The 72089-nt window shown below is 37.9% G+C and overlaps 3 protein-coding genes across 6 annotated transcripts; all 3 read left to right on the top strand.

The window, feature by feature from the left end:
• Window positions 1-31270: 31270 nt before the first annotated feature.
• On the top strand, window positions 31271-40220 carry LOC104085930 (protein OVEREXPRESSOR OF CATIONIC PEROXIDASE 3). 3 transcript variants are annotated; one of them, XM_070182583.1, is made up of 5 exons: window positions 31271-31539; window positions 37209-37571; window positions 38238-38543; window positions 39804-39951; window positions 40068-40220. In XM_070182583.1, the coding sequence occupies exons 1-4, from the start codon at window positions 31324-31326 to the stop codon at window positions 39936-39938; spliced, it is 1020 nt and encodes a 339-aa protein (XP_070038684.1). In that variant the 5' UTR covers window positions 31271-31323; the 3' UTR covers window positions 39939-39951; window positions 40068-40220. The 3 variants fall into 3 exon arrangements, with proteins under 3 accessions (XP_070038684.1, XP_070038685.1, XP_070038683.1); XM_070182584.1 differs by lacking the exon at window positions 40068-40220 and adding an exon at window positions 38956-39000 and having other exon boundaries at window positions 39804-40035; XM_070182582.1 differs by having other exon boundaries at window positions 31272-31539; window positions 39804-40220.
• Window positions 40221-47062: 6842 nt separating this feature from the next.
• LOC138897936 (uncharacterized) lies at window positions 47063-50831 on the top strand. The gene is made up of 7 exons (XM_070183960.1): window positions 47063-47320; window positions 47433-47759; window positions 48464-48657; window positions 48910-49380; window positions 50056-50144; window positions 50220-50357; window positions 50452-50831. Exons 1-7 carry the CDS (start codon window positions 47063-47065, stop codon window positions 50829-50831), a joined length of 1857 nt encoding a protein of 618 aa, XP_070040061.1.
• Window positions 50832-55416: 4585 nt separating this feature from the next.
• On the top strand, window positions 55417-59233 carry LOC104085929 (transcription factor HY5). Of its 2 annotated transcripts, none has more exons than XM_009590053.4 (4): window positions 55417-55636; window positions 56108-56285; window positions 56563-56719; window positions 59060-59233. In XM_009590053.4, the coding sequence occupies exons 1-4, from the start codon at window positions 55540-55542 to the stop codon at window positions 59102-59104; spliced, it is 477 nt and encodes a 158-aa protein (XP_009588348.1). In that variant the 5' UTR covers window positions 55417-55539; the 3' UTR covers window positions 59105-59233. The 2 variants fall into 2 exon arrangements, with proteins under 2 accessions (XP_009588348.1, XP_009588347.1); XM_009590052.4 differs by having other exon boundaries at window positions 55419-55636; window positions 56096-56285.
• Window positions 59234-72089: the final 12856 nt, after the last annotated feature.

Below are 72089 nucleotides of genomic sequence, written 5' to 3'. Positions count from 1 at the left end.
TTGCTTCAGTCCCAGTTGCACTATCATATGCTAGGTCGTTTCCAGATGTGTCAAATATTGAAATTTTCGCCAATGAAAATTTCAAGCGTTGGCAAGAACGTATTTTATCACTGCTTGATGTCCATGGTGTTGCACATGCACTGCTGCATCCACAACCTAGTGCAGACGCTGATAATAAAATAGTGGAATCATGACAGCATGTCAATAAAGTATGTCGTCATACTATAGTACAAACTATTTCTAATGAACTGTTTAACGTGTATTGCAGTTATAAGGAAGCAAAAGCTATTTGAGAAGCCTTAATTAAAAATTCCACTGCTGAAGATGCTACAAAACAAAAATTTATAGTAGGAAACTTTTATTAGTGGCAGATGAGAGATGATAAGGAGATGAACGTGTAAATCAACGAATATCAAAAATTGGTAGAAGACTTGAAGGCCGAGGGGATATCTTTATCAGAAAAGTTTGATGCTGGAGTGCTAATTGAGAAGGTGCCTGACTCATGGGGTGATTATAAAAATAACTTAAAGCACAAACAGAAAAATTTCACCATTGAAAAAATCATGACCCACATCCTAATTGAAGATTCTAACAGAAAAGAATTTGCCAAAGCTAAGATGACAGCTCTTAAAGCAAACTTAGTGCAAAGCAGCAACAACAATCGCAAAAGGTACGAGAATAAGTCTCAAGGTTACAAGCCTAAATATCCTAACCTTAAAAGAAAAAAGGGCTTCTTATTTTATTTGTGGAAAATCAGGCCATCATGCCTCACAGTGCAGGTACAGAGCAGAAAATGACAAAGGAAAACTAATACTCTTAAGGCTAACTTAGCTGAAGGAGGTGATATAATTGCAACTGTCATTTCTAAAGTAAATATTGTAGCACATGCAAAAGAATGGGCAGTAGACTCTGAGGCTACTCGGTACATTTGTGCAAATCGAGAAGCATTTTCTTCTTATACTTCTGTAGAGGATAATAGAGAAGAGGTCTACCTTGGAGACTCAAGTACTATCAAAGTCTTGGGTAAGGGTAAAGTTCTCCTAAAACTCACTTTGAGAAAAACTTTAGCCCTTGTTGATATACTGCATGTTCCTACTATGAGGGCAAACTTGATCTTTGTATCCTTGCTGGGAAGAGCATGAGTGAAAGTGTCATTTGAATCTGATAAGATTATAATGACCAAAAATAATGTGTTTATGGGAAAGGGCTATTGTAACCAAGGACTCTTTGTACTTAATATTTCTGATGTTATCAATGAAAAGGCAACTGCTTCTGCTTATATGGTTGAGTCTATTTCTTTATGGCATGCTAGACTAGGACATATTAATATCGCATATATAAGAAAAGTGCAGTCACTAGGCTTAATATCTGGTTTAGACTCAAACAATATAGATAAGTGTGAAATATGTGCTGAAACTAAAAGTACCAGAAAGACTTATTTTTCTGTAAATAGAGAAATTAAATTATTATCCTTGATTCACACTGATTTAGGCGATCTAAAGCAGACTATGACTAGAGGTGGTAAAAGATATTATGTGACTTTTATTGATGATCTTTCTAGATTTACTAAGTTGTATTTGCTTCGAAATAAAGATGATGCCTTTAATGCTTTTATTTCTTATAAAACTGAGGTTGAAAATCAACTTAGTAGAGAAATCAAGAGAATTAGATATGATAGAGGTGGAGAATATTTATCTTTAAATAATTTTTGTGAAAATAATGGAATTATTCATGAAGTAACTCCGCCTTATTCACCCCAGTCAAATGGAGTAGCTGAAAAGAACATTGAAAGAGATGATGAACTATATGCTAGTTAGTTCTAATGCACCTGACAATTTGTAGGGTGAAACTATTTTATCTGCATGTCACTTACAAAATAGAATACCACATAGAAGACAATCTTAAACTTGTTAGTTTATCGGTTTAAGTGTTGAAGTTGATGTTGATTTTCTGTTGTAGCTGGTCTTGTATAATTAAATTCAAAAGTTCTGGTGAAACCTTGAGTTCATCACTGTTGCTTCATCTTTGATCTACGATTTTTAGGTAACTCTTCCGAACATTCTAATGTAGATTTTCGATTATTAAAAGATGAATGTCGAAACTATGAATTGTGGAAGGGTTATAAACCTAACTTGAAAAATTTAAAAGTGTAGGGGTGTCTTGCTAAAGTCCTTTTGCCTGAACCTAAAAAGAGAAAAATAGGTTTTAAAACTGTTGATTGTGTGCTTATTGGATATGCTGAACATAGTGTTGCATATAGATTTCTTGTTTTAAAAAGTGATGTGCTTGATTGCAATACTATAATTGAGACAAAGAATGCTGAGTTATTTAAATATATTTATTCACTGTTTGATAAAATTTCTCATACACCTATTAAAACAAATAATAAAATTATTTCTAATGAGGAACTGAGAAGGAACAAAAGGCATAGAAAGAAATATTTTTCTTATGGAAATGATTTTCAAACTTTTCTTGTCGATAACGAACCATCAAACTATTTTGAAGCCATATCTTCTTCAGAAGCTAATTATTGGAAAGAGACAATAAAAGTTAAAATTGATTCTATCATGAAAAATGATGCATGGATTTTAATTGATTTACCTCCTGGTGCAAAACCTATTGGTTGTAAATGGATTTTCAAAAGGAAATTTAATCCTGATGGATCTTTAAATAAATATAAAGTTCGGTTAGTAGCAAAAGAATTTTCTCAAAAATAAAATATAGATTATTTTGATACATTTGCACTAATGACTAGAATTTCTTCTATTCGAGTTTTAATTGCCTTAGCTTCAATCCATAAGCTTTTTATCCACCAAATGGATGTCAAAACTGTTTTTCTAAATGGTGATTTAGAAGAAGAGATTTATATGGTTCCTTAAGGATGTGTTATTCCTGGATTGAAAAATAAAGTTTGTAAATTAATTAAATCTCTTTTTGGCCTTAAACAAGCTCCTAAGCAGTGGTATGAGAAATTTGAACAAGTCTTATTGAGAGACGAATTTTTTTAGTCGAGATGGACAAATGTGTTTATACTAAAGTGGTAGACAATGTTATGTGATAATATGTTTGTATGATGATGACATGCTTATATTTGGTACAAGTTTAAATATTGTGCGAAGTACTAAATTATTTATGTCTGCTAATTTTGATATGAAAGATTTAGGTGAAGTAAATATAATATTGGGAGTTAAAGTTATAAGGAATGAAGATGGAATAATGTTGTCACAAGAACATTATGTTGAGAGACTTCTTAAGAAGTTTGAATATTTTAATATTACATCTGTGAGCACTCCTTTTGATGCTAACTCTCAGTTGAAAAGGAATAATGGTGACCCAGTGGCTCGGTCTATATATGCTCAGATTATTGGGAGTCTGATGCATTTAATAAATTTACAAGGTGTGATATAGCCTCTGATGTGTGTAGACTAAGTAGATATACTCATAGTCCCAACAGAGAGCATTGATCTGTATTAACTAGACTAATAAAATTTTTTAGAGGAATCATAAATTATGGTATCCTATATCGTGGATTTTCTTCTACTTTAGAAGGGTACAATGATGTAAACTGGATCTCTAATTCAGATGAGATAAAATCCACTAGTGGTTATGTACTCACCCTTGGTGGTGGTGCAATATCGTGGAAATCAGCTAAACAGACGACCATTGCTAGATCGACTATGGAATCACAGTTTGTAGCTCTGGATTTAGCTGGTTTTGAGGCTGGGTGGCTAAGAAACTTCTTAGCTAATATTCCTTTAATAAAGGACGTATTGCCTCATGTGTCAATGCATTGTGATTGTCAAACGGCAATAGCTATTGCAAAGAATAAATCTTTTAATTATAAAAGTAGACATATGAAATTAAGACATGATGTCATAAAGCAGCTGCTGAGAGATGGAATAATTTTCATTGATTATGTGAAGTCAGAGACAAATTTGGCTGATCCTCTGACTAAACCTGTGGGAAGAAAATTAATTTTTCAAACCTCAAAAGAGGTGGGTTTAAAGTCGACATATTGTCAATTGAGATGGTAACCCAACCTATGTGATTAGAGATCCCACGAAGTAGGTTCATATGGGTAATAACAAGTCGATATTTGCACTAAAGAACTAAAAGAGAAAGCTTGACTCCTACTAATTGAGAGGTTGCGTTATAACTCTTAATGAATTCATATTCCTTATGGGTGGTGTATTTAAAAATAATATACACTTGATGAATTCACCTATATGAGAGAGGAGTGGAGCCGCTCCTATGAGATTTTGGCCTAGTCACTAGAGCTCTTATGGATAACCAGACACGCGCATGGCCTATTGGGCGCAAAACCGTGTTGAACAGCAAAATTACGGGGGTCAAAATATGATTGATAAGATCTATGTATTACACTAAGAATTATTGGTTCATAGAAATATAATATTTTACCAGTAACTCTATAAGTCAAGTTTTATCGATCTAAATTTGGTTCATAGTCCAAAAGATACCAAACCTATTACATTTGGACCATACAAATCCAGCAAGTTCATTTTTTAAGGTCTTTAAAATAGTGGGGGACTGTGGCAATATTTTAAAGCCTTGTTGACAAATGTCATAATCAAAATCATGTGACATCTCTTCTAGAAGTCATTAAAAAGATGGCAAAATGCCTTGGTAAAGTGGCAAATTCCATAAGCCACGTTGCTTCCCTTCACAAAATGAAGCCATGCAATTGCATCTATAAATAGCCACCATTGGTTACTCATTTCTCCATCATCAGAAACAAAAGCTCCTTCTAATTAGCTTTCTTCTCTTTCTCGCTTAGCTTCTCCTTATCTCCAATTTTTATTTATAAATTTTATTGTTCTTTATTATTGATGTTTTTAACTTCAATACAACACAGGGGGTTGATTTTTATGGTATCCAATATTTTGCCTAAACTGATTATAGAAGGATCGGATTTTTCTATGTGTTCCTTAACCTACTATTGCTGAAACAGTAAATGCGGAAAGTAAAGAACACAAGTATTTTATGTGAAAAACACCTGGCTCAAAAGGTGAAAACACCACGACCTACTTCTCAGTAGGATTTTCTCAAACTCTCCACTAAATCACTGAGCCAAAAACTGCATTTACAATACAGTTTTGTAAACCTAGGATTAACTCTAATCCCGTTGTGGCACACAACCTCTAACTGTTGCGACAACTTCAAGTTAACTCTAACTTAAATACTCTTAGTACCTATTACAATTGCCTCTAGATAAAGCTGAAAGGTACAATATGAAAGCACCTACTACAATTGAACTAGAATAAAAGACAGACACTTGGAACTAGTTCTTCTATCTGGTTCATGTAGCTTCAGGTTCGTACACTTGAATCACACACGAACTGCTTGCAAAATGCCTTGCTATTTTGCTCTCAATTCACGTTTAACTTCTGCTTTTGTGCGTTGCCTGTAGAATGAGAACATCCTGCGATTTATAGAGCTAGTAGAGTAGAAAATAACTAGAGTTCTAATGCTACTCTTCCTTGGTGGAAGAGTTCTAGTTGATCTCAACCTCTAACTCCTCCCTTATCTTGGATAGTGTTCTCTTTAATTAAGGAGTCCTTCTCCTTATCAATTATGCAGCCCTTTTCGATCAGGAGATATTAATTAGACCAAGTTAAGCTTATCTCCTTCACGTGCATCCCACATGCTCGAATCTGTCTGTGTCTTCTGCACACAAGGGATGGACCTGGTTCATGCCTGGGCTTCCTTTGTCAATCTTCAAAATTAACCTTCACTTAGGCTAACAAACTCCCCCTTTTTTATAATGACAAACTCTGTGATTTTTCATAAACTTAGGCCCTGTTTCTACTTAGCTCAACATCAACATAATGTTAGAAATATTTTTCCTTTTTTTTATTACTTATCATCAAGGACCAGGTACATTAGGTTATAAACATCACTTGTTCAAAGTGTAAAGAACAACCTTTTTAATTCCCTTTTTTTTATGATGACAAACTCTGTGCTTTTTCATAAGCTTAGGCCCTGTTTCAACTTAGCTCAACATCAACACAATGTTAGAAATATTTTTTCTTTTTATCACTTATCATCAAGGACCAGGTACATTAGGTTATAAACATCACTTGTTCAAAGTGTAAAGCACAACCTTTTTTCCCCTTTTGGCATCATCGAAAAGTTACATAAATAAGTAAGATACCCAGATTTTAAAACTTACTCATGGCCACTGGACTACTTCAAATGCAATTATGGGTTAATCATCATAGATCAAGCTAAGAATTTTAACCATCAAAGAAATATAAACAAACAGTTAGAGCAAAAGATAGTGAATTTCATTGATGATTGATAAGATTCTACCACAAAGCATAAGAAAAAATAAAAATATTGGAAACATGAGCAAAAGAAACAAAACAAATCCCGAACTGGGTCACTTGTTGATCTACACTAGGCTAGGAGGCTTAAGGCTGGGAAGAACTAGGTGCTTGGGTTTTGGCTTGGAGGAGTTTCAGCATATCCTGAAGAATGCCATCATTCTTCTCCTTTTATCTTGCCAGCTCAGTTCTGAGAGCATCTCTCTAAGTCTCCACCTCTGCCAACCTCTTCTTCAGCCTCTCAATCTCAGCATCCTTAGCCCCACTTTCTTCAGTAGGTCTGCGAGGGTTTCCTCTACAGATGAACCAGGTTCATCTCTATTTTTTCCAAGTTGAACAAGCCCTTCAGCAGCTTTGCCAGACCCACTTCCCCCTGTTTTCTGTACACTCTCGTCTACTCCTCCAGATTTCTCTTCCCAAACAACCATTGCACTTGTGTCTTTGGTTAAACTTACATGAGTGGGTGAAGAATCAGCCAGTCTTTTACCTTTTCCCCTCACAGCACTCCTAACTCCCTTGCTCTCTTTTTCTTTTCCCTTTTCATTTTTACCACCAACTTCTCCAGATTCATTACTTTCAACACCTGCCATAGACCCTACTAGTACAAACCTATTATCCAAATTTGTACATGTTCAATTTCAGAAGAAACAGTTTCTTCCCCCTCAGTAGCAGATTTGAATGATTCATCAGATTTCTAGGGTTCTTCTTCCTTACCAGCTTTTAATTTTTTATTTATTTTCTTGATTTGTTCTCTCCCCGCAACAACCTTGCGAGCAAGCATATTTACTCTTTTCTTAGAGGTTGGGGTAGTGGAAGGGATGATAGTGGGTGTGAAAGTCTAATCAAACTGAATTTCAGTTTTGAAAAGACTTTGGTGTGTATCCCTAGAATCTAGGTACTTCAATTCGGTTGGGACTCTTTTGAACAGAACTGGTTCACTTGTAACGGATAAGTCCAAAAGGAGTTTGGAATTACGTAGGACTCTGATCATGATCCAAATATTATTATTTTAAATTATGCAAAGTGTAGAAAACATACCGTGTTATCTGGATGAACCAGGTTATTCACTGATAATTCTCTTGTGTAAGTCTAGATTTGCCAAAATAGAGAAAATATCATTAGAGATTAATGAGTTATTTTAACACATGGCACAAGAGTATACTATTAAAAGTATCAGTCTGAGCAAAAATTAATCTAATTATATACACATTTTCAGATTTTCTAACCAAAAATAATTTTTTTTTCAATTTTTTTTTCTTCGTTGTGAATTCTGAACTGGTCCTTTTAGGTGATCTTAATCATCCCTAACTCTAACCTGTTCCTTTCAAAGTGATCTCTACTTAGGGATTTTGTGAAGTTGTCAGCTATTTGCTTTTCAGTAGCATAAAATTCCACAGTGATCAGCCCTTTTTCATAGTTATCCCTCAAAAAGTGATGCCTAACATTTATGTGCTTAGTTCTCTTGTGATGAACCGGGTTCTTGGTCATACTAATAGCACTAGTATTATCACAAAAAATGGGGATACAACCAACATCAATTCCAAAGTCCATTAATTGCTGTTTGATCTACAACATGAAGCAGCAGCAACATACTCAACTCCAGCAGTAGATAAGGCCACTGAATTTTGCTTTTTGGTAGCCCAAGACACAAGACATGATCCAAGAAAGTGTGTCATACCTGAGGTGCTCTTTCTATCCACTAGAAAACCTACATAATCAGCATCAGCATATCCCCCTAGATTGAAATTACTACTTTTTGGATACCATAGACAGAGGTCAGTGGTGCCTTTTAGATATCTCAAAATTCTCGTGACATGAGTCAAGTGAGACTCCTTTGGATTTGCCTGAAATCTTGTACAAAGGCCTACACTGAAAACAATGTCTGGTCTACTAGCAGTGAGATACAACAATGAGCCAATCATTCCCATATACAACTTCTAATCAACAGATGAACCAGGTTAATCTATATCCAACTTTGTAGCTGTTGCAATAGGAGTGTCAATTTCTTTGGAATCTTCCATTTTAAACCTTTTAAGTAACTCTTTTACATACTTCTGCTGATGGATCATAGTTCATTTGAATTTTGTTTAATTTGTAAGCCTAAAAAGAAATTAAGCTCACCCATCATGCTCATTTCAAATTCACGCCCCATTAGTTTAGCAAATTCTTTACTTAACCTATCAGTAGTTGCTCCAAAGATTATATCATCAACATATATCTGAACTACCAAGAGATCTTTACCTTTTTTCTTTCAAGAATAAAGTATTGTCAATTTTACCTCGCTTGTAGTCATGCTCAAGCAAAAATTTTGATAATCTTTCATACCATGCTCTTGGAGCCTGCTTGAGCCCATAAAGTGCTTTGTCAAGTTTGTACACATGATCAGGACTTTCCTTGCTTTCAAACCCCGGAGGTTGCTTGAGAAACACTTATTCCTTTAGATAGCCATTGAGGAAGGCACTCTTGACATCCATCTGGTGAAGGGTGAATTCCATGTAAGCAGCAAAGTCTATGAGGAGTTTTATTGCTTCCAAACTTGCAACTGGAGCAAATGTTTCATCATAGTTTATGCCCTCCTTTTGGCTATATCCTTGAACCACCAATCTTGCCTTGTTCCTTGTAATTGTTCCATCTTCATCAAGTTTATTTCTGAAGACCCATTTTGTGCCAATTACTGATCTGTCCTTGGGTCTTGGTACCAGATGCCAAACTTGACTCCTTTCAAATTGGTTGAGTTCATCTTGCATTGCATTTACCCAGTCTGCATCCTGTAAAGCCTCAGCAATATTTTTAGGTTCAATAAGAGATAAGAAGGCATCAAAAGCACAAAGATATTTTAGTGAAGATCTGGTTTTGATTCCAGCGGTTGGATCAGTGATTATGTTCTCAATGGGATGAGAGCTTTGATACTTGTAAGATTTTACAACCAACTGGTTTTCCCTTGATGTTCCTTAAATGCTTTGTTGTTGTGGAATAGGTTCATGGACAGATTTCCTTAAGGTTTGAGAATCATTTCCTCTTTTTTCTATTCCCCCTGTCATGTTACCCTGGGTGGAAGAACCTGTTCCATCACCTGTTCCTTCCTCTAGTGCAACTTCAGTCTGGGCTGTCATTTCATTTGAGTTTCTTACCAGCCCAATTGCTTCATCATCATGTTCCTGCCTCTCAGAAAGAATGTTAGTTTCATAAAAAACCACATGAACTCTTTCTTCTACACACATAGTTCTTTTATTATAGACCTTATAAGCTTTGCTATGTGAAGAATATCCCAAGAATACTCCCTCGTCACCTCTGGGATCAAACTTACCTAGAGAGTCTTTACCATTATTGTTCACAAAGTACTTGCATCCAAATGCCCTAAGATGGGATATGTTTGGTTTTCTCCCTTTAAGTAACTCATAGGGAGTCTTCTCTACAAAAGGTCTAGTCATGAACCTATTTATGATATAGCATGCAGTGTTTACAGCTTCTGCCCAGAAGTTATGGGGCAGTTTACTAGAAAGAAGCATAGTCCTAGCCATATCTTCAAGTGTCCTATTCTTTCTTTCAACTACTCCGTTTTGTTGTGGAGTCCTAGGAGCAGAAAAATTATGATCTATGCCATGATCATCACAAAAATCAGCAAATTTAGCATTTTCAAATTCAGTGCCATGATCGGACCTAATTGATGCAAGTTAATTACTGTCACGGTCCAAAAATCCTGACCTGTCGTGATGGCGCCAATCTCAGTACAAGGCAAGCCGACAACATCAATAACCCACGATTTCCTTTAAGTTTGAAAACATAATGTTTAAATATAATACAAAATCCCACAAATACTGATACGAACACTCCCCAAAACCTGGTGTCACTGAGTACATGAGCATCTAATATGAATACAAGTCTGGAAAATACGGTCTATAATAGTCTAAGACCAAATATAGTAAACAAGGAGATAGTGAAGGAGAGGCAAGGTCTACGAAATACGGCATCTAACTCTGAATCTCCGGAAAAATCAACTGTGCGAGAGAATCAACACCCGCTATGTCCAGAAGCACCCGGATCTGCACACGAAGTGCAGGTTGTAGTATGAGTACAACCAGCTCAACAAGTAACAATAATAAATAAAGAACTGAAAGTAGTGACGAGCTTCTCAGCTAAGTCCAAATATAATACTTTCCAATATAAAAGAGTAGGCATGCTATCAAGTTCAACATTTAAGATTTCACTGAAATTTCATATCAAGTTTGACCGAAACAGAAAATAATATTTTTCCAAAATCTTCAAAATAGTCTTATATGACAGCTAAAATGCAGCAAATAATGAAATCATTGCATCCTCTCAGAGTAACAGTCACTCAGTCCTCCCATTCACTCCAACCTCATAGTCACCCATTCCTCACAGTCACTCTTTCCTCACAATCACTCATCACTCGGCACTCGCACTCAGTAGGTACCTGCGCTCACTGGGGGTGTGTACAGACTCCAGAGGGGCTCCTTCAGCCCAAGCGCTATATCAAGCCAATCATGGCATAAATCAATAAACATGCTGCGGCGTGCAGCCCAATCCATAAATATCCTCACAATTAGGCCCTCGGCCTCACTCAGTCATTAACCTCTCCAGTCTCTCGGGCTCTCAGAAATCATGATAAGCAACCCAAAAATAGTGATATGATGCATCAATAATAAATAAGAGAGACTGAGTTATGATATAAAATGAATAAACATGATTGAGTGAAAAATTACAATTTGAAAATATTATTCAACCACAGAAATGACCCCAATGGGTACCAATAATAACAACATATGTCTAAACATGATTTTTAATACGAGTCTCAGTTCAATTTTCCCTATCACGTAGAGAATGTACGGATATCAACAGATAATTCAACTACACAGTTCAATGGAAAGCCCAGATTTTACCCTACGCGATCGCGGACTTTCCCACGCGATCACGATGCACAATATCACTGACCTATGCGATCACGGACTCATCCACGTGATCGCGAAGAACAAAACGCATGACTTCTACCTCTGCTCCACTTACTCTACACGAACACGACCTTCTTCACGCGCTCGCGAGTGACAAAATCTCAAAGCTACGCGATCGCATCCCGCTTCATGCGATCGCAAAGCACAAAGCTCAGCAACCCTCAATTAACCTTACGCGGTCGCGGATATCCCCACGCGATCGCGAAGCACAAAACCTCTACTGACCTACTAAGCTTGCGCGATCGCAGACGCATTCACGTGATCGCGTATAAGGAAATCAGGTACATATGTCAGAAAATTCCAGCAGTTGTTTAAGTCCAAATTTTTATCCGTTAACCATCCGAAACTCACCCGAGCCCCTCGGGATCTTAACCAAATATACCGAGAAGTCCTAAAACATCATACGAACGTAGTCGAACCCTCATATCACCTCAAACAACGCTAAAACCATGAATTACACCCCAATTCAAGCCTAATGAACTTTGAAATTTCCAATTTCTACAAAAGACTCTGAAACCTATCAAATCACGTCTGATTGACCTCAAAGTTTGCACACAAGTCATAAATGACATAACGGACCTATTCAAATTTTTAGAATCGGATTTCGACCCCGATATAAAAAAGTCAACCCCCCGGTCAAACTTTTCAAAAATTTGACTTTCGTCATTTCAAGCCAAATTCCACTACGAATCTCCAAATAATTTTCCGGACACGCTCCTACGTCCAAAATCACCATACAGAGCTATTGGAATTATCAAAATTTGAATCCGTGGTCGTTTACCCATAAGTCCCCATCCGGTCGACTTTTCTAACTTAAATTTTCAATTATGAGACTAAGTGTCTCATTTTACTCCGAATTCCTTCCGGACCCGAACCAACTAATCTGGTAAGTCATAAATCAACTGTAAAGCATAAATTGGGCAATAATTGGGGGAACGGGGTTATAAAATAGCCACCGGCTCCACATCATAAGTCAAATTATCGTCCAGTTACACTGTACTAAAATCCAGAATATGAGACGGATCCCCAACATACTTTCGGAGCATGGATACATGGAACACTGGATGAACACCTGATAGACTAGGTGGCTAAGAAAGTTCATAAGCCACCTCTCCAATTTTCTTAAGTATCTCAAAAGGCCCAATATACCGAGGGTTCAACTTGCCATTCTTCCCGAACCTCAACACACCCTTCATTGGTGAAATCTTGAGTAGAACCTTCTCCCCAGCCATGTAAGCAACATCACGGACCTTCCTGTCAGCATAACTCTTCTGTCTAGACTACGTCGTGCGAAGCCGCTCCTGAATCACTTTAACCTTCTCCAAAGCATCCTGAACCAAGTCAGTACCTAATAGCATAGCCTCACCCTGCTCAAACCAACCAACAGGAGACCGACACCGTCCCCCATATAATGCCTCATACGGAGCCATCTGAATACTCGACTGGTAGCTGTTATTGTAAGCAAACTCTGCGAGTGGTAGAAATTGATCCCAATAACCCCCAAAATCAATGACACAAGTGTGTAACATATCCTCCAATATCAGAATAGTGCGCTCGGACTGTCCGTCCGTCTGAGGGTGAAATGTTGTACTCAACTGAACCTGTGTGCCCAATTCTCGTTGCACTGCTCTCCAAAACTGTGAGGTAAACTGCGTATCCCGATCTGAAATGATGGAAACCGGCACGCCGTGTAGGCGAACAATCTCGCGAATATAAATCCCATCCAACCGCTCCGAAGAATAATTAGTACTAACTGGAATAAAATGTGCGGACTTGGTCAACCGATCTACAATCACCCAAACAGCAAGTTCCGTGGGAGCCCAACTACGAAGTCCATGGTAATACGCTCCCACTTCCACTTCGGAATTTCAAGTGTCTGTAGTAATCTGCTCGGTCTCTGATGCTCGTACTTTACCTATTGACAATTTAAACATCGAGCTACAAATCCAATTATATCTTTCTTCATTCGCCTTCACCAATGGTACTGCCTCAAATCCTGATACATCTTCGCGGCACCTGGATGAATGGAATACCACAAACTGTGAGTCTCCTGGAGAATCAACTCACGCAAACCATCTACATTAGGCACGCATAGCCTACCCTGCATCCGTAATACACAGTCATCCCCAATAGTGACCTCCTTGGCATCACCGTGATGAACCGTGTCCTTAAGGACAAGCAGATGGGGATCATCATACTGGCTCTCCCTAATGTGATCATATAAAGAAGACCGAGAAACAACACAAGCCAAAACTCGATTCGGCTTGGAAACATCCAATCTAACAAACTGGTTGGCCAAGGCCTGAACATCCAAGGCTAAAGGCCTCTCTGTTACCGGTAAGTATGCTAAGCTACCCAAACTCTCGGCCTTATGACTCAAGGCATCAGCCACTACATTGGCCTTTCCGGAATGATAGAGAATGGTGATATCATAATCCTTAAGCAACTCTAACCACCTCCGTTGCCACAAATTAAGATCTTTTTGTTTGAACAAATGTTGTAGACTCTGGTGATCGATATAAACCTCACAATAGACACCGTACAAGTAATGCTGCCAGATTTTCAAGGCATGAACAATAGCTGCTAACTCAAGATCGTGGACTGGATAATTCTTCTCATGTACCTTTAAGTGTCTGGACGCATAGGCAATCACCCTACCGTCTTGCATAAGCACCACACCGAGACCAATACGCGATGCGTCACAATACACAGTATAAGACTCTGAACCTGTAGGCAACACCAATACTGGAGTTGTAGTCAAAGATGTCTTGAGCTTCTGAAAGATCTCTTCACATTCATTCGACCACCTGAACGGAGTACCTTTCTGGGTCGATTTAGTCATAGGCGATGCAATAGAGGAGAATCCCTCCAGGAAACGATGATAATAACCGGCCAAGCAGAGAAACCTCCGAATATCAATAACTGAAGATGGCCTGGGCCAATTCTGAACTGCCTCTATTTTCTTCGGATCCACTTTAATTTCTTCACTGGACACTATATGTCCCAAGAATGCCACCGAACTAAGCCAGAACTCACACTTAGAAAATTTGGCATAAAGTCTATCCTCTCTCAGCCTCTGTAATACAATACCCAATTGTTGTGCATGCTCCTCCTGGCTACGTGAATATACCAGAATATCATCAATAAATACCACTACAAATAAATCAAGATATGGCTGGAATACATTATTCATCAAATGCATAAATATTGCTGGGGAATTGGTTAGCCCAAAAGATATCACAAGAAATTTATAGTGGCCATAACGAGTTTTGAATGCCGTCTTTAGAATATCCGGATCCCGAATTTTCAACTGGTGATACCCAGATCTCAAATAAATTTTGGAGAACACCCTCGCTCCCTGAAGGTGGTCAAATAAGTCATTAATACGCGGTAAAGGATATTTATTCTTGATTGTAACTTTGTTCAACTACCTATAATCAATGCACATCCGCATAGTACAATCTTTCTTTTTCACAAACAGAACCGGTGCACCCCAAGGTGACACACTAGGCCTAATAAACCCTTTTTCAAGGAGTTCCTGAAGTTGCTCTTTCAATTCTTTTAACTCAGCTGGTGCCATACGATACGGAGGAATAGAAAAGGGCTGAGTGCCCAGCACCAAGTCAATACCGAAATCAATATCTCTGTCGGGTGGCATACCCGGCAGGTTTGCAGGAAATACATCCGAAAAATCTCGTACGACCGGTACTGAATCAATAATAGGAGTATATGCATCAACATCTCTCACAAAGGCCAAATATGACAAACATCCCTTTCCAACCATACGCTGGCCTTCAAATAAGAAATTACCCTGATAGGAACAAAATCTAGAGAACCTCTCCATTCAAACTTTGGCAACCCCGGCATTGTCAACGTCATAATTATTGCGTGACAGCCCAGAATAGAATGACATGGAGACAACCAATCCATACCCAAGATTACATAGAAATCAACCATACTGAGTAATAATAGATCAACTCTAGTCTCCCGTTCCCCAATGGTTACCACACACGACCGATACATACAGTCCACAGTAATAATATCGCCCACCGGTGTAGATACACAAACAGGTGAAACTAAGGACTCACAGGGCATATCCAGATAATGAGCAAAATGCGATAATACATATGAATAAGTGGAACCAGGGTCAAATAATATAGAAGCCTCCCTGTGGCACACTGAAACAATACTTGTGATCACTACATCTGAAGCAACAGCATCTGGCCTGGCAGGAAAAGCATAGAATCGGGTCTGACCGCCACCTGATCGGCCACCCCCTCTTGGGCGACCCCAAGCTGACTGACCCCCACCCCGAGCTGGCTGGGCGGGTGGTGAAGTAACTGATGCTAAAGTCATAGTCTGACTCCTCTGTTGCACTGGACCTCCTGAGCGATGAGGACACTGTCTCCGGTACTGATGGCGGTGCAGACTGAATCGGGCCCCGAGAACCAGGATAACTGCTAGAAGCACCAGGTGTAAATGAACCCTGAACTGAAGGGGCACGGGACGAACTCTAGGCTTGAAGGGCGCCGAGGGATGGCTGACCCTGATGAGAACTGTATGAACCATGGCTAGATGATGCACCACGGTGAACTAGACGACCCGTCTGAGCGTGTCTATAAGGACGACCCCTACCGCGGTAAAACTGACCCCCTGAAGGAACACCGCTGAAATCACCTGGTCCACGAGGCATCTTGGCCTCCCTCTCTCCACGTTCCTGACTACGGACCATCTCTATCTGCCGAGCAATGTCAACTACCTCATCAAACATAGCACCTAATACTCTCTCCCGAGTCATAAGCAACCGCAGCTGATATGTGAGGCCATCAATGAACCTAATAATCCTCTCCCTATCAGTGGGAACCAACCAAACTGCCTGATGAGCCAACTCAAAAAATCTCATCTCGTACTGTGTCATGGACATGCTACCCTGACGTAACTGCTCAAACTGTCTGTGCAGCTCCTCTCTGCGAGACTACGACACGAACTTCTCCAAAACATGAACGGAGAATTCCTGCCATGTAAGTGGTACTGCACCAACTGGCATGCGCCTCTCATAAGCCTCCCACCATCCGAAGGCAGCCCCAGAAAACTGAAAAGTAGTGAACGAGACCCCACTGGTCTCCAGAATAGCCGTTGTCCGCAGAATCTGCTGGCACTTATCCAAAAATCCCTGAGCATCCTCTGACTTAGCACCGCTAAATGATGGAGGTCGAAGCCTCCCAAACCTCTCAAGTCTCCTCTGCTCATCTTGTTCCAGAACAGGAAATACCTGGGCCTGAGCAGCTACAGCCAGCTGGGCTGGTAGTGCCCCCGGTATCTGAAGTCCTTGTACTACCTGGTCTGGAGTACAGGCAACAGGGGTATGAGTACCTCTCCCGGCCTGAGAAGTGGCAAGTGCGGCCTGAGCCGAAACCACATGAGCAAGACCAGTGCAAGCTGTCAATATCTGGGCCAAAGTCTCCTGAAGGCCTGGAATTACAATGGGCATAGCTGGTGCATAAGATAGAACAACTGGCGGTACTACAGGTGCTTCTCCAACCGCTGCATGAGCCATACCTCGACCTCTACCTCGGCCCCGGCCTCTACCACGGCCCCGGCCTCTACCAAGGCCCCGGCCTCTCGCGGCCCTAACTGGTGGCACTGGTGGCTGACCGTCCGATCCGGTAGTACGTGTCCTCACCATCTGTGAGAGAATAGATTAATAGAAATTTAGTTTCTGGAATCAACAAATTCACACGACAGAATACAAGAAAGTGAAATTTTCCTAAGGGTTAGGCAGCTTCTCGAAGATAAGTACAGATGTCTCTGTACCGATCCGCAAGACTCTACTAAACCTGCTCATGACTCATGAGACCTATGTAACCTAGAGCTCGGATACTAACTTGTCATGACCCAAAAATCCTAACATGTCGTGATGGCGCCTATCTCAGTACTAGGAGATCCGACAACATCAATAACCCACGATTTCCTTTAAGTTTGAAAACATAATGTTTAAATACAATATAAAATCCCACAAATACTGATACGAACACTCCCCAAAACCTGGTGTCACTGAGTACATGAGCATCTAATATGAATACAAGTCTAGAAAATACGGTCTATAATAGTCTAAGACCAAATATAGTAAACAAGGAGATAGTGAAGGAGAGGCAAGGTCTGCGAAACACGGCAGCTACCTCTGAATCTTCGGAAAAATCAACTGTGCGAGAGAATCAACACCCGCTATGTCCAGAAGCACCCGGATCTGCACACGAAGTGCAGGTTGTAGTATGAGTACAACCAGCTCGACAAGTAACAATAATAAATAAAGAACTGAAAGTAGTGACGAGTTTCTCAGCTAAGTCCAAATACAATACTTTTCAATATAAAAGAGTAGGCATGCTATCAAGTTCAACATTTAAGATTTCACTGAAATTTCATATCAAGTTTGACCGAAACAGAAAATAATATTTTTCCAAAATCTTCAAAATAGTCTTATATGACAGCTAAAATGCAGCAAATAATGAAATCAATGCATTCTCTCAGAGTAACAGTCACTCAGTCCTCCCATTCACTCCAACCTCACAGTCACTCATTCCTCACAGTCACTTTTTCCTCACAATCACTCATCACTCGGCACTCAGTAGATACCTGCGCTCACTGGGGGTGTGTACAGACTCCGGAGGGGCTCCTTCAGCCCAAGCGATATATCAAGCCAATCATGGCATAAATCAATAAACATGTTGCAGCGTGCAGCCCGATCCATAAATATCCTCACAATTAGGCCCTCGGCCTCACTCAGTCATCAACCTCTCCAGTCTCTCGGGCTCTCAAAAATCATGATAAGCAGCCCAAAAATAGTGATATGATACATCAATAATAAATAAGAGAGACTGAGGTATGATATAAAATGAATAAACATGACTGAGTGAAAAATTACAATTTGAAAATATTATTCAACCACAGAAATAACCCAAGTGGGTACCAATAATAACAACATATGTTTAAACATGATTTTTAATACGAGTCTCAGTTCAATTTTCCCTATCACGTAGAGAATGTACGGATATCAACAGATAATTCAACTACACAGTTCCATGGAATTTGACCAAGTCATAATTTCTACGGTGCACGCCCACATGCCCGTCACCTAGCATGTGCGTCACCTCAAAACCACTCACATAACATATAATCTGGGGTTCATACCCTCAGAACCAAATTTAAAACTGTTACTTACCTCAACCCATGAAATTCTTTATTTTGCAATGTCTTTTCCTTGTGAATTTGCCTCCAAATGCCTCGAATCTAGCCACAAATAATTCGATTCAGTCAATAAAATTTATTGGAATTAATTCCATAAGAAAATACTAATTTTTCATAAAAACCCAAAATTTAGCTCAAAAATTGCGTCTCGGAACCCGACAAAAGTTAGCAAATATGAACGCCCATTCAACCACGAGTCCAACCATATAAATTTTACTCAAATCCGACATCAACTCGACCCTCAAATCTCCAAACTAAACCAAGAGGGTTTTCATAATTTTTCCAACTTAATTCACCGATTAAATGTTAAAAATAACCATGGATTCAGCTAATTTAACCAATATTGAGTTAAGAACACTTACCCCGTTGTTTCCTCTGAAAATCTCCCAAAAATCGCCTCTTCCCGAGCTCCAATCCGTCAAAAATGGAAAATAGGACGAAGTCCCATTTTCAGCACTTAAACTCTCTGCCCATTCCTTTGCTCTACGCGACCGCGAACATTCCTACGCGATCGCGAAGAACAGTTTTCCACAACCCAGATTTAACCCTACACGATCGCGGACTTTCCCACGCGATCGCGATGCACAACATCACAGACCTACGCGATCGCGGACTCGTCCACGTGATCGCGAAGAACAAAATGCATGACTTCTACCTCCGCTCCATTTACTCTACACGAACGCGACCTTCTTCACGCGTTCGTGAGTCACAAAATCTCAAAGCTTTGTGATCGCATCTCGCTTCACGCGATCGCGAAGCACAAAACTCAGCAGCCCTCAATTAACCTTATGCGATCGCGGATATCCCCACGCGGTCGCGAAGCATAAAACATCTACTGACCAACTAAGCCTACGCGATCGCATACGCATTTACGCGATCACGTATAAGGAAATCTGGTACAGATATCAGAAAATTCCAGCAGTTGTTTAAGTCTAAATTTGTATCCGTTAACCATATGAAACTCACCCGAGCCCCTCAGAACCTTAACCAAATATACCAACAAGTCCTAAAACATCATACGAACCTAGTCGAATCCTCAAATCACCTCAAATCACCATGAATTACACCCCAATTCAAGCCTAATGAACTTTGAAATTTTTAATTTCTACAAACGACTCCGAAACCTATCAAATCACGTCCGATTGACCTCAAATTTTGCACACAAGTCATAAATAACATAACAGACCTATTCAAAATTTTAGAATCGGATTTTGACCCCGATATCAAAAAGTCAACCCCCGGTCAAACTTCTCAAAAATTCGACTTTCGCCATTTCAAGCCTAATTCCACTACGGACCTCCAAATAATTTTTTGGACACGCTCCTAAGTCCAAAATTACCATACGGAGCTATTAAAATTATCAGAATTCAAATCCGTGGTCGTTTACCCATAAGTCCCCATCCAGTCAACTTTTCTAACTTATATTTTCAATTATGAGACTAAGTGTCTCATTTTACTCCGAATTCCTTCCGGACCCGAACCAAATAATCTGGTAAGTCATAAATCAATTATAAAGTATAAATTGGGCAGTAAATGGGAGAACGGGGTTATAATACTCAAAATTACCGACCGGGTCATTTCAATTACCTAGTTATTTTTGAGTTTTTCTAACAAAAGAAGTGAACATGTCAAATGGTTCATCTTTAGATGTTAAGAACAATGTCCAAATAAACCTAGAGTAATCATCAACAAGCATCATCACATATCTTTTACCATCTCTGCTTAATGTTCTCATTGGACCACATTCCATATGGACCAGTTCCATCGTCCTAGTGGTGCTTACCACTTTCTTGCATTTAAAAGAGGATCTTACCTGATTCCCCCTTGCACAAGCCTCACAAACTTTGTCTTCCTTGAACTTGATGTTAGGCAACCCTATCACCAGGTCCTTGGAGACTAATTTATTGAGTTGACTCAGACTGGCATGTCCAAGTCTCTTGTGCCAAAGGAGGGGATCATTATCCAACACACTTAAGCAAGTGAGTTCATTTTCTGAAAGTGTGGACAGATCTACAATATATGTATTGTTCACTCTTTTTCGTTGCAAAACAATCTTGTCAGTGGTAATATTGATCACAAAACATTTGGTATAGGTGAATGCTACCAAGTTACCTCTATCACACAGTTGTGATATACTGATTAGACTGTATTTTAAGCCATCTATCAAGTAGACATTCTCAATAGAGTGAGAATCAGTCTTACCTACTTTTCCAACCCCAATGATCTCACCTTTCTTCCCATTTCCAAAGGAGACATTACCTCCTTTGAGGTCCTCAAGTGAAAGGAACTGGTTCTTGCTTCCTGTCATGTGCTTTGAGCAACCACTATACATGTACCATATTTGGCTGCTCCCCTTCACTTGGACCTGCAAAAGGAAATCAGGGGTTAGTATTAGGAACCCAAACTAGTTTGGGTAGGCAAAAGGATAAATCAGATTCTTTTTAGCCTAACTTGGTAGCCCAAACTACATTGCATTCACTTTTATAGTGACCTGTTTTACCACAGTGAGTACAAATCTTATTCTCAGGAAGTGTAAGGTACTTGCTTTTTGGATTCCATTAGGTGGAAGATTCCCAAAGCCAAGTCCTCTTCTATTGCTACTATGATGTTCCTGTAGCCATGAAAGTGCATCGGAGGACCTGTTCCATTTACAAATTCTGTCTAGTTCATGCTTGACTTTGCCTAGATCCTCCTTCAAAATTCTAACCTACTCATCCTTCTTATACAACTCATATTTTAGTTTACCTACATTTTCTTCTAGAGTGAGTTGTGTGCAATCAGCTGTCTTCTTACTTGTTCCTAATTTCAGTTTTAGGTTTTCAGATCTAAGTTCTAGGATATTTGATTCAAATACATGAACCTGGTTCTTTAATGCAGTATTTTCACTTATAGTCTCACTAACCCTAAGTTCTAGGTTCTTACACTTTGCTTTTAAAATCACACATTCCTTAGACAGCTGTTCATTTTTATTGTTTACATCCTCAGATTCATCAATAAAATCTAGAAGTAATTCAGATAGCCTTTTTTTAGACAAAAATTTAATCTTGTCTTTGAGATGAATTACACTAACCTCAGATTCCTCATCAGATTCTCCAATGGCCATAACTCATAAGTTCTTGTTCATCTCCATCTTCATCATCTGAGATTTCATCTGAGCTTTCTCCCCAAGCAGCAACCATAGCCTTTGTTGATCCTTTATTTTTCTTGGGTTGAACCTGTTCCTTCTTCCTGTTTCTTCGTTCAGCTCTTTCCTTCTTCCATTCAATTTTCCATTGAGGGCAGTTCTTGATTTGGTGATCGGTCTTACCACACTTGTAGCATCCCTCACTGGTTTGCCTTTCAGGAGCCTTTGTTTTGCTGTAGCTTCCACTTCTTGAAGGACCATTTCCTCTCTTTAGGTACTTCTTGAAGTCCTTTGTGATCATAGCCATTTCATCATCTTCTAGATCAGAACCTTCAGTGATTCTGAGTGCCAGGCTCCTTTTCTTCTTGGGTACATCCATCTTCATGGTTTGCCTTCTAAGTTCATAAGCAGTGAGATTTCCAATTAGCTCATCCAACTTAAGAGTGGCAATGTTCTTTGATTCTTTAATGGCAGTGACTTTGCTCTCCCAAGTAACTGGCAGAACCCTTGTCAAAATTTTCTCAACTCTGTCTTCTTCAGAAATAATCCTTCCAAGAGACTTAAGTTCATTTGTCAGTGTAGTGTACCTTGTATATATCTCTTGGATGGTTTCCCCTTCCTTCATAGTGAAATTCTCATATTGAGAATATAGTAGTGTTCCTCTGGACCTCTTCACTTGAGGCGTTCCTTCATGGGTCACTTGCAAAGTGTCCCAAATTTCCTTAGCATTGGTACAACTTTGGATTCTACTGTACTCATCTGGACCGAGTCCACAAATAAGCCATTTCTTGGCTTTAGCATTTTTCTCCCATTTCCTCAAGTCGTCAGCAGTGCAGTCAACTCTTGTCTTTGGCACCTCTACTCCTTCGGCATTTATCTTCATGGTAGCCAGTGGGCCATCTGTGACAATATCCCATAGCTCATAGTCTTCTCCTATGATGTGATCTCTCATTCTGTTTTTTCACCAGGAGTAGTACTGGCCATTGAAGAGTGGTGGCCTAGCAGTGGATTGTCCTTCCCAATTTCCAGGTAGTGCACGCATCTTGACCTTCTCCTAAGGTGTTAGCCTCTTCAAGGATAACCTGCTCTGATACCAATTGATGTTTTTAACTTCAATACCACACAAGAGGGAGGTGATTCGTGTGGTATCCAATTTTTCGCTTAAACTGATTATAGAAGGACCGAATTCTTCTATATGTTCCTTAACCAACTATTGCTGAAACAGTAAATGCGAAAAGTAAAGAATACAAGTATTTTATGTGGAAAACACCTGGCTCAAAAAGTGAAAAACCCACGACCTACTTCTCAGTAGGATTTTCCCAAACTCTTCACTAAATCACTGAGCCAAAAACTGCACTTACAAAACCCTTTTGTAAACCTAGGATTAACTCTAATCCCATTGTGGCACACAGCCTCTAACTGTTGCGACAACTTCAAGTTAACTCTAACTTGAATACTCTGAGTACCTGTTACAATTGCCTCTAGATAAAGCTGAAAAGTACAATATGAAAGCACCTACTTCAATTGAACTAGAATAAAAGACAGACACTTGGAACTGGTTCTTCTATCTGGTTCATGTAGCTTCAGGTTCGTACACTTGAATCACACACGAACTGCTTGCAAAATGCCTTGTTATTTTGCTTTCAATTCACGCTTAACTTCTGCTTTTGTGTGTTGCCTGTAGAATGAGAACATCCTGCGATTTATAGAGCTAGTAGAGTAGAAAATAACTAGAGTTCTAATACTACTCTTCCTTGGTGGAAGAGTTCTAGTTGATCTCAACCTCTAACTCCTCCCTTATCTTGGATAGTGTTCTCTTTGATTAAGGAGTCCTTCTCCTTATCAATTATGCAACCATTTTCGATCAGGAGATATTAATTAGACCAAGTTAAGCTTATCTCCTTCACGTGCATCCCACATGCTCGAATCTGTCCGTGTCTTCTGCACACAAGGGATGGACCTGGTTCATGCGTGGGCTTCCTTTGTCAATCTTCAAAACTAACCTTCACTTAGGCCAACAATTCTCCTTTCGATCTTGTTGGATTATTGTAATATAATTTTGCCGATTCATATATCCTCTAAATAAATAGAGGTAAGCTTGTTTAATCCTGAAAAAATATTTCACACTGCTGGAATAGTTTCTTAAGACAGTGCCCAACACGACTCAAACCAATTCGTGTATTTCTGCTCACAAATAATAATATTTCAGTCATATTGTAATTTCTCCGTAGTCATTTTACTAGCAACATATCTTTTTTTTCCTCGTCCAATAGAAACCTATTAATTAAAAGTCATCAGTATAAGGAAGATTGAGACAGTGTGTTGATGGCACAACTCTAGTGTAATCGAACTACAACAGAACTGGGCAATTACAACCTGAGCCATGGCCATTACAAAAAGGAGCATGGGAATAGCTAGCACTACAGGGAGGGATCCTCCGACTACATGTAGTGCCCGCCTGCTACTATCATAGGCGGATGTAGCCTTTGGGCTATGTGTTCAATTGAATCCATAAATTTCAACGCGGATATAAATTTATATGTAAAAATCAATTAAATTTCAACAAATATTAGATCTGAACCTATAATCTTAACAACATAATGAATTCAATGCTGAAAATCTTAAAAACTAAAATTACTAAATTTAAATCTTAGATTCACTTCTAGCTACTACCAAATAAAAGATGAAAGCAGAGGGAGGTGCAAGAAGCAGAGGCGAATCCAGGATTTAAGTTCTATGGGGTCAGGCTCATAATATTTTTAAGTTATAAGTTCATATCTACTATTTCTTGCAAGTTTTGATTGATTTTTACATAAATCTATACTTTATGTCGAAAATTATGGATTGAGATGAACCCGGTACTCTCAAGCTACATCCGCCCTTAGCGGGAAGTATCAAGTTGTTGTGAGCTGCCATATGGCATTCATGCTTGGCAAGCTGATCTGCTACTATATTTTGCTCCCTGCATCGGGTAATATACCGGAGGATTACCCACCCGGTTGATCAATAACCTGCAATCATGAACCATGTTAGCATAATAGGACTATCTAGTAATGTGATTACCTCTTTTGCATCAATAGAGATTTCTAAGGGCATAAAACCATAACTCCTAGCAAACTGTAGCCCCTGTAATAGAGCTTGTTATTCGGCCTGCGTGTTTGTGGTGTGCGGAATATGGCCCACGTAGCCTAAAATCCAATTACCATTAGGAGCCGTTAGGTGGGGTGTATAACTAGAATAGTACTGAATTATTGGAATTAGATATGATTAAATTATTTTTTACCGACTGTTTGGTTTAGTGTATTAAAAATAATATGCATTGCATAATTTTTTTAAAGAATTATTTGGTTACAAGAATACCCTACGCCGGTTTGGAAAAAATTTTGAAAGGGCAGTTCTGTCTTTATACATGTTTATCCATGTATTAAAATTTATAATATTGCTAATGCCATAGTTTGTTATTGTATAAGAATAGTACTAAATAGTGTGTATAACTAATACATGTATTAGCTATATATATGTTTAATAATACTACCTAACAAGAAATTTATAATATAAAAGCTAATATATATATTATTTTCCCTAATACGTCCTACCAAACGATCCCTTAAAGTCCCGAAATACGCCAACCTTTCACGGGAGAGGCTTTACTGGGCAGCCTATCTGCAAAGCGTCATATAAGATGCATCCATTTTTTTTTTTTAAATTGCATTTTTAGCCAATTAAGGGTTTTCATCATTAAAATCACCATTGTTGCAAACTCCGAAGAAGTGAATCTTGAATTCGAATATGAAAAGTTAGTTTAAATTAACGGGGTGTTGTTGGAAAAGCCTATTTCTTCTTCCAGCGGCTTTTATATACAAGATTTCATGGAGTAAATAAAACATCATTTAAAAATTACCTTATTGCAAGCTTGAATAAGTGGATCTTGAATTTCAAATATAATGAGTTTAAATCAAGTGGATATTGTTGATTTTTTTTTTTTGTTTTGAAAACACTGCAATGGATGAAGATTTTTTTAGTAGAAGTTTCACGACCCAAAATCCACTATAGATCGTGATGGCGCCTAACGCCGCCGTCAGACAAGCCAACTTTGATTTATCAATTTATTCATGCATTTTATTACCTTGAATTTCTAATTACCAATAATTTAACAATATAAAATATAATTTACAGAGTAAATGGTGATAATTACGTTATCTACGATAACAACAACCAACAAGAACTCCCAAAATCCGGTGTCACAAGTGCATGAGCATTTTTCTAAGGAGTACAATAATAATACGCATTTATCCCGGAGGTAATAAGACAGGGTAAAATGAATGATGCAATGGAGACTCGGTGGACTGCGGTACGTAACCTGGATTTGCAGCTCACATAAAGTCTCCCCAGCAGGTGCGCCTACGCGCCAAGATGATCACCAAGCGACATGTCAAATCCTGCACATTTAGTGCAGAAGTACAACATGAGTACGTAAATCAACGCGTATCTAGTAAGTATCCAGCCTAACCTCGGAGAAGTAGTGACGAGGGGTCGACATCGACACTTACTAGAGATCCAAATAAATAAGTGATACGATAATTCATAACAAATATGAAGAGCACAATAATAGTTGAGTAAATCTGAAATCTCATAATTTTTCCGATTTCCTCTTTTAAAACATAAATCCCTCGATCTTTTATTCTACCTTAAGAGCTCAGAAAGATGCCAAGTGTCTATATCAAATAAATAAGAAATACCATAAAAAATTTTGGGCATGAGTGAAAGGTTTATCTCGTGAATATTCGGACTACTAGCGATATAACGCACACTTGTGCCGAGGTCGTTCGGCCCGATCCAGAGTGATGTATACACTGCCGAGAGTCGAACGGTACGAACCAGAGATACACCTCTACATACTACCGACGCATTCGTCCCGCTACACAAAAAATGAAGAAAGTTTCTGAATCACAAGACACGTGTTTACAACATAGTACATGAGCACAAAGTGAATATAACCTTTACTGTTTTCTCAATTTTTCTTGCTAACAATTCAAGTGATAAGGATGGGCCTAAGATGTATGAAATTTCTAAATCAAGTTCAATCATATTTCCAATTAATTAAGTCAACAGAATAAGTTCAAGAAATTCATATATTGCATGATAAAATCCTAAGTCTATCCGGACATAGACATACTTTAGCTACATGCGGACTCTCGTCACCTCGTGCGTACGTAGCATCCACAACTAGTAGCACATGACAATTAATATCACCTAGGGGTAGTTTTCCCCTCATAGGGTTAGACAAGAGACTTACCTCGCTCCGAAATTCCATAACCGGCTCCAACGCCACTCTAATACCTCAAACCAAAGCTTAACGATCCAAAACTAAGCAAACAATGTGCAAACCAATCAAAATGTGTTCTAATACCCATAATTAATCAATTTAAACAATTTTCAAGTCCATTCGAAAAGTCGATAAAATCAACCCTCGGGCCCACGTGCCCGGATTCCAAATATTTTCGAAGATAAACTTCACTCATAACACCACGAACTCAAATATATGATTTATTCCAAATTTCATGTCTAATTTCGTGGTAAAAATTCAAAATTATCAATTCTAGATTTTCTCACCAAAATCCCGTAATTTTTCCTAAATTTTCTTCTTTAAATCCACATATAAACCTTATATTTAGCTCACAATAAGTGAGAAATTACTTACCTCATGTTACATGATGAAAACTACTTAAAATCTCCTAAGAATCGAGCTCCAAAATCCAAAATGAAGTGGGGGAAAAGACCAAGTTCGACCCCTTAATAATCTGCCCAATTTTGCTTCTGTGGCCAATTATCCGCACCTGCGGACCCGCTCCTGCGGAATTCACTTACCCGGCATGCCTCCGCTTCTGCGACCCTTGCCCCGCATTTGCGCAACCGCAGGTGTGGAATTCACCATCGTACCTGCGAGCATTGCGCTCCTGCGCCCCTAACGCCGCATCTGCGTCCACGCAGGTACGGAAAATGACCTCGCACCTGCGACCTCTGCTCACCTCCTCCTTGCTCGCTTCTGTGGCCCTCTTCCCACTTCTGCGGGCTCGCACCTGCGGTGCCCACTCTGCAGATGCGTTTACACCAGCAGTTGCAAATTCTTCAGCAACTCTTCAACTTCAAACCTTGTTCTGAAAATCATCCGAAATCAACCCGAGGCCCCCGGGATCTCGACCAAATATACTAACGGGTCCTATAAAACAATACGAACTTAGTCTAACTCTCGAATCACCTCAAACAACATTAAAAAAACGAATCGCACATAGATTCACGCCTAATGAACTTTGAAACTTTTAATTTCTACAACCGATGCCGAAACCTATCAAATCAAGTCTGATTGACCTCAAATTTTGCACACAAGTCATAATTGACATTACAAACCTACTCCCATTTCCAGAATCAGAATCCGACCCCAATATCAAAAAGTCCACTCCTGGTCAAACTTCCCAAAAATATCCAAATTTCCAACTTCCGCCAATTGACGCCGAAACGACCTACGGACTTCCAAATCAACGTCCGGAGACACTCCTAAGACCAAAATCACCATACGGAACTATTTCCAGGCTCGGAATTTCAAATGGACATCGATAACATAAAGGTCCACTTCAACCCAAACTTAAGGAATTCTTAAACCTTCAAAATGCCAACCTTCCGTAATAAGTGTCGAAGTACCCCCGGCCATCCGATACTCGACCGAAATATACGCCCAAGTCCGAATTCATCATACAAACCTATTGGAACCTTCAAATCCCGATTTCGAGGTCATTTACTTAAAAGTCAAACCTTAGTCAATTCCTCCAACATAAAGCTTCAAAAATTAAAATTTTCTTTCCAAATCAACTCCGAACTTCCCGAAATTTAATTTCGGCCACACGTACAAGTCATAATACCTGAAGTGAAGCTACTCAAGGCCTCAGACCGCTGAACGGCGTGCTAAAGCTCAAAACGGCCGATCAGATCGTTACAAGAAGTTTGCTTGCTTTCAAATTGTTTAGAGTTTTTGCAAGTCAACTTCATACCTGCACGTCTAAACTTCATACTCGTGCATTTGAAGTTGATTTAAAGCGGCTAAACTTGCAAAAATTGAATGTCTAACTTTTTGTGCACTTCACCCTTCATGGGATTACCTGTAGGCTGTAGCCCTGTTTTAGTTTGTAACAACCTTTTACTGGTGATGTCCAGCTAACGGGAATAGAGATTTTTTGAGGATCTCTGTTATATATGTTGGCGACATAACAAGTAGGCACTTGGACATAAAAATTTATGATTTTTGATAATAAAAAAAAAAATGCGAAGTTAAATTGAAAAGGGGTATTTGAAATTTGAAATTATATTTATACATATATTTCACGTAAAAAATATTATAGTTTAGTAAGAAAAAATATTTTTTTACTTGAAAAAGTGATAAAAATCACTTTTTTCAAAGTTGAAACTTCTTTAAAAAAAATTCAAAAAACCTAATGAAAGTGGTTTGGGACCATGAGTTCCTATACAACTGAATAATTTCAATTAAAACATAATACAAAATAGTAAATTACCCCTTTGAAAACAAATAAAGTAGATACATCGTATTAGGACCAACTCAAATTTGGTGATACTTAAAGTCCATTAAAACTTTAATATACGCTGCGGGAGTCGAAATATTTCACCAACTTCAAGATTTGTATTAACCATTTTGACATGTCTCTTCTCACATTCTTTCATCGTCTATCCCATACTTGCATTAATTTTTATATTTTAGTCACTACTCCTTCCGGTCCATAATAAGTAATTTTTTGGCTTTTTTTTATGGTCCAAAATAAGTAATTTTTTCAGATTTCAAGAATGAATATTTTTTTTCCTACATTGCCCTTGGAGTAAAAAGTGTTAGGTGTGTTTATGTGAAGAGATAGTAAAGGTTAATATGGTCAATTTTAATATTAATTAATATTAAAAGATAAATTTCTTAATATGTGTGAAAATAATAAAAAAATTACTTATTATGGACCAGAAGAAGTACAAATTGAATTAATTGCCAAACTTGGAAGAAAGAGAATATAGTAAGTTTTATTTTCTTTTGTTCGCCAGCTTTTTCCATGACAGATGTTAAAGGAACAACCTGCTATCTTCTTATACAAAACTCACTTATCTTGGACACAAGCAATCATTATGGTCATTGAGATTTTTGACCTATTTCCACTTAATAACGAGGTATGTGGATCTACTACTAAAAGTATTGCTAAAATGATGGCTATTGGATCGATATGTATTCGCTTTGATCGAGAATGTGATTATGTAAATATATATATATATATCTATTCGTGCAATAATTTTTTTTTTCTTTTAGTACTTCTATATATAGTTTATTTTAGCTGCTTTGGAATTTTTTTTTTTTTCTTTAGAGGTTTGAACCCACTCTATATTTACTACATTTTAGTCATCTTGAGATAACTCTATTGGTTTGATATCATAGTACATTTTTTTCCTTTTTAAATGACAAAATTATTTTCTTATCTTAGATGAATATGTCCAACTTATACGGGAGATTATGATTCTACCTATAATTTTAAGAGATTTACATATAGATTGTGAGACCTAAATTCTAACATCATTTGAAGGTGAAATCTTGCACCTAAAGATTAGCTTATCTGATAGGAAATTTGTATCATTATTGTTTCTTTTTATTTTTACTAATTGCACAATCCAAGTAGTAGTTTCACCTCATATATAACAAATAAAAGTCTGCTTTGATTTATCTGCACGGAAAATCGAGACTGATTAGATTTGTCTAAAATAGCTAATGGAACGACAGCATAATAATCTAAGTTTATCCTTAATGAAATTTCAAGCAATAAAACATAAGGTTTCTTTCTTTATATTTTTTAAAGTTTTATTTTCTAACTCAAATATTTATTTTTATATTAATATTTGTGTGATATTTTAAATTATTTACTAATAGATATAGAATATACGCGCAACGCGTGTGTCCAGATACTAGTAGTCACATAAATACGATCAATAAGATTCCCCTTATTTAATATAAATTCCGTTTTATTTATTGCTATTGTTCATCATTTCAGTATTGCACTTTGGATTAATTAATTTGCTAGTGGCCTTAAAATACAATCAATTATTTATTCTAAAACCAATAATAATAATAATAATAATAATAATAATAATAATAATAATAATAATAATAATAATAATAATAATAATAATAATAATAATAATAATAATAATAATAATAATAATAATAATAATAATAATAATAATAATAATAATAATAATAATAATAATAATAATAATAATAATAATAATAATAATAATAATAATAATAATAATAATAATAATAATAATAATAATAATAATAATAATAATAATAATAATAATAATAATAATAATAATAATAATAATAATAATAATAATAATAATAATAATAATAATAATAATAATAATAATAATAATAATAATAATAATAATAATAATAATAATAATAATAATAATAATAATAATAATAATAATAATAGAAAAGCGAAAAAGGGCCCCTTCCAAATAATATTATCGCCAATTACCCCCTTCTTAAACCCTTCAAACAGAATACAGATAAGCCTCGGAGCTTTTCAGAAAGTAGAGAATGGCCTCTGCTTCCACCACTCTTCGCATTTCCATTACAATCCGCTGTTCAGCCAACGATCATCATCTCCTTGCGGGTCAGCCCAGAAGCAGAACAAACGTTGTTTTGCCACTTCACTCTTCGTCCTCTCGTCCCTCTTCCTCCGTTCTCACTTTCTCCCGCCGTCGAAGCAACAGCGCCAATTCTGCTATCACTTCTTCCAAGAAAAAGAAAAAGGTATGTACTACTTTTGTAAATGGCCAATTTTATCTACTATGCATTTTTCTCGAGTTTTGCAAATTAAAAATTGGGTCTTTGTTGAGAAAATATTAGCTCTTTGTTTCCTTATATTGAGTTCTTAGAATTTTGATTCACATATGAATGTTACTCCTATTCCCACTGAGCAATTTTCTTGTGTTTTCTGATATAGGATTGCTGTTTATGAATTTATCGTTTACTTTCGTCTGTTGAATAATTGTAGACTTTAATGTGCTTGCATGTGTAACTATGTTATGCTTCGCTAACATATGCTAAGGATGATTGATCAAAGGCGGAGTGAGGATTAAAAGTTGATGGGTTCGAAATGCCACTAAATCCACTAACTATTTGAGTTACTGGGTTCGAAATTTAATATTTGCACATGTTCGGTAGATCTTTTAACACATATATAGGGTTCGTGCCAAAAGCTACTGTGTTTTGCCGAACCTGTAGCTTATATGCTACCTTTCCCCTATGATTGATGGTTCCTCCCCCTTTCGGGGGGGGGGGGGGGTCTAGGCACGAGCAATTTTGATTTTATATGATTGTTAAAGGAATTTAAAAAGGTTAGAAGAGTAGTATGTCCTTGTATAGTATAACTATAAATAAGGACCTTTTGTATTGTATTGTTCATCAAATATCAATAACATATTTTCTCCCGTGCCTTCTCACATGGTATCAGAGCAATTGTGAGAGACTTATCGCTGTGCATAAATTCCAGCGATTCCGGGAAAGAGAAATCAGTATTTTTTTAAGGCTGTTTTCTATCTGCTTCATTTCTGTCAGTGTTGTGCAAAATCCAACACTACCACAAGAGTCGTCACTGTCCGGCGACCAAACCCCAGTGAAAAACTCCGGCAGCAGCCTCCTCACGCGCCTCCACGCGCCACCAGAAGCTCACGCGCGTGAGCTCACGTGCCGGCGCGTACGACCACTTCCGGCCATTTTTTGAAAATCTTCCTTCAGAACAGTTGGGTCGCCTGGTAATTCTGATCCTACCCCTACTGTTTTCATTTCATTCCGACAACTTTGAGTTTTTTCCGGCAGCTACAGTACTATTCCGAAAGCTACAGTACTATTCCGACAGCTACAGTAGATTCCGGCAGCTACAGTTTTTCAGTATTCTGTGTCTGTGTTTCCGTACACTGTTTTAGTGGATTACAGTTGATTCTTTCTCCTATTTGGTAATAATTTGCAACAATGTCTTTGGGATTTGATGCTTTTGGGTCTAGAAACATGAGTTCTGGAAGCTCTAGTACTATTATTACCTCGGAACCTTTAATGGGAGGTTCAAACTACTTAGCTTGGGCTTCATCTGTCGAGTTATGGTGTAGAGGTCAAGGTGTTCAAGATCATCTAATCAAACAGTCTAGCAATGGAGATGAAAAGGCAATAGCACTTTGGGCAAAAATCGATGCTCAGTTATGTAGCATCTTGTGGCGATCTATTGATTCCAAGTTGATGTCCTTGTTGACATGTTATTTGGTTTGGGCAAAGGCACGTACCTTATACACTAATGACATATCTCGCTTCTATGATGTGATATCACGGATGGCAAACTTAAAGAAGCAGGAATTGGATATGTCTACTTACTTGGGTCAAGTACAGGCAGTCATGGAGGAATTTGAGAAGTTGATGCCAGTTTCTGCTAGTGTGAAAAAACAACAAGAGCAGCGACAAAAGATGTTTTTCGTTCTTACCCTCGCTGGACTTCCTAATGATCTTGATTCAGTACGCGACCAGATTTTGGATAGTCCGTCTGTCCCGACAGTTGATGAATTATTCTCTCGATTACTCCGCCTTGCTGCAGCACCAAGTCTACCAGTGATCTCATCACAAATACTTGATTCATCTGTTCTTGCATCCCAGACAATGGATGTTCGGGCATCTCAAACTATGGAGCATAGACGAGGAGGAGGTCGTTTTGGAAGATCTAGACCCAAGTGTTCTTATTGTCACAAACATGGACACACTCGTGAAATGTGCTATTTCTTACATGGTCGTCCACCCAAAAGTGCTTACATTGCTCAGACAGAGACTCCAGGTAACCAAGGATTTTCTTTATCTAAAGAAGAATATAATGAGCTCCTTCAGTATCGAGCAAGTAAGCAGACATCTCCATACTTCTGTTTCTGGTAATTCTTTTGCTTGTGTTTCCCAGTCTAGCACTCTTGGCTCATGGGTCATGGACTCCAGCGCTTCTGATCACATCTCTGGTAATATATCACTTTTGTCAAATATTGTATATTCACAGTCTCTTCCCACTGTTACTTTAGCCAATGGATGTCAAACTAAGGCAAAAGGAGTTGGACAAGCTAATCCCTTGTCTTCTATCACCCTAGATTCCGTTCTTTATGTCCCTGACTGTCCTTTTAGTCTTGCATCTGTTAGTCGTTTGACTCGTGCCCTCCATTGTGGTATATATTTTATTGACGATTCTTTTATTATGCAGGACCGCAGTACGGGACAGACAATTGGTACAAGACGTGAATCAGAAAGCCTTTACTACCTTAACTCACTCAGTCCTTCCAAAACATGTCTAGTTACAGATCCTCCAGATCTAATCCACAGACGTTTAGGACATCCGAGTTTATCCAAACTTCAGAAGATGGTGCCTAGTTTATCTAGTTTGTCTACATTAGATTGTGAGTCGTGTCAACTTGGGAAACATACCCGAGCCTCCTTTTCGCGTAGTGTTGAGAGTCATGCAGAGTCTGTCTTCTCCTTAGTTCATTCTGATATATGGGGTCCTAGTAGAGTCAGTTCATCCTTGGGATTTCGTTATTTTGTCAGTTTCATTGATGATTATTCAAGATGTACTTGGCTTTTCTTAATGAAAGATCGTTCTGAGTTATTTTCTATATTCCAGAGTTTCTGTGCTGAAATCAAAAACCAATTTGGTGTTTCTATTCACATTTTTCGCAGTGATAATGCCTTAGAATATTTATCTTCTCAATTTCAGCAGTTTATGACTTCTCAGGGAATTATTCATCAGACATCTTGTCCTTATACCCCTCAGCAAAATGGGGTTGCTGAGAGAAAGAATAGGCACCTTATTGAGACTGCTCGCACACTTCTAATTGAATCTCGTGTTCCGTTGCGTTTTTGGGGCGATGCAGTTCTCACAGCTTGTTATTTGATTAATCGGATGCCTTCATCTCCCATCAAGAATCAGATTCCGCATTCAGTCACTGTGAGATAATTTAATTTTCCAACCAGCCGCCTATAGCTTGCAGGATCGCTAAGCGGCTCCCCCTGTCCTGGCATAAGTTTAGAATTCGGATCCATCGGAGTGTCAACAGGTCTGCAACCTATCATCCCCGTCTCCTCAAGAATGTCTAAAGCATATTTTCTTTGAGAAATAACAATACCTGAGCTAGACTGGGCAACCTCAATACCTAGAAAATACTTCAATCTGCCTAGATCCTTAGTTTGGAAGTGCTGGAAGAGATGCTGATTCAGATTGGTAATACCATCCTGATCATTGCCAATAATAACAATATCATCAACATAGATTACCAGATAAATATAGAGACTTGAAGCAGAGTGCCGATAAAACACAGAGTGATCAGCTTCACTACGAATCATGCCAAACTCCTGGATAACCGTGCTGAACTTACCAAACCAGGCTCGAGGAGACTGCTTTAGACCATAAAGTGACCGACGCAAGCGACATACAAGGCCACGAGACTCCCCCTGAGCAACAAAACCAGGTGGTTGCTCCATATAAACCTCATCCTCAAGATCACCGTGAAGAAAGGCATTTTTAATGTCCAGCTGATAGAGGGGCCAATGACGAACCGCAGCCATGGATAGAAAAAGGCGGACTGAAGCCACTTTAGCCACGGGAGAGAAGGTATCACTGTAATCGAGCCCAAATATCTGAGTATATCCTTTGGCAACAAGACGGGTCTTAAGTCGATCAATCTGTCCATCGGGACCAACTTTGACTGCATAAACTCAACGACAACCAACAGTAGATTTACCTGAGGGAAGAGGAACGGTTAATCAGACATACAAGTGGTACTAGACCCGACATTTCTTATCCTGTGAGTGTTGTAAGTCAGTTTATGAATTCTCCCTGTGATAGTCGTTGGGATGCAGTTGTCCGCATTATTCGATATATAAAATCGGCTCCAGGCAAAGGGTTACTCTTTGAGGATCGAGGTCACGAGCAGATCATTGGATACTCAGATGCTGATTGGGCAGGATCACCTTCCGATAGACGTTCTACGTCTGGATATTGTGTTTTAGTAGGAGGAAATTTGGTGTCCTGGAAGAGTAAGAAACAGAATGTAGTTGCTCGCTCTAGTGCAGAAGCAGAATATCGAGCAATGGCTATGGCAACATGTGAGCTAGTCTGGACCAAACAATTGCTCAAGGAGTTGAAATTTGGTGAAATCAGTCGGATGGAACTTGTGTGCGATAATCAAGCTGCCACTTCATATTGCATCAAATCCGGTGTTCCATGAGAGAACTAAACACATTGAGATTGATTGTCACTTCGTCAGAGAAAAGACACTTTCAGGAGAGATTGCTACAAAGTTTGTGAGGTCGAATGATCAACTTGCAGATATTTTCACCAAGTCCCTCACTGGTCCTCGTATTGGTTATATATGTAACAAGCTCGGTACATATGATTTGTATGCACCTGCTTGAGGGGGAGTGTTAGTTTACAACATGTATATAGTGTAGTATTGTCCCACGTTGGTAGAAGAGTAGTATGTCCTTGTATAGTATAGCTATAAATAAGGACCTCTTGTATTGTATTGTTCATCAAATATCAATAACATATTTTCTCCCGTGCCTTCTCAAAAATAGCATAAGGCTTCATGTGCCATATTGATGTAGTTGAAGCAAGCATTGGGAAAGCACCATACATTGTCGTGATTTTTGTTTAACATCTTAAACAAAATTGCACCTTATACATTAACGGCAATCGTTGCACCACTCAAATTACTTGTCCACCGGATGTCTTTCTGTAATCATGCCTAACTGTTTCGACGTACTTGATCTACTCGCTTGCTGCTTTTAGTATAACGGGTGCAGGACATCTTCTTCCGTATGATTGTAAATGATAGGCAAATAGAGTAGCGATCTGCTGATCCATACGTGTAACACTAACTCTGTAGCTTTTACAGTTAACGGGGTGCAGTTTTATAGACCACTACTCCAAGTTTAGATTTTATGCAGCTATTTTTTCCTGGTGCATGTGAATAACCATCAAAGTAAACCCTGTCCCTTGAACTTCTTCTTGTGCATGTAAATGTCCATCAAGATACCCTGTCTTCTTCACCCGTTTTGATAGCAATCCGATTACTATCTTATCTTTTCTGGAATGTGGAACGTGATTTGCCTATGGTTTTAATTAGTATGTACAAGAGAAGAAGTGATGAACAATATTTTCATTTTAGACAAGCTTAATGTTTAACGTGGTTTGACAATTTGAGATCTTTCACTTGAATATTCAAACTATTTGCCTTCACTAGGAGTTTGCTAGAAACATATCTATGTTTTGCTTTTTGGTGAAGACTTGCTCATAAACTTTCATATCATTAGCAACCTCTTCTTTACACCTGAACTTTTGTATTACACGCCTTTCAATTGTTTACTAAACCTGAGGTTTTGTTGTTTGCTTCCTATGTTAGAGTTCACCTAGGAAAGATACTGAGGAAGATGGTGATATAGATGATGATGCTTTTGAGGCACTCTTTCAGCTGCTGGAAGAAGATCTGAAAAATGATGACTTATCTTTGAACGATGATGATATAAGTGAGGAGGACCTCGCGAAGCTGGAACGTGAACTGGAGGAGGCACTGAAGGATGATGAACTACTAGGAGAAATTGCCTCAATTGCCAATGAGAAAATTGGGAGTGAGGATGAAGATGAAGAAGTAGTAGCAGATGATGATAATGAGGATGATAAAGATGAAGAATTGCCAGTGAAATTGAAAAATTGGCAACTTAAGAAACTGGGATATGCCTTGAGAAGGGGACGGCGTAAGACAAATGTAAGTTGTCATCTTAATGTTAGTCTTCTCAAATTCTGATACCGCAATTGCATTACAGCTACTCACTATTCTTGAGCCTTAAGGCCACTTTGGTTCACTCGGCTCTTTGCATGTTCCAGCTTTAAGCACGGTGCGAAGAACATTGGTGCTATCTATCCATGTGTCTAAAGTATTCAAATGCTTGGGCAAAATTTACCTTGTTAATCTCATCTGTCCCTATGTACTTCCCTTCTTCAGATTCCATTGTTTATTTAGCATTTAACTGGACATCTACTTTTAGCTTGCAACATTTCTTGATGTTAATTAGCTAAAACTATACTAACTTGCAAACAAAGCATATCATTGATAAGAATAGACTGGAAGTTTTGGAACCTGTAGCAGAATTGGAAGAGCAAAAAAATGTGGAAATGTTTCTTTTAACCTCTGCTGCCTATTTAAAGAAAATATGTCTAGAGAATTGGAAGTTTTGCTTTATCTTCATTGTTCCTTGAGACGAGGGTCTATCGGAAACAACCTCGCTATCTCTATGAGGTAGGGGTAAGGTCTGCGTACACACTACCCTCCCCAGACCTCATATATGAGATCAAACTGGGTTTGTTGTTGTTGTTGTTGTTGTTGTTCTAGTGCTGCTTACTCTATAACTTCTAATTCACTTTTTCCTTCCAGATAAAAAATCTTGCTGCTGAGATATGCCTTGATAGAGCTGTTGTTCTTGAATTACTTCGCAATCCTCCGCCAAACCTTTTGTTGCTGAGTGCTGCCTTACCCGATGAACCTGTCCCCAGAATGATAGAGCCTGAAAGCAAACCCCAGGAGACTGTTCCCATAGAGATAAGTGATGTTGCAAGGCCTGAGGCTAAGGTGGAAATGCCAGTCCATGTGATGCAAAGTAGTTGGTCTGCTCAAAAGAGAATAAAGAAAGTCCAACTAGAAACCCTTGAACAAGTTTATAGACGATCAAAGCGGCCCACTGTGAGTCCCATTACTTCTCTATTTTTGTTCGATGCTTTTAAGTCTATGTTGGTAAAATTTCATATCTGAATAAAGAGCTTCTGCATATTGTTGCATAGCTCTGCACCTGAACAATGGGGCTTGGGTGTGGGAAAATGGAAAAAGATCCTGTTGAAATATCAATTATCCTTCTCAAAAAAATATCAATTAGTCTGGGATGTAAAATGTTCGTGATTGAGGCCAACAATGTTGAGGGGTGGCTCTTGTGACCTTGGAGTTTGGGGGCCAAGTTTAATCTGGGATAAGTGAATCTGCTTTCTTGCTCCCGAATATCCAAATCTCAACACATCTGTCCTCCCTGTGCATTTCCCCTTTTATCTTGTTTGTTGTTTTCATGTTCATCTATTTTCTTTTCTTTTCCTTGTTTGTTCAGGATGAGGATGGATGTGATGAGAAAATTTAGACGCACCTATTTCAGGTTATCTGTTCTGCTCTACTATCCTTGAATTGGCAGTTGATTAGAAATTGCCTTAAATTTAAGGTTAAATGAGTGGGTAGTGCAAACTGTAAACCAAACCCCAAGAGATTTGAGATAGTAATAACTTTAGTATTGTGTCGATCGATCTAAGAAATGACGTCCAAGAAAAGGCAACCCATTGCAATTGGCACCTCTTATTGGTTTGTCTATGTGTTCAATCAACTTAATACCTTTATGCCCTTTTATTCGTAGTTTTAATGCACGCTAGTTCCCCTATCATTAGGAATCACTTGGAATTTAAAATACTTGGATCACGTGATTGAATTCAAAAAAAAGAAATCCCAACTTGTTTGGGGCTGAGGCGTAGTTGTTGTTATATATAATTGAAGTTATGTATTACTATTATCAGCCACCAGATGACTAGTTTGAAGTAGTTGGATCTCAGGGTTCTTCTCTTTTGCTCTGAAAATTTGATGTGGTTTTCTCTTTTCAATTCACAATTGCCTGAATTAGTACATGGTACTTTTTTCTCTTCAACTTTGTGTGGTATGATTACTTGATATAAGCTGGATACAGATGATTTATTCAGAATCAGTCTGAGCTAATAGCCACTGCTAAATCAGTCCAACGTTGCACTTTTTATGCGACCGGTGACTCCTCATAATGGTATCTCCGAACTGTACGATTGAGAACGGATATGTGGTTTGCTTGGTGATGTAGTTGCACACAATTGCTAAGTGCTATACCTAGGATGAAAGAGAGAACATTGTTATCCTTATACTCTCTCTGTTGTGGTGATGCAGAATGCCATGATTAGCAGCATCGTGCATGTGACAAATCTGCCTCGGAAAAGAGTTCTGAAATGGTTTGAAGACAGACGGTCTGAAGAAGGGGTTCCTGATCATCGACTTCCATACCAACCATCGTCTAAATCTTAACAGTTCTATCCTTGTAAGTACCAGCTAAAACAACTGATTTTTGTATGTTAAACTGGTTTCTCCCGTGCTATCAGATACTTGAATTATTTCATGCCAACCATCAGCTTCCTTTTGCTATTTATTTCTCAGTGCAGCTATAACAACAGGAGCAAATAGCAATACCCTCTGTAAAGCAAAGATGGTTACAAACAAAAAGAAGTGAACAACTTTAGTTTGTCAGTTGTGTTGAATTAACTCTATCCTAATCATATAATTCTTAGCAGTAGTTGCAAGTTCTTAATACCTTAGAGAGGGATTTGGATCTTTTGACTGTTTCTTTTTTCTTTGGGTCCCTTGAGTCTGATCTCTGAAAACTCTGTGACTACATCTATTGGGCAAATCTGCCTCGTCAATACTAGTTTGCAGAAACACCATTAATCTGCAATGCCAGTTTGCAGCAACTGAATAATGCCAAACAATGGAAATTGGATTTCTCTTTGAAAATTAGGGATATTTTGCTTTTCTGGATAATTAGGGAAAGGGGTTGGTCTCTACTTATAAAGAACTCTATCCATCACAGGCGAATATCAAGTCTCACTTATTCATACACATAATCAATTAAATTTATCTGGCCTGATGCATATCTTTTCACAACTTGAACTAAGACATTATTAGGCTATAACTATTAACTAATTAACAAAAGTCTTAATTTCAACAACTGAAGGAACCTTGCCTAGTGATTGCTTCTATATTATCATCAAACATATAACATTCTCTTCTGGTTATTATTTTCTCTTGTTTAGTATTTGGGTACTTTTATTTCTTCGTTTGATTAAACTTTCCTTTTTTGTATTATTGAAAACAAGACATGTTTAATATGATTGCCCAATAAAGTAAGATGGGATTTAAATTCTTCTCCAACTGCAACCGTAAGAAGAAAATAAGAATCCTTACGTTAGATGTAGTATAAACAAACGTAAGGATTATTTTTTTTTCTTCTTGATTTTCCTGCAACAAATAGCAGTACAGACAGTAAACCTGATTTCATTCATTTGCTTCAACTTAAGTTCATTTTGGAATTGCTACTTGGACAATGCTGCCAAATTATGAAAATTATTTCAGTGCCATCAGTTTATTCTTTGGATCCTTCCATATTGAATTTAAGCATTTAACAAATGATGAACCAGGACATTAGTCGGCATATCAAGTAAGAAAATCAATTTAGTTTTATTTCTCCCGGAGACACTTGACATATGATGTTCTTCAATTCTAATGTGATGCTGAACTTAACCTTGGGATATGCCATCAAATTAATTTCTTCATCCGCAGGTTAATATTTAATTGTAATTCCAATAGCTAATTACCTTTTGTTCGCAGATAGAGCTTTTACAAACTCCTGAATTTTACAGTGTTGTATGTCTAAAATAAGTTTGCACATATTGTGCTATGGAAGTATGCCCAGCTGTTCTATTTAGGGCTGGAACCTTTGAATCTATGTATGTTAGCAGATTCAAATCCCATCCTGATTACGCAACCAGTGTAAGTGAAAGCAGGACCAAACTAAGATTTAGATGATAAACCACAATAAATAATTCCGAATTATCCACTAAGAATCAGATTAATAGATAAAAATAATATATTTAAAGCATTAATCCTAACAAAAAAAGTCTGTAAAGTAGTAGTAGTAGTAGTAGTAGAAGCAGTAACGAAATCCTGGCCTTAATTAGTAACTGAATAATCTGAGCAGGTAATGAATAATAGATCCTTCAAGCATTTGAACAACACTAATTTTGAAATTGTAACTATTATTTCAATGATTTGATATTAGTTCACATATATAAAGGGCATATACCTAGGACTAATTGTAAAATAGTCCAGTGAATTACAATATTGTTAAAGACAATGGGAGAAAGAAGATTCCCAAAAGTCAAAACTTCCTCCTCTTATCCCAGCAGCACAAGGATCTTTGGCAGGCTTAGGCATATCATGAAAGTCTACCATTACGGCTCTTCTCTTCGCTTTGTTTTGCTCTGTAACTCTTTCCTCAAATTTCCTTTTACTTGATTCAAACTTCATTTTTTGCATTGGTCTTGCAACTGTAGAGGTTTGTGTTGGTTTTTGCATAGGTCTTGCAACTGTAGAGCTTTGTGTTACTTTTTGCATTAGTCTTGCAACTGTCTTTTGATTTGGTCTTGTAATTACACTACCATTGCTCTGCTGCTCTCTTCCCTCAAGCCTCATATCTTGTTTTTCTTCTACACTGTTGATATCTTCCTTAAACCTCCAGGAGATTTCTTGGTTGCCAATCCCATGACACAACTCGTGTTCTTGCTTTCTTTATCGTTGGACCAACACTTTCAATATCACTATCGACATGCTTGTGTTGATTTCTTCATCTTCTACACGACTAGCACTGTCGATTCCTTCCCCTGGTTTTCCCGAATCCAGCAACATCATCAATATTTCATTTTTGTAGGGTGGTGCACCAACGCTTTAATCAACTTAAATCTATGGTTTAGAAACACTGCTTCTAAATCCATGCCTAAACTCATATCTCAACGATTGTGACAAATTGGTAATATTTCCTAAATAAATTTTGCCACAGGGAAACCCATTTAGATTTGGAAAAGGTTTTCATTTCCTCAATGGGTTTTGCCCATTTATTTATATGACGGGTAACTTTTTCTTTTGGAAATTATGAATCAATAAAAGAGATGGTATTTTTATAGAATCTGACCAAATCAAGTGTGTAACTTTTCCTTTTAATGTTAAATCTAAGATATTGATCATAATAAAATGCATACACAGAGTCATAAAATGTTTTAAATTAAAATCAATAATTGTGTATACTGAGAAAACAAAGATCACTGCCAAATTAAAATCGAAACGGTATAAAGCTTATGATTCCCATAGTTATTATTCTGTTAGAAAACACACTATAAGAAAACACAAATTTGTGACGAAATATTTATGATGGACAACAGGACAAGTACGTCAAAATTTTGTAACAGATTTTTGACGATCTTATGACATTCATCAATGTGAATGGAATTTGTACCGAACACGATGATCATTGATCCGTCACAATTTAGCTACAAATTTGTGACGGGAATGATGGTTCACCTTTATGAACCTTTACAGAGAGTTTTAACTACTATTTTATGGGGCGGTAGGAAAACTGGTAATTAAAAATTAGCCATAGTTTTAAAAGTAATTAAATTTTAGCTACTTTTTCATGTGTAAAATAAAATTTGAACAAAAACACCCTTGAAAATCTAGAAAAATTCTAGCATAATATTGTTTTACATATGAGATTCCAGCATAATGTACTAGAATTTATAATGTGCTAGAGTTCCAACATAATATGCTGGAAGTATATACGCATGAGTTACATAATCCAGCATATTATGCTGGATTTTTTTCGTGTTTCGGCTAGGATACTACTTTTGTCCAGATTTTATCTCCGCCTTAAATAGTGGCTACTTTTCAATAACTTTGTAAATACTGGCTCTTTTTCAATAACCGCCCCCGTAAAAATGGCTATGCCATGTCATTTTGACCTATTTATCATATATGTATCAAAAACAAGAATAGTTACTCATTAAAATTATTAACCCAATTATATAAAATGAGAGAGAAATAAAACCTTATGGCATACGTAGTTTTGTCTAATAAGTAAGTATCAAGCGCAACTTATAAGTTTCCTCCGATCTATCTACTTATGAGATGTCTTTATCTTACCATTAAGAGTTAGTGGTGGATTGCCTTCACGAGTCCATTATTCAAATGGTCACTCAACTATCCCAAATTATCTGTTAAAGTGACTTTTCTTTCTTTTGTAAAAGCAAAGTCACTTAACTATGCCTATAGCACTCAGAAGGTCACTCAACTAGATTTTTCAAATTTTGGATTGTCAAATACCTATTTTAACCTCTAAATTATAAACATTTATCTTCTTTTTATTTTTTTAAACTTTTTAATATTATGATTCTTTTTAATTTATATTATGGACTTACCTATATAATAAATAAATTTTATTTATAAATTAAAAAATAAAAATTATTTAAGCATATATAATGCTGGAATAACAAAATAATGAGCATAGTAAAAAAATTAATTAGAATAATTTGTTCGTAATAATTTTAGTATTAACAACAAAAATTAAAAAAATTATTTACACAATTGAGAATGAAAGAAAATAAAGGTTGTAAAATATATATTCCATGCACATAATATAAAAATAATTATTTAAATAAAGGTATTTTTATAATATACATTATATATGGTTGAAAATTATGCTCAATTATATTATTATTCCCTCATTATATGAGCTGAAAAGTAATTTTTTATTTTATAAATAAAATATATTTTTCTATAGGTAAGTCCACAATGTAGATTAAAAAAAATTATAATATTTAAAAAGTTAAAAAAATTGATAATTTAGAGGGTAAAATAGGTATTTGACAATTAAAAATTTAAAAAATCTAGTTGAGTAACCTTCTAAGTATTATATACATAGTTAAGTGACTTTGTTGTTACAAACGAAAGAAAAGTGACTTTAGCAGATGATTTGGGATAGTGGAGTGACCATTTGAGTAATGAACTCTTCCATTCACCCATAATCAGAAATCTCGGATTCGAACCCTGAGAATGAAAAATATCTTGATAAATAATACTTTCGTTTTTAATGGTCTTACACGATGCAAATTCAATTTAATTGATATTTAATACAAATATCGAACATCGAGTGAGTAACACAATAGAAAATATCTTTACGAGATAAAACCTTGCACACCACAACTGCAGACAATACAATATCTTGTAAGAACGCCTTTAGATGGTATCGTATGTAAAAACAACTAGGTATGGTGCTATTTCTTCAGCCCCTCGTCTGGGTGGATTCTTCTGTAGATATATGTCACTTTCTGCCACATCGACAAAAAAGGATATACAGCCACTTTGTCATAAGGACCTTGATCAACTTACAATGAATAGCTATGTTATGTACACTTACATTAATGAATATATTTTGACACTATCTACATCGTTTAACAAGTTGTAGTATGTCACTAATTTTGTAAGTTATTAATCTACATTTATTATGAATATTACTTCATCCGTTCACTTTTAGTTGTCCATTTTTTATTTTGCACTCCCTTTAAAAAAAATGAAGTATTTATGTTATAATTTTACCCATAATAATGACAGTATTTCCAAAAATCTTGTGAGATGATTTGACGAATGAGTAATTAATGATAAGAATAAAACAGAAAAAAAATTATCTTTCTCTTGATTTAGTATAGTGGACAAGTAGAAATAAAAATATATTTTTAGTATAGTAGACAAGTAAAAGTGAACGGAGGAAATATATGTAATTGACTTTTAAGTAGTTTGATATTGAAATTTTTTTCTACGTTACCAAGATTTTTTTTTTTTTTTTGTTGCTAGAACAACGAAATTTATATTAATAATTAAGTAGTAGCATTACATAGAGGTGATGCCTCATTTGATAGCATCAAGGACAAGGATAGAGTTTCGAAAACTCCAAGGCTATTTACAAGATCTCAAGCTAAAGAGTTGCACTCTAAGTATCTGGACTTCAATGGCAAATAAAGAAGTTTTTAATTGTAGAGGAAGAGCTCAAGCCCAAAGTAGATGAATTATCCAAGTTTTACAATTATTTGGTGATCCAAATTGAAGTCCAAAAGGAGGAAGATTGGGCCACTAAATCAGCCCTTGAAGTCCACCAAAGGGGCTCAAAATGAGCTTAAAAGAGGTCCAAAAGGGGGTGTTTCAAAAGGAGCCCAATTGGAGTCCAAATCAATGGCCCAAACTAGTAGTTTTAAGGTCCAAATCTGCCCCAAAGGGATTTGGCCGCCCCCCACCTAATTGTAATGACTTTTCTTACTCCTTAGCAATCACCCTACCTAATTGTAATGACTTTTTATGCCTTAGCAACCACCCTACCTAATTTTAAGGACTTTTTGTGCCTTAGTACTCCTATAAATAAGGAGTTCTTCTCATTCATTGAGACACTTCATTATTGATTAAGTATATCATACTTTGAGAGTTCTTTTGAACCTTTGTTACTTGTGCTTTGAGATTTATCTTTCAACCTTTACTAGTTCATAGTTCAAGGTAGTAAGATTACTTCTCTATTGTGATATCTTTGATTCCTTTGTGGTATTCTTAGAAGGCGATTAATACTAGTTATTAATTATTGTCTCAAGTTACTCGTAAAGTGGTCAAGATCCGAATCTATTGTTTTGATTTGCTTTTAAGTAAAGGCGTTTGATTTCTTCAATAAATCAAGACGTTGTTGCTTTGATCTTGACAAGGCTATAGAACTTACGTTCTTGGAAGTTCTTGGAATTCTTTCCTTGAATTTTCCCATATCCTTTATTTTCTGCCCTTTAGTTCTAGTTGTTCAATTCCTTATTGTTATTGCTTCCGCATTTACTTTTCAAATTCTTAATCTAGTTTGGATTCCCGACCTAGTCGTTATCAAGTGGTATCAGAGCGGTTCTATCAATATTTCGTTCTTGATAATTCTGGGAATTTTTTGAATACTAAGAGCAAAAAAAAAAAGTTAAAAAAAACAAAAAAAAATGAAAATCGATTTTAAAAAAAACAATTTCTTGCTCTCCAGGAACTTTCTTTTGTTCTAATTTGTTTCCAAACACTATCAAAGGAAACAAGAAGAGGGGATCCTAGATTTCAAAGATAAGACAAAAATTTAATTTTTCTTACTCTTTCTAATCTAAATATATAATCATTTCCTTTTTGTTCGTGTCTTGTTTCAACCGAGCCTAATAGTTCTAGGATTTGGTTCTTCTTTCATTTGTTCCTCAAAAATCTATATTTCACTACTAAGAACTTTATACGAGTTGGTTTTAACTATAAATCTACAAAGTATTTTGTTCAAAGGTTATTTCGAGAAAAGAAAAAAAAAAGGCAAAGTGTGTGTGAGAACAGTTGAGAAAAAATTCAATTTGTCTAATACAGTTTAATTATTTAAGATGTCACATACATGTAGTGATGATGAACGAAGGGTTCTTCAAGAAGACGAAATCAAAGCAAGAAATGATTTTACCTTGCAAGTTATGCATCAATAATTCGAATGGTGGAATTTGCAACTCCAAGAGATGAGGGACACCATTGCTGAGCAAAATGATACAATAGCTGAACTTAGAAGGGAAAATAATATTAGGCCCCAAGCTAGGAGAAATGTACCCCTTGCTCCCATTGTAAATCAAGAAAACCCTATAGATGATTTTAATGATATTGGATTTGATAGGGTTGGAAGAGATAGGAGGGGACAAAGAGGTAGAGTAGAAGATGATAATATAAGCAGTATAAAGATGAAGATGCCATCTTTTAAGGGGAACAAGGGATCCAGACTTGTACCTTGATTGGGAGAGAAAGGTTGAAGCCATCTTTGACTGTCAAAACTACTCTGAGGGTAAGAAGGTTAAACTTGCTATTGTTGAGTTTTCTGACTATGCTGCTATTTAGTGGAAAAAGCTTACTAGGGACAGATTGCAAGAAGGACAAGCACCAATTGCTACTTGGGCTGAGATGAAGAGGGTGATGAAAAAGAGATTCACACCATCACACTTTCAAAGAGAGCTACAACAACACCTTCAAATATTGAAGCAAGGTTTCATGTTTGTGGATGAGTACTTTAAGGTTATGGATATGGCTATGATCCAAGCTAATTGTATGGAGAAAGAAGAGGCTACAATAGATAGGTTTTTAAATGGTTTAAATAAGGAAATAGCTGATGTAGTAGAATTACAACAATATGTAACAATATATGAGTTAGTTGATTTCTCTGTAAAGGTAAAAAATGAAAATAAAAGAAAGCAAACTAGCTCATGGAAAGGTCGGTCAAACACCATCTCCAAGAAGCCATGGTCGAATCAAGAGATAAAGAGTTCTTCTAGACCTCAAGAAGACAAGGATAAAGGTAAATTTGAGAACAAAGAGGGAGGTAAAACCTTTAACTCTAAACCTTTTACACCTTCTAGTTATATTCAGTGTCATAAATGTAGAAGGGGACATATGATGCACGAATGTCCAAGTAGAAGAAACATCATTCTTAGAGAAGATGGAAGATATGAGAGTGAAAAAAGTGAGGGAGAAGAAGAGAGAGATGTAATAATGATGATGATATATAACTACCTAATGATGGCATAATTGGGGTAGTTAGGAGGATTATGACTATCAATTTGGGAAGCAATATTGAAGAACAAAGGGAGAATATATTCCATACTAGGTGTGGGATAAAGGGAAAAACTTGTTCTATGATCATTGATAGTGGTAGTTGTGCTAATGTGGTGAGTTCATACTTTGTGAAAAAATTAGGACTTGCATGCATGAAATACCCTACTCCCTATAGACTCCAATGGTTAAATGATGGTGGTGAACTAAAGGTAAACAAACAATGCATGATTTCATTCAATGTTGGTAGATATGAGGATGATATTCTTTGTAACATAGTCCCTATGCAAGTTTGTCATATCTTACTGGGTAGTCCTTGGCAGTATGATAGGAATGCTTTTCATGATGGAAGGAAGAATAGATATTCTCTTGAGCTAAATGGCAGGAAATTTACTCTTGCATCTTTATCTCCTTCTCAAGTGTTTGAAGATCAAAAAAGATTAAGAGAAACAATGGAAAAACCAAGGGGAGGGATAAAAAGTGAGCTTGAGGAAAAAGAAAAGAAAGGAGGCCAAGAGTTAGAAAAAAAGAGAGATGGTTGAGAGAAAGAGAGAAGGCAACAATTTGAGAGAAGAGATAAAAAGGGGCTTGAATGAAAAAATAAAAAGTCTTGGTGAGAGGAAAGAGGCTAAGGAAATAAAAAAGAGAGTTTTTATATAAAAGCCAAAGAGTGTTTAAATGCAAGAAAAGATGGGTTGCTCATAATACTACTTACTTACAAAGAAGCTTTGATTAATTCTGAGTTACTAACTTCTTCTTTGCCAAGTAGTATTTCTTCTCTTTTGCAGGATTTTGAAGATGTCTTTCCTGAAGATATTCCTAATGGATTGCCACCTTTATGTGGCATTGAGCATCAAATTAATTTTGTGCCTGGATCACAAATCCCAAATAGGCCTACTTATAGGAGTAATCCAGAAGAGACAAAAGAGCTTCAAAGGCAGGTTGAGGAGCTGCTTGAGAAAGGCTTTGTGAGAGAGAACATGAGCCATTGCTCTGTTCCCGTCCTATTGGTACCCAAAAAGGATGGAACTTGGAGGATGTGCGTAGATTGTAGAGCAATCAATAAGATAACGGTAAAGTATCGCCATCCTATTCCTCGTCTTGATGACATGTTGAATCAATTACATAGATCCAAAATCTTTTCTAAAATTGATCTAAAAAGTGATTACCGTCATATTCGAATGAATCCTGGAGATGAATGGAAAACTGCTTTTAAGACCAAATATGGGCTTTATGAGTGGTTAGTTATGCCTTTTGGCTTGATTAATGCACCTAGCACTTTCATGAGATTAATGAATCATATCTTTAAGGATTTTCATGAAAAATTTATTGTGGTGTACTTCGATGATATTTTGATCTTTTCTATCACTTTAGAAGAGCATGTAGAACACCTAAAACAAATTTTTGAAGTTCTTAGAAAGCAACTCTTATTTGCTAATCTTAAAAAGTGTACTTTTTGTGTGGATCGTGTGATTTTCTTGGGTTTTGTGGTTAGTTCTAAAGGAGTTGGGGTTGATGAAGAGAAAATTAAAGCAATAAAAGAATGGCCTAAACCTAAGAGTGTAACTGAAGTTAGGAGTTTTTATGGACTTGCTAGTTTTTATAGGAGGTTTGTGAGAGACTTTAGCACCATTGCTTCTCCTTTAACTTAAGTTATTAAAAAGGATAAGATTTTACATGGGGGAAAAGAACAAGATGATGCTTTTAACTTATTGAAAGAAAAGTTATGTTCTGCTCCATTGTTACAATTGTCTGATTTTTCTAAATCTTTTGAAATTGAATGTGATACTTCTGGCAAAGGAATATGTGTTGTTTTGATGCAAGATTCTAAACATATTGCCTACTTTAGTGAGAAGTTGAGTGGAGCCACATTGAACTATTCCACTTATGACAAAGAGTTATATGCTTTGGTAAGGGCTTTAGTCACATGGCAACATTACTTGTGGCCAAGAGAGTTTGTCATTAAAAGTGACTATGAATTCTTGAAATACTTGAAGAGTCAAGGTAAGCTTAGTAGAAGTCATGCTAAGTGAGTTGAATTCATTGAAACTTTTCCTTATGTAATTTCTTACAAACAAGGGAAAGACAATGTTGTTGCAGATGCACTTTCAAGAATGTATCTCTTAGTTTCTACCATGACTTCTAAATTGATGGGTTTTGATCAAATCAAGGGACTTTATGCTAATGATGTTGATTTTGACAAGATTTTTGCAGATTGTAAGTTGGATCCTTTTGAGAGGTTTAGCCTCCAAGATGGATTTTTTCTTTAAGAAAAATAAGTTGTGTATCCCTAATTGCTCTTTACGTGAAGTATTTGTAAGGGAAGCACATTGTGGAGGGATTATGGGTCACTTTGGAGTCCCAAAGATACTAGACATACTTGCTGAAAATTTCTTTTGGCCTGGAATGAGAAAAGATGTTGAAAGAATGTGTGCACAGTGTTTGGAATGTAAACAAGCTAAATCTAAAGTGTTACCACATGGTCTTTACAAGCCATTACATGTTCCTACTTCACCTTGGATTGATATTTCTATGGATTTTGTGTTAGGTTTGCCTAGAATAAGGTATGGTAAGGATAGTATATATGTTGTGGTAGATAGGTTCTCTAAAATGGCTCGTTTTATTCCTTGTTTAAAGACTAATGATGCTTCAAAAGATATTTCCATGTGGTATATATTTCCATGTTGCTGATCTTTTTGTAAAAGAAGTTGTAAATTGCATGGTATACCTAGAACTATTGTTAGTGATAGGGATGCTAAGTTTTTGAGCCACTTTTGGCGTGTATTTTGGGGGAAGTTAGGCATTAAATTGTTGTTTTCTACTTCTTGTCACCCACAAACTGATGGACAAACTAAAGTAGTTAATAGAACCTTAGGAAACATGTTGAGGGCTGTTTTGAAAGGTAAATTAACTTCTTGGGAGGATCACTTACCTATGATTGAATTTGCTTACAATAGAATAATCCATTCTTCTACATGTATGTCTTCTTTTGAGGTTGTTTATGATTTTAATCCCTTCACTCCCCTTGATTTATTACCATTACCTACTAATGATATTGTTAATATTGATGGTAGGACAAAGGCTGAGATGATGAAAAAAATTCATGAACAAACAAGGCTTGCAATTGAGAAGAAAAATGAGCAAACTGCCTTGAGAAAGAATAAGGGTCGAAAACAAGTTATTTTTAAACCTGGAGATTTAGTTTGGGTTCACTTTAGAAATGAGAGATTTTCCTCCAAAAGGAAGTCAAAGTTTCACCCTAGAGGAGATGGCCCATTTCAAGTCCTTGAAAGGATTGGAGACAATGCTTATAAGCCAGACCTACCTGGTGAGTTCCAAGTAAGTGCTACATTCAATGTTGCCGACTTGTCTTTGTTTGATGTAGGATCGAATTCGGGGACGAATTCTTTTCAAGAAAAGGGGAATGATAGCATCAAGGAAAATGATAGAGTTTTGGAAGCTCCAAGGCCATTTACAAGATCTCAAGCTAAAGAGTTACACTCTAAGGTTGCTGGACTTCAATGAAAAATAAAGAAGCTTTTAATTGTAGAGAAAGAGCTCAAGCCCAAAGTAGATGAATTATCCAAGTTTTACAATTATTTGGTGATCCAAATTGAAGTCCAAGAGGAGGAAGATTGGGCCACCAAATCAGCCATTGAAGTCCACCAAAGGGGCTCAAAATGAGCTTAAAAGAGGTCAAAAAGGGTATGTTTCAAAAGGAGCCCAATTGGAGTCCAAATCAATGACCCAAACTAGTAGTTTTAAGGTCCAAATCTGCCCCAAAAGGATTTGGCTGCCCCCACCTAATTGTAATGACTTTTCTTTCTCCTTAGCAACCATCATACCTAATTGTAATGACTTTTTATGCCTTAGCAACCACCCTACCTAATTTTAAGGACTTTTTGTGCCTTAGTACTCCTATAAATAAGGAGTTCTTCTCATTCATTGAGACAACTTCATTATTGATTAAGTATATCATACTTTGAGAGTTCTTTTGAACCTTTGTTACTTGTGCTTTGAGATTTATCTTTCAACCTTTACTAGTTCATAGTTCAAAGTAGTAAGATTACTTCTCTATTGTGATATCTTTGATTCCTTTGTGGTATTCTTAGAAGGCAATTAATACTAGTTATTAATTATTGTCTCAAGTTACTCGTAAAGCGGTCAAGATCCGAATCTATTATTTTGATTTGCTTTTAAGTAAAGGCGTTTGATTTCTTCAATAAATCAAGACGTTGTTGCTTTGATCTTGATAAGGCTATAGAACTTACGTTCTTGGAAGTTCTTGGAATTCTTTCCTTGAATTTTTTCATATCTTTTATTTTCTGCCCTTTAGTTCTAGTTGTTCAATTCCTTATTGTTATTGCTTCCGTATTTACTTTTTAAATTCTTACTCTAGTTTGGATTCCCACCTAGTTGTTATCATCATTAGGGGCATCAAAAACACCTGAGCCAGAGAAGCTACTAGCCATATGTGTACAAAAACTATTAAAATTACCAAGTTCGGCTAGCTTGTTTAGTACGGTGGTAGATACTAATCTAGTAGTAGGTGCTCTAGCTTTGTCCTCCTGTAGAAACTTCCAAAAAACATTCGGTGGGTGAAACATTGTTGATAAGGGAGTATTGCTTGATTGCTTGGATCCTTCCTTTACCAAATTATGTGCAAGTTTGTTCCCCTCACGGAAATTGTGTCGGATCATTGTATTCTCCGATTCCTTCAGTAATAAACTGCACTCATTAACAAGGTTTGAGTAGAGAGAACAATTGTTATGGGAAAGCAGTTGAGGTATTTTAGTAGCATTAGTTTCAATTTCTAAGCTATGAAAATTACAATTTTTTGCTATTAGAAGTCCACTTTTTAGCGCGAGGAGTTCTATGTAAGTGGGCGTGTAGCCATAAGCGAGCATTTTGTAGCCCATGATCCAGTTTCCAAATTTATACCGGAATATTTCACCAATCCTGCCTTTTTATAGCTGCCTTTGAACACCCGCCAATGTTGAGTTTTAGCTCATTTGACATTAGGGAGTGATCGCGTCCAATTGCACAACTCAAAAGAGGTATGAAACAGTCGTTTGCAATTATACAAACCCAACTAAGAGTCAGGGTCGAATCCACAGGGAGCTAAGATGGGATTTAGGGGTATATATTTCAATGTGCATGATTGAATTATTGAGATTGTACTTCCACAAAAAGATTGATTTTCTATTTCTAATTTTACTCTATTGATTGCCAAATAAAGAAAAAAAATTAGAGATAATTATTTTTGGGGTTTTTCTAAATTGATAAAGAGCCTAGGGCTATGACCGTTACATAGGTGTTTGCCTAATGGGATAAAGACTTTAATGCTTATTCTATTGACTGGCGTGTATTTCTCAAGATCAAATGGATAACACACAAAACAGTTGATAGAAGCTCAAGTCGGGTTATTACTATCTCTAGGTTGGACCCTTTAATTTGGTAAATCAATCTGTCAATTGACCCAATTCTTTGTTAGCCAAGTTATCCTAGACCAGGTCTCTCTTTCTCAAGAAGAGACTAAGTCAAATAGGCATGAACTAATGTTTGTAACTATTAATTCCTCAAAATAAAGCATGAACTAAGCTAAATAATAAATACTCAATCATAAACAAGCCCTAAATTAAATACCCATAAGGTTTACAGACTAGGGTTGTGTCACAACCCTAGTAAACATCTAGCTACTCATACTTGGGGTTGAAGAAAATGAAGAAGAAAGACTAATTAAACTCATAATTAAAGATTAAAATGACTAAATCTATTGTAAAATACACCAAAGCAAAATAAACTTCCAAAAATGGCAAAGAAAAACGGCTAGAGTGATTGCTGATGTTCAAACTTGACCTAATTTCGTGAAACTCTTCTATTTATACAAGTCTGAAAATTTCTGACAAAAATGCCCCTCGGGAGGTTCTGCGGCCGCACAATTCCATGTTCGGTCCGCAGACTTCTTCATCTGGCACGAGTTGGGATTCTACGGCCGCACAATTCTGAACTGCGGGGGCGAGACAACATTTTTGCGGTCCGCAGATTTAGAACTGCGGTCGCAAGTCACTCTTATGTGGTCCGCAATAGTAGGATTGCGACCGCAAGATAATTTTCTGCGGCCGCAGAAATCTACATGGTTTGCTGAGTTTTCCTTCTTTGTTTGCGGCCGCAGGTGGAATTTTGCGGTCCGCAAGTTCTTCTGCGGCAGCAAAATTCCTTCTACGGACCGCACATTGTGTGCCTCTGTGCCCTTTGTTGCCTTGTACTTGGACTACTCCTCTTTGAGTCGGATTTCATCTCGGGAGCCCAACTTCTAGCATTCCTGTAATTTTATACAATTTCATTAATTCCTGGAGCATAATTTAATGCTTTTAGACTGAAACAAAAGTTAAAAGGCGTTAAAAAGCAATCAAAATCCCCACTTATCATGGGGCTCCATTTTACCGTTATTGGAGAGGTGTTGATGTTGTTAGTAGGAGATGTAGTGATGTATTTATATTCCATACAACGCATAGTTACAAAATTTAGGAAGAATTCATTCCAAGTGAGATTAGATGGTCCACATTAATGGTCCGGTCTTTGATTTTGGTTGATAGCATGAACAAGAGTAATCCCAAAATAAAATTTCGATATACTGATGTACATTTGATTGGTTGTATAAAACTATGCATAACCAATGAAGCATTTAGTTAGTGATATTATGCTCCACATTTTAACACTCGTATAAGTTATGATCTATGTATATTTTATGTGGAATATAATAAAAATCTGTATATTAGCAATGTATAAATAAAAATAATTAAAGTAAAAATTGCCCTTGAGTTAGGTAATCTTTGCATAGCAACTCTGTTTATTATGATCAATACTTTCCTTGTAACAATATTCACATGATTCCATGAACCAAATGTGCATAAAACTTTAAATTCAATATTTTCTCAAGTTGAGAAATATCTATTGTGGGCAAAACAGTAAAAGCAAGTTTGGCTCGAAAGTCCAGAAACCAATAGCACTTTTATTTTAGCCAGCAGATAGCTGGTCCCAATATCGTACCTAATTCAATCAATTAATCCAAACCTTTAATCATATCCGAATCCAAAGGCTAAAATTCCTCCACGATACTCACATATCAACCTTTGATTAAGCCAACACCTTATGGCTCCAAAACTATCCACGATTACCCCTTTATATCCGTCCGATCTAAACTGATCCAACGGTCTTTGTTCCATCAACTTGCTTCCTCACTCCCCACTCTTCTTTGCTTTAGTACTGTAACATTCATGTCCCGCTATATTTTTTCTCGACATTGTCAGATAAATATCTGAATATTCATAACCCCCTTAACTCTTCATACTATCTAAATTCTAACTTGTTTTTATTTACATTTTTGTCTTTGAAAATGCAAGAACAAGCGACCAGTTCCATTGCTGCTAGTTCTATACCTTCAAGTAGTGAGAGATCTTCTAGCTCTGCTCTCCATCTTGAAGTTAAAGAAGGTTCAATTCTTCCCCTCTTATTTTCCTTGTTTTTTATTCAAAATTCAATCTTTAGCCTGTTTCTGAAATTTCTTGCTGGTAAAGAATTAAAATTTGGAATTCCTGAGGTGGGTTTTGCGAGAAATGTGTGATTTTGGACTTTGGCTATCATTTATTTTCGAGAAAGGTGGGTTCTTGGGGAGGAGTAATGTTGAAGTGAAGTGTTTCTGAAGTCAAAGAAGGTTCATTTTTCCCATTTACTCATCCAACTCAATTTTTGAAGTGTTGAACTTGCACTTATGATGTTATATTTTTGGGGGAAAACCCAGCTTTTTGAGTTAATTTTGGAGTTTTTAAGGTGGGTTTTAGAAGAATGTGTGATTTTGGATTGTAGGTAAGGCCGAGATTTTGAGAAAGTTAGGTTATTGGGGATGAAAGAATGTTAAGAGTAAAAATGTTTTTTTTTTTGAGGTTGTTTAGTGTTTTGTGAAGGTATGGAGAGTGATGATGAGATCAGAAGAGTGCCGGAGATGGGCGGAGAAGCCACCGGAACCACCTCAGCTTCTGGTAGAGATGGCACTTCCGCCACCGGTCAAACTCAGCCGTCAGCTGGGACTCAAAGGAAGAGAGGAAGAAGTCCAGCTGACAAAGAAAACAAGAGGCTAAAAAGGTAAAAACAAAAAGTGGTTCTTTTTTAATCCTTTTATCCAATCATGTCATGCCACGTAGGTATGTAGACTTGTCATTTCTGAACCCACTTGACGTGTCGCTGTTATGGGCTTCCATACTCATACCTATCTCTTTCAACGTTTTCTGATAAATGGCATGTTGCTTGTTGGTTACAATTAAAGTATACTGATAGTGTCAAATTTTTTTTAAGTGTTTGTGTATTTTAGTACTTTTAGTTAATCTTGTATTTTTGTGTGGGCAATGTTGGGTGAGACAAGGTTGCTGAGAAATAGAGTCTCAGCACAGCAAGCAAGGGAGAGGAAGAAAGCATACTTGATAGACCTAGAAGCAAGGGTGAAAGAATTGGAAACAAAAAATGCAGAACTTGAAGAGAGGTTATCCACTTTGCAAAATGAGAACCAGATGCTTAGACATGTAAATTTTCTTGTTACTCTTACTACTTGTTGCTTCCTTTAAATTGCTTGCTATGTCATTCTCTAGTTAAGTACTATACCATCATTTCATTCCTTTGACATGTGTCATGTCCCATTCCTTAAAAGGTTGAGTTATATTGACATATCATGTGGATCTGCTTTTCTTTCTTTTGCTCATTTTAAATGTAATTTTGGTTATTCTTTTTGTTTAAAGCAGTGTAAGTACAAAACTGTCAGTATTAGCAAATGTAGCCTGTAATAGGTAGGAATTAGAAAGATAAATTCTTAACTGTGCAGCAATGATAGATCTTGAGCCGTTGTTATAAGGTTAAGTAGCCTTTCTCGTCTTTCCTGTTGAATCAATAATATTCTTGAGATTAGTTTGGTTATGAGCAGATTTACGTTGATAATAAGATTATCTAAAAGCAGCTGCTAAGTTGATGAAAAGAGTTTTATCTTAAGCAGGTAATCCCTGCCATTCGTCTGGTTCAGTTTTTTTTTTTTTGGGTAACATTCTGGAGGAGTTAAAAGTATGACTATCATATTAATACTATGCTATGATTTCAGCATCCTAAAATTACATTTGGTATGATGTAATCCCACAGCAATATCAATGTGCCTGCTTCTGAACATGAATTAAAGCACTGCAGCTTTGTACCCATCTAAATGCTCAAAATATCCCTTTTTACTAACCATCAAATGCAAATTTAATTAGTAGCACTTAAGCTCAACAAATAATTGATGAGTAAAGTGCTCCTGTAGATTCCTCTCTTTGTTAGCTCAATTTTTTGGAGTTCTTTACTAGTAGTATATATGCTTGCAAGAAATGTGAGGAATTGCTTAATCATCCATGCGATGTGATGCCAGCTTCTTATTCTTAGTTATTGCCTTGTAGTAAATCTCGGAAACCAATTCATGTCACTTGGAAACTGCAGATATTACCTTATTTTTTGCAGATATTACTGCAAACAGCTATTAAAGGCTTGTCACTGTTGCATGAACTGATAACACTAGCTTTTTATTTTAATTTTGAGCTAATGTCATCTCTGAATCCATACACATTCTTCAGCCTCTTCTTTTCTTAAATGGCATAGTCATTTCATACTCACCCTTTCTTAATACTTTCTGTACCTTGCCAGTGAGATTGGTGCTTACCTGTTCTTCTGGACTTACTTCTGCTATCTCTCTTTCAAGTTAGCTGGGGTTTCAGACTTAAAACAAGAATGAATTAAGTCTAGCTCTTGCTGTGAATATCAATAAAGACATCTTAGGGAATGCAATGCTATGTAACTGTTAACCTTAGGTTTATCACGATTAAAACGCTGACTTAACTGTTTCTAGTAGCAGATGCCGCTAACTAACATAGGAACTTCCTACAACCAGGCAAAAACGCTTCAAATGCTGCTTAATCATTCCTCCAGTAAGATTGCTGGTTAGGAGAAGTTCAATTTGTTCTATAGGAGTATGACAGTTGGTCAGTGAGATATTATCTGAAGCATTGGCTCTCTGCTCTTAAATCTTTAGCTTCTTATTCCAGGATCTGGTCTCACCTGGTTTCATTGGTGTGACCATTATCCTATTGTCTAATCTAATCGGTTCCTTTTTCAGCATTAACCTAGTGTCTGATCTCGTAAGTTTTATCTTTTTCACCATTAACCTATTGTCTTATCTCATAGGTTGTGCTGGTCCGAATTAGGGGGGTAGGATGTCACTTACCTTCGGTCTAGTTTAGTCGATAAATCCTGGCAGGATGAGGCATGGAATAGGTAGAAGTTCCTTTGTCTTTGTAACTATCCATGTTGATGTATGTCTTGTTTAATTCTAAAATCAATTAACCAATACTGGATTAAGTTCAGTTTTCTAGATCCACTCTCTTGTCTAGGTGAGTAGTTGTTTCTTGTTAAGAGAAAGAATTGCCTTTAGCCAGGTAATAAAGCCAACAACTGAAGGAAATCCATTCAGACCACATAGGGATGTTAAGGCCAGTTATATACTCTTTGGTGCAACAACAATTACGTCTCAATCCCGTGCAAGTTGGGGTCGGCTATGTGAACTTTAACTGTCTATGTTGCTTCATGTAAGCCCATCTCAATCATTCTCTTTGGTACTGCTACCAAAGTCAATCAATTCTCCTGTTAAATTTCATAGTTGTGCTATCTGGTTGTCTGATACCACACAAACAGACTTCTATTAATCAACTTCAATTTCAATAGGAGTAAGATCCAGACCCCACTGGTGGAATTATACCGGGTTTTTTATTGTTGTTGTTGTAATTTCAATAGGAGTAAGTAAAAGAAAATGGTATACATTTGGGGTTTGACTTGTTTTGTTAAATCTGCAGATACTGAAGAACACAACAGCAGGTGCGCAAGAAGGGAGGAAATAAAATATGATAGGCAGAATCATCCATTACAAAGACTGGATATGTGATCATTGTTGTTTTGATCCTATGTGGGCATTGTAGAGAGAATCTCTTAATCCTGGATTTGACAATATATGCATGTTTGTGGGTGGATTGGCTTGTTCTGATTTGATTATTTAGTCTACTCTTAGGTGTTGTAGATTATATTAGTGAAGGTTTACCGTTAGATCACCGTCTTGATCAAGAGTTGACAATTCATATCGGGCAAAGGTTTCCCTTAAAATTGATGCGCTGATTGGTAGAAAAAAATTAAGACAATCTGGTATTTATAGAGCATGACATTCTTTCCTCTGTAGAACTACTAATGAAAAAAAAATAATCTTATAAAGATATCTAGTTTGTTGCACTATAGAATTACAAATTAGAGAACGAAGAGGAGAGGTAGAACAAAACATCGATTAAGATCGACCAAAAGTAGCAAAATTGGTAGTTTGAGTTGGATGGTTCGATATATGGCAAGTGTGTATTTGCTATGGGAGAATGATGGGAATGGAGACCCGCAAAGGGTTGGTCTTAGCCAAATATGGTAGTATTTTAAAAATAGCCCTCTTGACATGCACACATCTCTTAAGGGGTTTTTCTATTGGATGAAATTGTTCATTAAAGTCTACCTAATTGTCATACTTTTGCTTTTCAAAATTTCTCCACCGGATTGATAGAGTAGATGTTATATTTACTTTGTTTATTTCTTAAATTGTTCATCGAAGTCTACCTGATTGATATACTTTTTTTGGGTAGTTTTATTAAAGTATTTTTCGAATTTGCAACTTCGATTTCGAACCAACTATTTCAAATCTACTCCAAATTATCTCAAATTTGAAACAAAGCTTCCAACTACAAACAAAAATATCCTCAATCACCGATTTAATCAAATAACACAGAGGCTCACTTTGTCTTCTTTAACACTTCATAAGTTCCAATAATAAAGTTTTGAAATTTTATAGTAAATCATCAAAATATGTGTTTGAATTAAAATTTCTGCATAAATTATCAGCATTCAAATGATGTTAACAATAATCAATCATTAACTTCTATTTTCCAACACAACAAGAATTTCAAGCTTTAAACTTTGACGAACTATGGTGTTCATGTCAAAAGCAGGGACATTTTATTAAGACCAGTTAAAACGGGGACATTCCACCAAGATCAATCTCATTAGCGGATACACCGTGCAACTTTTTGATTTGCTATAGGTAAGTTTGTGCTCATACATTAGAGCTTTTGGCGGTCCGTCAAGATTTTAGTACAATTAGTTCCAAGGTAATGATATAATTTGTCATTAAGCATAGAAAACTCCAACAAGCAATAGTTCAATTGAAGGATAGGGAAGGTAGAATACAAACAAAACTCGAGAATATAGCCAACATATTTGTAAAATTGTAATGACCCAATAGGTCATCTTAGATTTTAGAACCTAATTATGTGTTTCGAGGTCTCAAAAACCTTATTTTAGCCTTTCTCGATTTGCATGCACAGTCCGGGTGTTCTTCCGGAAGGCTTATATGTTAAAAACTAAGAAAAATATGAAATTTTGCCTTAAAATCCACTTGAGTTGACTTCGGTCAACGGTTTGAGCAAACGGACCCGGATTCATATTTTGACGGTCCCGGTGAGTCTGTATCGTGATTTGGGACTTGGGCGTATACTCGGAATCGAATTTCGAAATCCCTAGCCCGAGTTATCGGACTTTGTTGAAATTTAAAAGTTAAAGGCTTAATGATTTTGAAATATTTGACCGATATTTGACTTTTTTGGATATCGGGTTCGTATTTTGGTTTCGGAACCCGGTATAGGTCCAATACTATATTTATGACTTGTCTGTCAAATTTGGTGAGAAACGGAGTTGGTTTGACGTTATTCGGATGTCCAGTTGTTAATATAGCAATTCTAAAGTTTCTTGAAAATTTTATTTGATTTTGGTGTCCGATTCATAGTTCTAGGTGTTATTTTGGCGATTTGATCGTGCGAGCAAGTTCATATGATATTTTTAGACTTGTGTGCACTTTTAGTTTAGAGCCCTGGTGAGTTTCGGATAGTCTACGGAGTGAAAATTAGACTTTGAGCATTGCTGGTGTGCTTCAGTTTTATTGCATGCCTCAAACCTCGCAATTGCGAGGTCAATCATCGCATTTGCGAAGAGTAGCTGGGAAGGCCTGAGTTCACATTTGCGAAGAGGGACAGGGGGTGATAGTGATCGCAATGCGATCAAATGATCGCATTTGCGGAGATCATTGTTCGCAATTGCGAACCATTCTTCGCATTTGCGAGGAAAGCAGAAGTGTGGAGAGCTTCACATTTGCGATGGTTTCTTCGCATTTGCGGGGTCGCAAATGCGACATCTGCACCTCATCAAATATGACTTAGACGAGATTTTTGATTCATTCTTCAAATTTTCAAACTTAAGAACCCTAGAGGCGATTTTCCAAAGAACCTTTCTTCCCCAAATCATTGGTAAGTGATTCTAAACTAGTTTCTTTCAATCTTTCACTACTTTTCCTAAGATTTCGACCTAAAATCTAAAATTTTCATGGTGGAAATTGGGTGTTTTGGGTAAAATTAGGGATTTAAAAAATTAAAAAAAGGGGGATTTAGACCTCAAATTGAGGTCAGATTCCAAAATAAATTACATAATCGGGCTCGGGGGTGAATGGGTAATCAGGTTTTGGTCCAAATTTCGGGTTTGGACCAAGCGGACCCGGGTGTTTACTTTTGTTGACTTTTTCAATAATGGCCTAAATTGAATTCTTTACAATCATGGGTAGTTCCTAATGCTTAAATTGAATCGTTTGGTTGGTATATTGTTAGATTCTATTGGTTCGGAGGCTTGTTTGAAAGAAAAAGCTGTGATTGAGCTTTGAGTTTGGTCTTCGGAGCGAGGTAAGTGTCGTGGTTAACCTTGACTTGAGGGAATAAGACTTGTTTGTCTATTTGCTTCATGTTTAAATATTGGGAACAACGTATATATGAGGTCACGAGTACTTATGCGTTGTAGTCGGGTTAAAGCATGCGGGCGCGGCTTGGTTTCTTGCAATTATAGCTTTCTTTGTTCGTATTATCCATGTTTAGACTAGTATTGTTAAATTGACCGTTCTTATCATGTTTACTGATCTTGTGGTGATAATTGAGTATTGATTCTGAAGTTGAGGTTGATATTGTGGAACCAAATGTTGAAGTAAGGCTTGTACTTGTTATTCTATCTCCTTGTTGTTATTTGTTAATTGCATTATGTTAAGGGAGAGTGTTAATGCACGAAGGGTGATGCCGTGCCATATTATGAGTGTTAACGCACGAAGGGTGATGCCGTGCTATATTGTGAGCGTTAATGCACGAAGGGTGATGTAGTGCCATGTTATGAGAGTTAATGCAAGAAGGGTTATGTCGTGCCGTTTCTATTGATTTTATGGTGAGGTTGAGAGTAAAAGCACGGAGGGTGATACTGTGCATTTTTCCTTTACTGTGTTTACTTGTTCTTATTGGTTCATAGTATATTGGCTGTTCAAGTTACCATTCTATTGTAGTTCTCTATCTCGTATTCCCCTCAGCATGTTTCCCCCTCCCAATAGTACATGTTTAGCTGTTATTTGTACATATACTGTTATATTGCACAGGTTTGTTATGTAGGTGTCTTGTCATAGCCTTGTCACTATTTCGTCGAGGTTAGGCTCGACACTTATCAGTACATGGGATCGGTTGTACTGATACTGCACTTTGCACTTCCTGTGCAGATTTTGGTATTGGTCCCAGCTAATCGAGAGGCGTAGCAGCTCGGACTGGTTCATCAGAGACTCAAGGTAGATCTATTGGCGTTCGCAGACCTTGAAGTCCCCGTCTATCTTTTCAGTTTTTTTTTCTGTTTCTTTCGTTCAAACAGTTATATTTTCTTTCAGACTTTTACTTGTAGTAAATCATAGAAGTTCGTGAATTGTGACTCCAGATCCGGTGGTAGTAATTAATGAAGTTTTTATATTATTCCGGACTCGCTGTATTTCATTTTAGCTTATTTGTTGTTATTTACTGAATTGAATAAGGATTGGCTTAATAATTCTCTAACGTCGGCTTGCCTAGCAAGTGGAATGTTAGGCGCCATCATGGTCCCAACGGTGAGAATTTCGAATCGTGACAAATTGGTATCAGAGCACTAGGTTGCCTAGGTCTCACAATTCACGAGCAGGCTTAGTAGAGTCTGGAGGATCGGTACATAGACGTCTGTACTTATCTTCCAGACGCTATGAAGTTTAGGAACAAATTTCACTTCTATTCTTCTCTGTCGTGCGATTTTATTCTCTCAATGCTAATTAAACTCTTCTACTATTATTCTCTCGCAGATGGCGAGAACACGTATCGCATCTTCAGCTGAGTAGCTGCCAAAGCCTCCAGTGGCAGCTCCTACAAAGGGCAGAGGTCGAGGCCGAGGCCAAGGCAGGGGCAGGGCTCAGCCCAGAGCCCGAGCAGTAGAGCCTCAGGTAGAGTTTGACGACGAGGTTCCAGCCCAGACTGTACCTACCGGGCTAGCTCAGGTCCTGGAGGGGTTCATTGCCACCCAGTGCTTCAGGATGCTTTGGTTCATTTGGTGGGCCTTATGGAGAGTGTGTCCCAGACTAGCGCATTCCCTATGGCACCAATCGTCTCTCAGGCTGGAGGAGGAGCACAGACTCCTGCTACCCACACTTTGGAGTAGATGGCTCCCCAGTATCAGACTCCAGCAGCTCACCCAGTCAGAGTAGTTCAGTCGGTTATTGTGGCACAGGCCGGTGATGGACCAGTTATGTCTTCTGAGGGCTTATTGAGGATGGACAGGTTCACCAAGCTCTTTCCAGTTCACTTTAATGGTGCAACTTTTGAGGACCCACATGATTATCTTGACAGTTTTCATGAGGTGCTACAGAACATGAGTATAGTGGAGACCAATGGGGTCGAATTTGCTGCATTCCAGATGACTGGTTCCGCCAAGAAATAGTGGAGGGATTATTTGTTGACCAGACCAGCTGGGTCGCCTGCTCTTACTTGGGACCAGTTCTCTCAGCTCTTCCTAGAGAATTTTCTGCCTATCACATTGAGAAAGGAGCATCGCCGTCAGTTCGAGCGTCTCCAGTAAGGCAGTATGACTATTACTCAGTATGAGACCCGTTTTGTGGATTTGGCCTGTCATGCTCTTATTCTGCTTCCTACCGAGAGAGAGAGAGAGAGAGAGAGAGAGAGAGAGAGAGAGAGAGAGAGAGAGAGAGAGAGAGAGAGGGTGAGGATGTTTATTGACGGACTTGCTTAGCCCATCACATTGCAGATGGCTAAGGAAACTGGGAGTGATATTTCCTTTCAGGCGACTGCCAATGTCGCCAGGCGAGTCGAGATGGTTCTTGCACAGGGAGGTCAAGGGTCTGACAAGAGACCACGTCATTCCGTTGGTTCAGCGATGCCTCATTTGGAGGCAGGGGTACTTTTGGTAGAGGCCATCCTCCCAAGCCGTTTCATTCAGTACTCCAGGCATCCCACGGTTCCTCAGGTGGTCGTGGCCCTCATATGCCTTATTCCGACCAGCTAGTCTATAGTGCACCACCGGCTCCTATTAGTGCACCTCCGCTCTAGAGTTTTCAAGGTGGTTACTCAGGTCGACAGGGTCAGTTTCAGGGTCAGCAGTCACAACAGCCGAGGTCCTGTTATACTTGTGGTGATCCGAGGCACATTGCTAGATTTTGCCCTCGGGCATCGGGCATCGGGCAGCTCACTGCGTCAGGGTTCTCGTGCCATGGTCCCGGAACCAGGTACTTCACCGCCCGCTCAGCCAGCTAGAGGTAGGGGTCAGGCAGCTAGAGGTGGAGGTTAGGCCATTAGAGGTGGAGGTCAGGCCGCTAGAGCTGGAGGCCAGCCAACTAGGGCCCGTCCTAGAGATGTAGTTCAGAGTGGTGAGGCCCATCCCCGATGTTATGCTTTTCCAGCCAGGCCTGAGGCTGAGTCATCTAATGCTGTTATTACAGGTACTGTTTCAGTTTGCAGTAGAGATGCTTCAGTTCTATTTGATCCGGGATCTACTTACTCCTATGTGTCATCCTATTTTGCTTCATATTTGATTGTGCCTCGTGATTCTTTGAGTGCTCCTGTGTATGTGTCCACACCCGTGGGGGATGCTATTGTTGTAGATCGTATTTATCGTTTGTGTGTGGTCACCATTGGGGGTTTTGAGACTCGTGTAGATCTTATACTTCTCGATATGGTCGATTTTGATGTCATTTTGGGTATGGATTGGTTGTCACCTTATCATGCTATATTGGATTGTCACGCCAAGACGGTGACCTTAGCCTTGTCGAGGTTGCCTCGATTAGAGTGGAGAGGGACTCCTGTCCATTCTACCAGCAGGGTTATCTCTTATATGAAGGCTCGACGTATGGTCGAGAAGGGGTGTCTAACGTATTTGGCTTATGTCCGCGATTCCAGTGCGGAGGTTCCTTCCATGGATTCAGTGCCAGTTGTTCATAAGTTTCCAGAGCTATTTCCTGCAGACCTGTCAGGGATACCACCCGATAGGGATATTGATTCCTGTATTGACTTGGCTCCGGGCACCCAACCCATTTCCATTCCGCCATACCATATGGCCCCTCCAGAGATGAAAGAATTGAAGGAACAATTGCAAGATTTTCTTGATAAGGGCTTTATTAGACCTAGTGTCTCGCCCTAGGGTGCACCTATGTTGTTTGTGAAGAAGAAAGATGGATCGATGAGGATGTGTATAGATTATGGCAGTTGAACAAAGTCACCATCAAGAACAAGTATCCATTGCCGAAGATTGATGATTTATTTGATCAGCTTCAGGGTGCCAAGGTGTTTTCGAAGATTGATTTGAGATCTGGCTACCATCAGTTGAGTATTAGGGCATCTGATGTCCCTAAGATAGCTTTTCGGACTCAGTACGGGCATTATGAGTTTCTGGTGATGTCCTTTGGATTGACAAATGCCCCAACAACATTCATGGATTTGATGAACCGAGTGTTCAAGCCTTATTTGGACTCCTTTGTGATCGTGTTTATTGATGATATCTTGATCTACTCCGGCAGTCGAGAGGAGCATGAGCATCATCTCAGGATTGTACTTCAGACTCTGAGAGCCAGCCAGTTGTATGCTAAATTTTCAAAGTGCGAGTTTTGGTTGGATTCAGTCGCTTTCTTGGGGCACGTTGTATCAGTAGAGGGCATTCAGGTAAATCCTAAGAAGATTGAGGCAGTTCAGAACTGGCCTAGACCTACTTTAGCTACGGAGATCAGGAGTTTCTTGGATTTGGCGGGCTATTACCGTCGATTTGTGGAGGGGTTTTCATCTATAGCAGCCCCATTGACCAGGTTGACCCAGAAGGGTGCCCCGTTCAGATGGTCACACGAGTGTGAGGTGAGCTTTCAGAAGCTCAAGACTGCTTTGACTACAACGCCGATATTGGTGTTGCCTACAGGTTCATGATCTTATATGGTATATTGTGATATGTCCCGTGTTGGGCTCGGTACGGTATTGATGTAGGAAGGCAAGGTGATTGCATATGCGTCGCGGGAGTTGAAGGTTCATGAGAAGAATTACCATGTCTATGACTTAGAGTTGGCAGCCATTGTTCATGCGCTGAAGATTTGGAGGCACTATCATTACGACGTGTCATGTGAGGTCTTCACGGATCATCAGAGCCTTCAGTATTTGTTCAAGCAAAAGGATCTCAATTTGAGGCAGGGGAGGTGGTTGGAGCTATTGAAAGACTATGATATCACTATTTTGTACCACCCAGGGAAGGCCAATATGGTGGCCAATGCCTTGAGTAGAAAGACAGCGAGTATGGGCAGCCTTGCATTCATTCCAGTCGGTGAGAGGCCGCTTGCATCAGATGTTCAGACTTTGGCCAACCAGTTTGTGAGGTTGGATATTTCAGAGCCTAGCCGTGTTCTAGCTTGTACAGTCGCTCGATCTTCCTTGTTTGAGCACATCATAGATCGGCAGTATGACGACCCTCATTTGTTGGTCCTTAGGGACACAGTGCGGCACGGTGGTGCCAAACAGGTTACTGTTGGATATGACGGAGTCTTGAGGATGCATGGTCGTGTTTGTGTGCCTAATATGGATATACTTCGTGAGTTGATTCTTGAGGAGGCCCACAGTTCCCGGTATTCTATTCACCCGAGCGCTGCCAAGATGTATCAGGACTTGCGGCAGCATTATTAGTGGAGGAGGATGAAGAAGGATATAGTTTCTTATGTAGCTCGGTGCCTGAATTGTCAGCAAGTGAAGTATGAGCATCAAAGACCCGGTGGTTTGCTTCAGCAGATAGAGATTCCTGAGTGGAAGTGGGAGCGTATCACTATGGATTTTGTTGTTGGACTCCCACAGACTCAGAGGAAGTTCGATGCCGTTTGGGTCATTGTGGACAGGCTGACTAAGTTAGTGCATTTCATCCCTGTGGCAGTTACCTATTCTTCATAGCGGTTGGCAAGGATTTACATCCGCGAGATCGTCTGTCTTCAAGGTGTGCCCGTGTCTATCATTTCTGATCGAGGTACGCTGTTCACCTCGCACTTCTGGAGGGCGGTACAACGTGAGTTGGGCACGCGGGTTGAGTTGAGCACAGCGTTTCATCCTGAGACGGATGGATAGTCCGAGCGCACTATTCAGATCTTGGAGGATATGCTCCGCGTATGTGTTATTGTCACGACCCAAAATCCCAACCTATCATGATGTCGCCTATCTCGATACTAGGTAAGCCGATAATCTCAATAAATCACAATTTCTCTTAAGTTTAAAAATATAATATTTAAATACAAAATAAAATCCCACAAATATTGACATGAACACTCCCCAAAATCTGGTGTCAATGAGTACATGAGCATCTAATATGAATACAAGTCTGGAAAATACGATCTATAATCGTTTAAGACCAAATACAGTAAACAAGGAGATAGGGAAAGAGAGACAAGGTCTGCGAAATACGGCAACTACCTCTGAATCTCCGAAAAATAACTGTGCGAGGAAATCAACACCCGCTATGTCCAGAAGCACCTGGATCTGCACACGAAGTGTAGGGTATAGTATGAGTACAACCAACTCAGCAAGTAACAATAATAACTAAGGAACTGAAGATAGTGATGAGCTACACAGTTATAGTTCACTTTCAGTAATTCTAGCAAAGAATAGACATGCTTTCAAATCCAGCAGTTTAAGTCAAATCAATTTTATACAGTTCATGTTCATGTAGTCCGGATATAGAACCTTTCAGAAAATTTCACAACAATGACTCATATCAACTAAATGCAACAATAAATGAAAAGCAAGTGCAGCCTCTCAGGGCAACAGTCACTCAACTCGTCACAACAGCTCAAACACTCGGCTCTCAGCCCTCAGTACTCACACTCAATGGGTACCCGCGCTCACTGGGGGTGTACAGACTCCGGAGGGGCTCCTACAGCCCAAGCGCCATAATCAGCACAGATAACTCACGTGATGCACGGACAACTCACGTGCTATAATATCCTGTACGGACAACTCACGTGCCATAATATCCTTACCTCACCGACAAGCCCTCGGCCTTACTTAGTCCTCAACCTCTCTAGTCTCTCAGTCCCTCGAAAATTACAAAGATCAGCCCAAACAAAGATAACATAGTGTATCAAAAAATCTCATGAAAGACTCAGGTATGATACTCAAGTAAAATCATGACTAAGTACAAGACAACAATTAGCAAGTAATTCAATAAGTACTCGACCTCTGTGGGTCCCAACAGTACCATCACATAGTCTAAGCATGATTTCTAACATGATTTACAATCAAATTCCTTCAACACATAGAGAGCATATAGCTAACAACAAGTTACTCAACTTTGTAGTTTCATGGGACGGACCAAGTCACAATCCCCTCGGTGCACGCTTATACGCCTGTCACCTAGCATGTGCGTCACCTCCAAAATAATCACATGACACAAAATTCCGGGGTTTCATACCCTCAGGACCAAATTTAAAACTGTTACTTACCTCAAACCGTGAAATTCTTATTCTGCAATGTCCTTTCCTCATGAATTGGCCTCCAAATGCCTCGAATCTAGCCATAAATAATTCATTTCAGTCAATAAAATTTATTTAAATTAATTCCATAAGAAAATGCTAATTTTTCATAAAAATATGAATTTTAGCTCAAAAATCGCCCGTGGGGCCCACATCTCGGAACTCGAAAAAAGTTATAAAATCCGAAAGCCCCTTCAACCACGATTCTACCCATACCAATTTTACCAAAATTCAACCTTAACTCGACTCTCAAATCCACAATTCAAACCAAGCGATTTTTCTAATCTTTCCAACTTAATTCACCCATTAAATGTTAAAAACAATCATAGATTCGAGTAATTTAACCAATATTGGGTTAAGAATACTTACCCCGTTGTTTCCTCTGAAAATCTTCCCAAAATCACCTCTTCTCGAGCTCAAATCCGTCAAAAATGGAAAATGGGATGAAGTCCCATTTTAAGAACTTAAACTCTCTGCCCAGACATTTTCTCTACGCGATCGCGAACATTCTCACGCGATCGCGAAGAACAGTTTTCCACTACTTAGATTTAACTCTACGTGATCGCAGACCTTCTCACGCGATCGTTTGCACAACTTCACATACCTACGCGATATCGGACTGGTCCACGCGATCACGAAGCACAAAACGCGTGACTTCTATTTCCTCTCCACTTACTCTACGCGATCGCGACCTTCTTCACGCGTTCGCGAGTCACAAAATCCCGGATCTATGCGATCGCATCCTCCTTCACACGATCGCGATGCACAAAACTCAGCAGCCCTCATTAACCCTACGCGATCGCGGATATCCCCACGCGATCGCGAAGCACAAAACCTCTACTGACCAACTAAGCTTATGCAATTGCGTCCCAATCTTCGCGATCGCGAAGAAGGTTTGAAACACTAGAAATCAGCAGCAACCAGCAGTGCAAACAATGAAGGAAAATAATCCGAATACCATCCAAAACACGTCTGATCCCCTCGGGACCTCAACCAAATATACCAACAAGTCCTAAAACATCATATGAACTTAGTAGAGTGTTCAAATCACATCCAACAACACTAAAAACACGAATCGCACCTCAATTCAAGCCTAATGAACTTTGAACTTTCAAATTCTATATCTTGTGCCGAAATACATCAAATCAATCCGGAATGACTTCAAATTTTGCACACAAGTCATAAATGACATAACAAAACTATTTCAATTTTCATAATCGGATTCCGATCTCGATATAAAAAAGTCAACCCCCCGGTTAAACTTCCCAAAATTTAACTTTCGGCATTTCAAGCCTAATTTCACTACGGACCTCCAAATAATTTTTCGGACATGCTCCTAAGTCCAAAATCACCATACAGAGCTATTGGAATCATCAGAATTAAATTTTGAGGTCATTTACACATAAGTCAATATCCGATCAACTATTTCAACTTAAGCTTCCAACATGAAAATTCATTCTTCCAAGCTAACTCTGAAATACCTTAAAACCAAAACTGACAATTCACACAAGTCATAATACCTCGTAGGAAGTTATTCAAGATTTCAAATAGTTTAAAGGATTGTAAATGCTTAAAATGATCGGTCGGGTCGTTACAATCTCCCCCACTTAAACATACGTTCGTCCTCGAACGTGCCAAGAGTTATTAACCTTCAAATCTCTATTCCACCTTACCACGCACATACCCGGGGGTGATCTCACGTCACCCTATTCTATATAGGCCTGACCACACAACCTAACTGAAAATCATTTATTTAACCTTAGCCCAAAAACCTTGAAGCCAAATTTCTAACATCCAGAATTCTTTTCAAGACCCGAATCTCACATCTACCCACTGTATAAGCCTGAACAAGCTGTACCCAGCCGTAACCATAATCCCAGATATAATCGCATAATATACTACACAACTCGCATACTCGTAACACCATTTCTGATCATAGTAACTACTCAAAACCAACCAAGTACTAGTATAAAACCTCGTATTCAACAGAACCTCATTCCACAACCTTCGTACACTGCCAATGATGAAAGAAACAATCAAAAACTCATAACTACTCATTATATCGACTAGCCATGGAGCTCTCTCGCCCAAACCAAAACCATAACCCTCTTGAATATACCATAATCAAGCTTGATAGTACTCATTCTAGGTCCAATGACCTTATGTTATTAAACACAACTATCCCACAGACACACTATATCAATATTACTCCAGCCACCACTGCACAATCCGTGTACCCAAATATGGGAGATGTCTCAAGGAAGAGAACCATATTGCAAGTTCAACAAGCACCACCACAACCACAATGTTACAACCAACTCCTCAAATTTCATGAAGAGGATAACCGTATGTGCATATGCATAATTGTAGAGGAAGGAAATTAATGAATCATATAAATTATCATAGAAATAAAATTCTCACACACAGCACGGATGAATCACGTGCCAATAATATGAATCGCCTGGCATGGTCACAAGCCTCTAGTCCCAGCATATCATACAGGAGCAATTAAACAAGTACACTTGTATATGATAATGAAATAAGATTCTCATGCTCCTGGACTGGTATAAATAACACGCCATAGTGTAAGCATGTGCAGAGTCTGCTATCACACTTCAAATCGGCAAATTGTTTTAACGCAGAATTAGTAACTACCCCATTTATTTAGGGAATCATCTTCTTTGTAACCTCAAGTATAGCCCAGATAGTTCTCAACAAAGGTACGAATACGGGAAACATTATAATTTTATGCTTAACCGTCAACTCTAGGCATATAATAGCCTAAGCATTCTTCCGAGTATGAATACTTGCTCTAATGCCCGCACATGAGCTCAAACCTTACATATATGCGCACTCATAGCGCATAGCTATCACAAATAATTAACGCAACTAGTGCCTCCACCGAGTTTCAAATAAAATAGTCACCTCAAATA

This window comes from Nicotiana tomentosiformis, chromosome 8 (assembly GCF_000390325.3).
Source record: "Nicotiana tomentosiformis chromosome 8, ASM39032v3, whole genome shotgun sequence".
Classification (NCBI taxonomy): Eukaryota; Viridiplantae; Streptophyta; class Magnoliopsida; order Solanales; family Solanaceae; genus Nicotiana; species Nicotiana tomentosiformis.
The sequence above is the reverse complement of the archived record's forward strand: the minus strand, read 5'-3'. Positions and strand labels throughout refer to the sequence as shown.

Bases quoted from the DNA above. Each gene is read 5' to 3' on its own strand.
- LOC104085930 (XM_070182583.1), top strand. From the start codon at position 31,324: ATGGCCTCTGCTTCCACCACTCTTCGCATTTCCATTACAATCCGCTGT. The intron at 37,572-38,237 runs GTAAGTTGTCAT...TTTTCCTTCCAG, and splicing joins GGGGACGGCGTAAGACAAAT to ATAAAAAATCTTGCTGCTGA. The intron at 38,544-39,803 runs GTGAGTCCCATT...GTGGTGATGCAG, and splicing joins GACGATCAAAGCGGCCCACT to AATGCCATGATTAGCAGCAT.
- LOC138897936 (XM_070183960.1), top strand. From the start codon at position 47,063: ATGAGGGACACCATTGCTGAGCAAAATGATACAATAGCTGAACTTAGA. The intron at 47,760-48,463 runs GTAAAAAATGAA...AGTCCTTGGCAG, and splicing joins TAGTTGATTTCTCTGTAAAG to TATGATAGGAATGCTTTTCA. The intron at 49,381-50,055 runs GTTAGTTATGCC...TGCTTTGGTAAG, and splicing joins AAATATGGGCTTTATGAGTG to GGCTTTAGTCACATGGCAAC.
- LOC104085929 (XM_009590052.4), top strand. From the start codon at position 55,540: ATGCAAGAACAAGCGACCAGTTCCATTGCTGCTAGTTCTATACCTTCA. The intron at 56,286-56,562 runs GTAAAAACAAAA...GGGTGAGACAAG, and splicing joins GAAAACAAGAGGCTAAAAAG to GTTGCTGAGAAATAGAGTCT. The intron at 56,720-59,059 runs GTAAATTTTCTT...TTAAATCTGCAG, and splicing joins AGAACCAGATGCTTAGACAT to ATACTGAAGAACACAACAGC.